The 72089-nt window shown below is 38.6% G+C and overlaps 1 long non-coding RNA gene across 2 annotated transcripts; it reads right to left on the bottom strand.

Moving 5' to 3' along the window:
- Positions 1-23496: 23496 nt before the first annotated feature.
- LOC124097792 (uncharacterized) lies at positions 23497-46421 on the bottom strand. 2 transcript variants are annotated; one of them, XR_009227501.1, is made up of 5 exons: positions 45066-46421; positions 39503-43872; positions 26655-26790; positions 26203-26342; positions 23497-24627 (listed from the first exon to the last, which is right to left on the bottom strand). It is a non-coding gene; the product is annotated as an uncharacterized LOC124097792 (long non-coding RNA). The 2 variants fall into 2 exon arrangements; XR_006853366.2 differs by having other exon boundaries at positions 39503-46421.
- Between the last annotated feature and the right edge of the window lie 25668 nt (positions 46422-72089).

The raw sequence follows: 72089 nt of genomic DNA, 5'->3' as shown, positions 1-72089 counted from the left end.
TGAATTCAGGGATGCTGAACCCTCCAATGTGGAAAGCTTACTATTTTAGAAGACATGAGAATAAAGATGTACTGCTCTAAAAGACAGACCTTTTATGGTTTTCATGAGGATTTCCTTTAAGAAGCAACTGTATTCATATATGGGTATAGGAAAGTTATGTCCCATTCACTCTTCTGTCTTTCTTATTCCCACCCTCTTCCTTTCATATATGTATAATATGTCAAAATGCACCCTATTGTCATGTATATATATTTTTTAAAAACTTTAAATAAATGATTTTATGATAGATTAAAAAGAAGCAACTATGTGAGTTAAGTAAAAATCCTTGGTAAACACCAAAGTAAAAGGCAAGCCTCCCAGACTTGCCCTGGACCCAGATATTAGAGAAGAAGAGAAACTGCTCTAGATAATGTGCAAAAGTCATCTGGGGCTCCAGGACCACCTGCAAGAACCAAGAGAATTCTTATTGGTGGAAAGTTGAGAACTAAATGATGTGGTCATTCCCATCACTGCTCCACCCCACAGTTTTCTTTTTCTTGAAAGTCAATCAAACTCATAAGACCTCAATGTAATTAATGAGGACACTTCTCATTTTGGAACCAAAGAAGCTGTTTACTCTTAGGAACAAAATTATGCCATTAAACCTAGCATGTGAACAAAGCCAAAAGACCAGAGAAAATTAGGAAAATATACCCACACTCACACATTCTCCTCCCACACACATGCAACATGTCCACATACCCTACATTTGGCAGAAACCTGGAGAGAGCCCTCAGCTTCTGCCACCCAAAGACTAGACGTGAAATCATTCAAAGCAATTAGGGAAGAAAGCAGAATCTGGGAAACCCAGAAATGAGCAACCTAGTGGGAGAGATGAATTAATAGGAAAATAAGAGTAAGTAAATGCTGTACAGTGTTTCTAAGTACACTGGAAAGTTTGACAGAATAGTTCACTCTGACAGAGCAAGGGACAAATATTGTAGAAGAAAATTATATTCTATGTTCAACTTTAGAGGAAGAGTAGAATTTCTACAAGTAGAAATGAGCCCAGGGTAATGTACAGAGAACAGCATGAGAAAAAAATTAAAAAAACACAAATGGGCATGGGTGTGGGATACTAACTACTTCTTGGAGGTTATGCTACAAGATGCCCTGAAAGATGGACACAAATGCAGGTTGAGTGCCTCACATATGAAACTTTGAGAACCTTGTAAGGATTGGGACTTCATTCAGTTAGAGGAGAGCTATAGCATGTTTTAACAAGGAGAAAGAGATAGTCTCATCTGTACTTTAGATTATTTGGGATGGTGTTGTGGTTTGGATCTGGAATGTCTTACAAAGGCTCGTGTGTTGAAGGCTTGGTCTCCAGTGCAGTAATATTCAGAGGTGGGGCTTTGGGGATGTGATTGGATTACCAGGGCTCTAATATCATCAATGGATTAGTCCATTGATAACTTCATAATTGAATAGACTATTGGGAAATGGTAGAACTTGAAGGAGACGGGCCTAATTGGAGGAAGTAAATCACTGGGGGCATGCTCTGGAAGGGTACATCTTGTCTTCAGCCCCTTCTTTGTTTTCATTGCTTCTTGGCCACTATAAGGTAAGCAGCTCTGTTTCACCACATGCTCACCACAATGATGTTCTACCTCACCAAAGACCCAAAGCAATGGAGTCAAGTGATCCTGAGTTGAAACCTCTGAAACTATAAACCAATATAGACCTTTCTTTCTTTAAGTTGATTTTCTTACGTATTTTGTCACAGCAAAGAAAAACTAACACAGCTGGTAAGGAGAAAGCACAAATTTGATAAGAGGTAGAAAAACCAGGTGACAGGTTATTGTAATAATATGAATAAGAACTGACAAAAGCTATGGGCCATGGCAAGAGGGCTGGGAGAGGCATAGTATGGATAAAATAAGTGTAACTGACTGATAGATACTGCAGGGAGGCCATTGCTGAAGGCACCAATGTTTTAAAGCACAAGTGGAATGAGAAGGAACACTGCTGGAGTTTGAAGATAACTCCCAGTTGGATATGTTAAAGCTGGGGTTCTGACCGGATAGTCCTGTAATAACACAAAAGGGAGTAGGATATTGAGGTCTGGAGATAAAGATGTGGGAATGGAGGAACATCTCTAGAATGGAGAAGAAAAACAAGGCAAAATGAGTGACTCGGATGCCTGTCTTTAAAGAATTAGCCAAAAAGAATATAACAAAAGAGAAAAGGGGATAGATCTGGTGTGACAGTAAAATCAGAAGAACTCATCCCAGTCCTCAGAAGGGTCTCCCACCAAACCAGTCTTTCACTTGATTCTCAGGAGATGTGGCTAACAACCATATGTTTTATAACAAGAAGAGGGATAACACTACTGTAATAATCATACGTGAAAGTGGACAGTCTGATTATTAATTTGAGGCTCCTACAATTGTTTCCCACTAGCCTCAGAAGTAGAAATACATGGAATTCCTTTCTTAAGAACCCCCAAATTTTTAAGAAAACTGGTAGGTGTCTTAGAGTTTGTTGTTTGACTTGTTGTTTGCAATGACCTCAAGAGAGAATATTAACTTTGGAGATATATAGCATGTTTTAATTTTAGCTCAAACAATAGATCCTCTGATACCTTAGATAAAATTGGACTCTCAAATATTATGTTTGTTTCCAATCTGGGTTAGATTGACCACCACAATGGCCACCAAAATAGAAAAGTAAATAAATGAAATAGTTATGACAATAAGGGAAAAATCAAAGCTGTAAACTAATACAATACAAGGGCAAGGCAGGCAGGGAAGACCAAACATTAAATGAGGGCTAGCCCTTTTTTTGATGCATTCAAAGCAGAAGTGCCTCTACCTGGAAAAGAGTTGAAGCCGTTGATTCTTAAATTTGAACTTGAGAGCACATGAGGATCACCTGGGGGACTTATTAATACACAGATCTCTGTATAGTATCTCCAAGGTCTCTGCCTGGGGAAATCTGAGATCTAACCTGAGAGTGTGCATTTTCAAGTTTCCAGATAATGCTGATGCTGCTGGTCTGGGGCCCACACTTTGTGAACCACTGATTTAAAAACATGGAAGTATGGGGCTCATTGAAATGGAGCCCCACAGAATCATCTCAAGAATGGGGAGAGGAATCTTGAGTCCTGACATAAATGTGAACAGTACCCAGAGTTTATGTGTCCTGCCAGCTCTCCTAGAGAGGTTGGCTGGAGGTGTGAAATACTGCTTTCGGATAATGCAAAGTGAAGTTAGCCAATCCCAAAAAACTGAATGCCAAATATATTTTCTCTGATATAAGGAGGCTGATTCATAGAAGGGTAGGGATGGGAAGCATAGGAGGAATAGACGAACTCTAGATAGGGCAGAAGGGTGGAAGGGGAAGGGAAGTGGTATGGGGTTAGAAATGATGGTGGAATGTGATGGACATTATTATCCAAAGTACTTGTATGAAGACACGAATTGGTGTGAATATACTTTGTACACAACCAAAGACATGAAAAACTATGCTCTATATGTGTAATAAGAATCGTAATACGTTCCATTGTCATATATAAATAAAAAAATTTTTAATTAAAAAAAGAAATAAAAAAATAAAAGAAATACTGCTTCAGGATGTAAGATCTCTAGACAGAGAGAACAGCAACTTCCCCAGTGCCACCAGCAATACAGAGCCCACATGTGGTAGGAGAACTTGGTGATTAATTATTTTCATCAAGTTCATGTCAACTTTCCCTCATTAGGAAAAGGAGTAAATTTTATTTATGGTTTTTCTCCCTGAAGTATCTAGCACACAGGGAATGCTTGTTCATATTTTATTGATTTTATTAGCTGTAGTATATGCTACTTCCAGTCAAATGTAAACTAATTCTCCTTTCTTCATCATCTCCCTACAAAAGATCATGCCCATTCACATCATCAGAGGAATTTTCCTTCCTGGCAAATCTTGAAAACCAAACCCCAGAAAACCAAGGCAGACAGTCTGTAAGAGGATTAGAGATCCCTTTTCCACTAAATCATCCTAAAATTAAACAACAGAATCCTTGAGATTCTCTCTCTCTCTCTCTCTCTCTCTCTCTCTCTCTCACACACACATCTCTCTCTCTCTCTCTCACACACACACACGCACACACACACGCAGAGCTGTGAAGGCAAAACTCACTGAATAACTAGCAAAAAAAATATCCCATGTAGAGCGTGGGTAGCATGATATTTTGGTGTCAGATGATTCACACGATGCACATTAAGAAACTGAAATGGAAAAAATATTAAGCCAGCTGGTCAGCCCTTCCATGCTTGTTGCCAATGTTTACTTCAGTTCCGGTAACACAGTAGGCTTGTGTATTTTTCTTTTCAATAGGTTGAAGACTATGAGTAACATCTGTGGTGTGTGTTGATACTTGTTGAACCAGAGCTCAGAAATGTCAACCTAAAAAGAGGAAGGTCTGGAGAGGACCAGTTGCTTGACTGCCTTAGATTCCAAGACTCAACCTAGAGATGAAGCAAAGACCAGAAACTCCACCACTCCCTAATTTTCAGGGTGGGCATGTAATATAATACTACACCTCCAGTATCAAGATTCAAAAAAAAAAGTTTTATTTTTGCTGGAGAGGAGAGTGAAAATTATAAACACATTGAATGGAATGCCATTAGGAAAACCGTAGTCAATTGTGATTGCTCAAGTACTTTTATTTTTGCATCCTGGAACCATGTTTAGGGAGAAGGGTTCTGGCTTAAAGGAGAGGAATAAAATGGCTTCTGGAAGCAGTCATGAGAGCTCACACTGTTTTTGAGAAAAGGCTGGGACAAGAGGAAAGGGTAGCCTGGAAAGACTCTCCTGTCTGAGAGGCAGAGATAATAAGGAGACAGCCAGCTAGGGATGGCAAGGGGGACACAAGGAAAGCTATGTTCTGAGTACAGTTGCTATCAGTGGCAGCATTTTAACAATTTTGTTCATATACCATTTTGTGTGGCTGTGGTTAGATCTATGTTGAAAAGGTATTGTCATAAATTGATAAAAGTTCCTAAGACTTACAGAGAAGGTAATGAAAAGGAAGCACCCATCTCCTAGCTTGGCTCCCACCAGCACCCACTTTTCCCAGCTTTCCCTCTCCTCACAACACAGGAGATCTTAGGTCTTTATAATACAAACAGGTGACCCCAAGTGGTCTGGAAGGGAACATCTAAAGTAGAGATGGGTTACAGGTGAGGGATTAAAAGAAGACATTATAATTGGGGATAATGTACATAGAACTTAAATGACAAGTACAAGTTGGGACACAACTAGATTCCATTCATCAAGAAGATCCCTACAAGCACACTGAGTTAGGCTGTGGGCCAAAGGAACTTGTACCTAACAGGCAGCTCTTTGGTTACTTCCCAACTTTGAGAAGGCAAAATGCAATCACATCTGTAGAAACAGAACCAATTATCTTTCTGGGGCACCAGAAAAATTAACTCAGCATTTACTACCAACATATTTCTGTTGGTGTTATGGTTTAGATGTGAGGTGTTCCCAAAAAGTTCATGTGTCAGACAACACAAGAAGGTTTAGAGGTAAAAAGATTGGGTATGAGCCCTAACTTAATCAGTTGGTTAATCCCCTGATAGGGATTAACTGAGTGGTGACTATAGGCTTATAGAATACAGCTGGAGGAGGTAGGTCACTGGGGGTATGCCTTTGGGTATATATTTTGTCCTTGTTGAGCAGAACTTTCTCTCTGCTTCTTGATGGCCACATCCTGACCTGCTTTTCTCTGCCACACTCTTCTGCCATGATGTTCTGCCTCACCTCAAGCCCCAAGGAATGGAACCAGCTATCTATGGACTGAGACCTCAGAATGAGCTCCAAAATAAACTTTTCCTTCTCTAATTATTCTTTATTATTCAGGTCTTTGAGTCACAGCAGTGAAAAAGCTGACTAAAATAGTTGGTTTAAAGTATGACTTTGTCAGGAACTGACTGAGTTTTCTCCCCTCCAGGGAAATAGTGCTAATAAGGACCATCTTGAAGAAGGACAAAAAACAAAGTGTTTTTTAACATGATACAGAGAAAGTGAATTCACTCAGGCAACCAAGATTGAACAGGTTAGAGAACTATATGAAAGATGATAGCAAGGTGTTGGTATGATCTTCACAGGATTCTTGGGCAACACTGTTAATAGAGCAAAATGTTGACACCAAGGCTGGATCAGGTTTGTTCAAGAAATCCTCAAAATGGTATCTCAAAATACATTTTGGTTTCACCAAAGTATTTTCAGAGATTGTTAATAAATACAGAAACTCTGCTGCCAATTTTTCTGGAACATTCCTGATTTCAATTTTTTATTAGATTTTGCCTTCAGCCAATCATTTCCTGTCTCTTGGCACCAATTTCCTCTTCAATAAAATGAAAGTGTTAACTATTTCAAACATACCATTTCTCTTTTAAAACTCAATGAGACATATTGCCTTTATTGTTTGGAAGTAAAAAATTAACTAAACAGGTAACAAATTGTGCAGGGAATGAATATATTCTCCTTATAAGAGAAAGAAAACATTTTAAGTTAAATTCATTCCTTAACCCAATCCTAGTTTTCCCCTCTGTCATCTAGTCATTATTCTTAATGTGCCAGTTTTAAAGAATTCTTTTACTGACATATTTGCTCTAGAAAATATATAGCCCTGTTTTATTTGTGTGTTTTCAGATGGTTATACTCTACTAAACATCATTTTTTGATTTGCTTCTTGTCCAGAATGTCCTTGAAGTACTTTCCACACTAGGATATATAGATCTGCCCTCCTTCTGGAGTTGAACAAACCCCTATGCTTTCAGTTATGCTAATACATGTTCTTTTTTTTTTTTTCTCTATGGAACAGCTTTGAAAATATTTCCTTGTACTCTCATGGGAGAGTGTGCTGGAGGAAAAGGTGCAAAATGAATTTGCTGGGTTGTGGAGAGGAATCCTTTAAACTTTAGTAAATATCAATTTGTCCTTCCCAGTGGCTACAACACTTGACAGCAGCCATTCATAAGAGTTCCCTCTTCTCATGCAAAGCCTCTTGTTCATATCAACCCTCTAAAATTTTGAAAGCCAAAGAATAAATAAGTAACAAAGAATAATCTTTTAAAAGCCTTAAGAAGTTGTTAGTGCATCATTCAGGGGTTGCTTTGGCATGGAGAAAAATAGCTATTTCATAGTTTTTAAAAATGAGAAATAAATAGAGTAATAAAGTTCATTTTAACCTCGAAAAAAAAAAAAGACAAACCAACAAGCAAACTATGCCAGTCACATGGATGGAAAATAATATTTCATTACTGTGTGACCCTGATTACCAGTGACACTGACCACCTCCAACATGTCACCTTTTTAAATTTCAACTTATGTCCACTCAGGGCATATTTGGTATGATCTCAGAAGGTCTGAATTCAAATCCTGTCTCTAGTATTTGCTAGCTGGGTCAAGTCACTGAATCCCTCAGATGTGAAAAGAAAAGAAAGATGCCTGTTCTAGCTCAGCAACAAAAGTAGGTTAAACAAGTCTTGGGCACTGTGCTAGGCCTTAAGACTGTGTAGCTGCATCAGGCACAGTTGAAATGAGAAGAGCAGATTACTGGAGTGGTACAGAGGGGGTTATTAGGAGAATTTGATCTTATGCAGGGATAAGTGATGATTGTAAAGTCCATATGAGGCTATTGTCATGTGTCTGCACTGCCCCTACAGTCAGCAGAGCAGGACATAGGAAAAGAAAGTTGGAAGTGAAGTGGGTGGAGAACAGGGACAAACTGGAACCCATTACAATGCACTGGAACCCAAGAGAGCCAACCAAAGTGCAGAGTGGTCTCTTCAAACATCTAAACCAAATGATAAGACTGGCAATTTTTGTCACAGAACGAATGGACACTTGCCCCAGGAATTTAAAAAATGCTAACAAAGTGATTCTATCGATACGAAAACACTGGTGAGAGCTGGACCTCAAATGTCCAGCGCATTTAAAAGTAACAAGCAAAACCCACCATTACCTCCAACCACAATCTCCCATAGCTCGTGGCTTCAGCCAACTGGAATTATGCAGCAAGTTTGTCTCAGCTGAACCACTACACTCTAGATCCACCACAGCAATTTCAGAAAATAATGGAAGCACAAAGCATACTAGTTGCAGACCCCCTATAGACACATATGATCTATGCATATACTGGTCATTCCATTTGACAGGCTACATCTGGCCACACTTATTCACAAAAGGAGAAGTCAAGCAGAAGTGATTCACTTTCTATGAAGTAACAGATTTGATTTGGTCAAAGGAAAAACAAGGTTTTATGAGGGAAAAGTTTGATAACACAGGCTAAAGTGAAATCTGAGTGTTACTTTAGGGGGAGACAGAAAAATGCTAAACCTCAGACCCTCGCAATGCACAAGTATGTGGAGAATCCAACCTCTTGGATTTCTCCAATTGCCAAGTAAAGTGCATCTTTGTCTTTTGAAACAGTCTTGTTTTACAGGAAAAGAATAAGAGAGCAAGGACCATATTAGTCTTACACTAATTACGAACTGGAATGTGTCAGAGGAATGAGTTACAAGCTGGCCAGGGCCTGCAAACTATAGTTAGATATTTAATAAAGTTCAGGCATGCAGCTGCGAGCACTCCTGGATGCTTGCCACCTTTTATTATGGTGGCGCCTGGCAACACGCTTGTAGTTAAGGGTCTGTCAGCCTTTCCATTAGAAACTTCATCTTTTCAGGATTCTCCAACGCTCCTCTTTTAAATTAAATAAAGTAGAAACTTGCAAATAACAGGCCAAAAATAAGGACATGTTGTAATGATTAGAATGGCTATTATTTTGTTTTGTTATTTAAATTTGAAGACTCAATCTGGTTCTTTATTTACTGTACCAAAAAAATAAAAAATAAAAGCAGAAAAGATCGTTAGTTAGTAAACAGGTTGTCAGTTTGGCTCCATTTTTTTCTATATAAACTTTTAATCCCCCTGCCTTTTCTGCAACCATCCTGAAAAAGGAAAAATGGAAATATAAAGACAGTGTTTTGCCTAAAAGGTAAAATTTGTCTTAGATATGCAAAGATTGCAAAAGATGTGAAAATTTTGCTTTCCCTTTCTTATCTTGGTATGAGATTGTTAGCCTGATGATGCCAAAGAATTAGGGTGTAGCTTTATTCTTCAATGTACATTCTTAAGAAGCCATCTTCTCTTGGGAAACTCTCATACACAAGTCAAGAATACAAGAGAATTTGAAGTAGTTCCTCAGTCAGATTATGAGATATGTTATATATTCAATAACAGCTATTCAGAAAGGCAAAGAGAGAAAAAGAGGGGAGAGAGCGAGAGAGAGAACTAACCTTCATAAATGCACTCACTTGTGCTAGGATAGAGATATATATTTATACATAGTTACATAGATATATAGATATAGTTACAGATATAGATATGTACACCATATATATGTGGGGGGATGTCTTAGAATAAATAGGTAAAATGGCATATAACTTATTATCATTTGCAATGCATTTTCAACCAATTTTAACAAATTATTCTTCCCTGACTAAGATGAAAGACCAGAAAGATTCCATGGCTTTTCTAGTTATTTCTTCAGATATCAAAAGGCACTTAAATATAAAATCCGAGAGCTAAGTGTTTTCCTATTTAAAACTCCTCCCTTGCCTCATTTTGGGCCAGCACCAGCTTAGAAGCCTGCAGGAATGGAGGGGCATGATGAGCTTCTCCATGATTTTCTATCTTGCTCTTTCTCTTATCCTCCCCTCCCTATGCTGACACTGATTTCTCCAAATCTAAAATGAGAAATAGAAGAGTCTTATAGACTCTTATAGACAGTCATATAATAGTTAATTACCCCAAACTGGCTTACCTTAGGAGGGGCCTAACATATTCATTGTCTAGCATGTTTTTAGTGAAGTAATTTAGCCAACAGTTGCAAGGAATTTACTAGCGGGGGTTTGACAGACCTCCACTCTGTATTTCCTGGCTCCTGCAGTTGTTTTGTCTGGTAGCATAGGAGAATAACAGAATGAAAACATAGTTTCCTATTAATACATGGTTAGATGAGAGAGAGATGGCCAGAGTGAAGGTTTCTCTTCCTATGCTGACCTCTTTCAGATAGGTGACTAAAATTTCTTTTTCAAGACAGCATGCAGGGAATTCACTGATAAAGCTGTAGCTAGAGATGTTGGAGTCTTCCAGCCTTCCATTAGAAATGCCTTTGCTGGAATTAGTATTAACAAAATGACCATACTACCAAAAGCTCTATACAGATTTAATGCAATTTAGATCAAAATCCCAATGCCATTCATCATAGAATTAGAAAACGCAATCATGAAATTCATCTGTAAAAATAAGAGACCTAGAATAGCTAAAACAAACCTTAGTAGGAAGAGTGAAGCAGGTGGCATTGCTATACCGACCTTAAACTATACTACAGAACAATAGTAACAAAACAACATGGTATTGGCACCAAATCAGACTGGTAGACCAATGGTACAGAATAGAGGACACAGAGACTAACTCACAAAATTACAATTATCTTATATTAGACAAAGGTGCTAAAAACATGCACTGGAAAAAAGTTCAACAAATGGTGCTAGGAAAACTGGAAATCCACATGCAACAAAATGAAATTAAACCCCTATCTCTCACCATGCACAAAACTTAACTCAAAATGGATCAAGGACCTAGGAATTAAACAAGAGACTCTGCATCTAATAGAAGAAAAAGTAGGCCCTAATCTTCATCATGTGGGATTAGGCCCCAACTCTCTTAATAAGACTCATATAGCACAATAATTAAAGCCATGAATCAATAAATGGGATGGAATCAAACTAAATTTCTTCTCAGCAAAAGAAACAAATTGTGAGGTGAAGAGAGAGCCTACATCCTGGGAGAAAATTTTTACCCTTCCCTCATCAGTTAGAGCACTAATCTCTAGGGTGTATAAAGAACTCAAAAAGCTAAGCTCTGAAAAAACAAACAACCCAATCAATAAATGGGCCAAGGACCTGAACAGACCCTTTTCAGAAGAGGATATACAATCAATTAACAAATATATTTAAAAAAATGCTAATCATCTCTAGCAAACAGAGAAATGAAAATCAAAACTACTGTAAGATATCATCTCATTCCAGTCAGAATGGCAGCTATTATGAAGATAAACAACAAGTGTTGGAGAGGATGTGGGGAAAAAGGTACACTCATACATTGCTGATGGGACTGCAAATTGGTACAGCCAATATGGAAAGCAGTATGAAGATTCCTTGGAAATCTGGGAATGGAACCACCATTTGACCCAGCTGTCCCTCTCCTCGGTCTATACTCAAAAGACTTAAAAACAGCATACTATAGGGACAGTCACATCAATGTTTATAGCAGCACAATTCACAATAGCTAAACTGTGGAGCCAATCTAGATGCCCTTCAGTGGATGAATGGATAAGTGGAAGATCAGTGAAGAGATGAAAAAGTATTGGCTGGTTGTGTGTAAAATATGTATGGGAAGCAGAGCTGAGAAATCCCACGATGTAGAAAATAATCTGAAAATTTTTGCTACAAAGGTTTCCCATGTTTATATAAGTGGGAACCTATAACTTATAATATATAACTTATTATATGTAAGTATACAACCATTTATTTATTCTTTGTTAAGTAAATATGCTACAGAAAATAAGACCACAATTTCTCACCTTTTTAATTAATTTATTTATTTTAATTAGATATATATGACACCAGAATGCATTTTGATTCATTGGACACAATTGCAGCACAACTTTTTATTTCTCTGGTTGTATACAATGTAGTGTCACACCATATTTGCAGTCATACATGTATATACCTAGGGTAATGATGTCCATCTCATTCCACCATCATTCCTTCCCCCATGTCCCTCCCACCCTTCTTTCCCCTTTGCCCAATCAAATTTCCTTAATTTTTCCCATCCCTCCCAGCCCCCCCCCCAACACCCCACCCCTCACCATTATGGATCAGCATCCACTTATCAGAGAGAATATTTAGCCTTTAGTTTTGTGAGATTGGCTTACTTCACTTAGCATGATATTCTCCAACTCCATCCGTTTACCTGAAATTGTCATAATTTTACTCTCTTTTAATGCTGTGTAATATTCCATTGTGTATATATACCACAGTTTCATTATCCATTCATCTATTGAAGGGCATCTAGGTTGCTTCCACAGTTTAGCTATTGTGAATTGAGCTGCTATAAACATTGATGTGGCTGTGTTACTATAGTATGCTGATTTTAAAGCCTTTGGTTTTAGATCAAGGAGTGGGATAGCTGGGTCAAATGGTAGTTCCATTCTAAGTGTTCTAAGGAATCTCCATACTGCTTTCCAGATTGGTTGCACCAATTTGCAGTCCCACCAGCAATGTATGAGTGTGCCTTTTCCCCACATCCTCACCAACGTTTATTGTTATCTGTATTCTTTTTTAAATATTTATTTAGTTGTAGATGAACACACAATATCCTTATTTATTTTTATGTGGTGCTGACAATCAATCCCAGTGCTGCACACATATGAGGGAAGTGCTTTAACACTGAGCTACAGCTCCATTCTTGTCCGTTTTCTTGATATCTGCCATTCTGATTGACATGAGATGAAATCTTAGAGTAGCTTTTACTTGCATTTCTCTAATTACTAGAGATGTGGAACATTTTCCAATTAAAATCCCATCATCATTCCTTATAGAAATAGAAAAAGCAATCATGAAATTCATTTGGAAAAATAAGAAACCAAGAATTGCCAAAACAATCCTTAGCAAGAAGAGTGAAGCAGAAGGATCACAATATCAGAACTTAAACTATACTACAAAGCTATAATAACAAAAATGGCATGGTATTGGCACCAAAATAGATATGTAGACCAATGATACAGAATAGAAGGCATAGAGACAAAACCACATAAATACAGATATCTCATACTAAACCAAGGCACTAAAAATATATAATGGAGCAAAGATAGCCTCTTCAGCAAATGGTACTAAGAGAACTGGAAATCCATATGCAGCAAAATGAATATAAACCCCTATCTCCCACCATGCACAAAACTCAACTCAAAGTCAATCAAGGACCTAGGAATTAGTCCAGAGACCCTGAGCCTAAAAGAGGAAAAGGTAGCCCAAATCTTCATCACATTGGAGTAAGCCCTGACTTCCTTAACAAGACTCCTAAAGTACAAGAAATAAAATCAACAATCAATAAATGGAATGAATTCAAACTAAAAAGCTTCTTCTCAGCAAAAGAAACCATCAATGAGGTAAAGAGAAAGTCTACATTTGGAGAGCAAATTTTTTTTTCCAAACACATCAGATAGAGAAAGAACTCAAAAAACTTAATACCAAAAAAGTAAAAAACCCAATCAATAAATTGGCTAAGGAGCTGAACAGACACTTCTATGATTTCTCAACTTTTAGAAAGAAGTTACAGACGAGGAAAAGAGGAGACTACAGTGAACCTGTGTGTTGGACTGGGATCAGAGATATCAAAATATACTCATGAGCTTAGATATATGTAGGTAAATTATAATATAAATGCATTCATGTCTATGTGTTTCCTAACTCTGAAATAGTCTAGAAGCAATGACAATCCATAGTAATTTGAGAATCACTAGGACATGGATTTTGTTTCCTATATACCATTCCCCAATAAGAGAAATCAGGTCCCTTTGGAAAGGAGGTTAACTCTAGGGCTGGGCCAGGAAAGTTACAAGATGAACCTTGAAGATCTTGTGGTACCAGAAATTCAGGAAGTCTTCAAGAAAGAATGAAAGCATGCAAAAAAGACAATGACATAATCTGGAGGTCACAGCTGCAATGATTTGATCCAAGAATAAATAATAATAGTACTGAACTATAACCCATAGGATGAAATAATTACCTAGGAGTGCACATAGATACATATGAATAACTGAATAAATAAACGGGGGGAATGAGACAACTCTTTCTTCCTCATTGTTCCCTCCTTCCTAAGAAATAAATATGAAAGGAATGAGGGAATAAAATAAATCATCATTAGGTTAAATACCACAGTGATAATTTCTGTAGGCAAGAGGTACCACTAGATGATAAAATCATTGGAAAATTTTTGAGAAGAAATAGTATAATTAGCATAATCTCAAAATATCTCCTCCAAAGTATTTTTCAATTACATTTGGGAATACTGGAACCCATCAGACACCATCTTCAACCAACAGTGAATAAAGAAAAGGAGAGGCTACAGTGAGTTTGTGTGTTGAATTGGGATCAGAGGTTTACCTCACTGTAAATGCTCAAAACATTCAATTAAAATTAATGAACTCAAAATCACAAGCAGACTAATGCTAAGGTAAAATTTAAAGAGAGAACTGGAAATCCATATGCAGCAAAATGGAAAATTACCAAGAGCAAGAACTAGAATACTGTGGTGACTTGAAGACAGTTATATAAATAGTAAACAAACTTAAGAACATTTTGAGCTCAAGAAAACAAGAGCTGTGACCATCAACTGGGTTGGCATTTTATAGTCCATTTCCATCTCATCTGTCAATCTAGGGGCTGGAGGTAGGAAATCATCTGAATGAGAGAACTCAAGCTCATACATAAAAAGTGTCTGTATCAAGCAAATAAAAACAGAATTGGAATCTAAAATCGAGGGTGACTGATTCCTGATGACTCTTCACTCCATGCCATAGCTCCTCTGAGGAGAAGTCATTTGTCAATGGCAATGGTAGGTTTCAAGAAGCAAGCTATTTGTGACTGTCAGCACAATGCAGAGCCTTAAAGCTCAGGCTCTAGAATCAAATTAACTCAACTCAGTCCCCAATTCTGCCACATCTTACCTCTGGGACTTTGGATTCTGACCCTTATTTTTCTTGTCCACAATTATGAGTTCATTGGAAGAATTAGATTATAAAATGTACTCATGTTACTAGCACATAGTAAGCCTCAAGAAATGGTAGATATTGTATGATCAATTAACATTTCTAAAAATATCTGAATAAAAGAACCTCTTTAAATATTACTGAAGATTTAGCATTTAAGTGCACCTAATAAAATTTTCATTTGCATCCTGTTATTCATAAGACAACAGGTTAGATGGAGCAGGCAGTGGGGAGGGCAAGCTATAATAGGAATTCAAGGTACCTAACAACATGGTTTAAACTTTTCTTCATCATCTTTCCTTATTGTGTACATGTGACCCTCAATTCTGACAAATGCAAGAAAACTTGACAGGGCTTGAAGTAGTCTTCTCTTCAGCTATAACAAATTGTCACACATGTTTGTTACAGCAAATATTTATCTTACAGGTTTTGGTTTCAAATCCCATGTGGCCACATTGGTTAAATAAAAATAAAAATGAAAATCAGAGCAGTGTTTCTTTCTGGAAACTTTAAAGGGGAATCTATTACCTCACCTTTTTCCAGCTTTTAGGACTGTCCACATTCCTTGGCTTATGAACCTGCTCATCTTAAAGCTAGCAACAATGAAAGACTTCTCAGTACACAGCACTCTGGCCTCTCCAGCATTACATCTTCTTTAACTCTCTTCTCCTGCCTCTCTCTTCCTCTTTTAAGGACACTTGTGATACTCCAGAATAGTCTATTTTAAGTTCAATTGATTTATATCTTAATTTTATCTTCCACATTACCTTTTGCTATATAACTGAATTTATTCATAGGTTATGGTATTAGGATATCCTGGAGAAGATGAGATGGGTAAGCATTAGTCTACCTACCACTATTATCCAGTGATTAAAAAGTACAGTAGCTGATAAGGGGTTGTAGGCACAGCTGGAGGACTCAAAGGAAGGGAACCATATCCCATCCTTGACAATAGCACAAAAAGAAAGCTTAGAGTGTTGGTTAGTCGGAGTATATATTTGATACCATTATCTTAAACTACTGAACTTTTCTAATGGGAGACTTGATCACCACAGTTCTGAGTTCTGGCTTAATCTACTGTGTTAGACAGTTTTTTCATCATTGTGACCAAAATACCTTACAGGAACAACTTGGAGAAGGGAAAGTTTATTGGGGTATCATAGTTTCAGAGGCCTCAGTCCATAGACTGCTGACTCTATTGCTCTGGGCCCAAGGTGAGGCAGCATATCATGGGGGAAGGGTCCAGTGGAGGAAAGCTGCTCTCATGGCCCGAAGGAGGCAGAAAGAAGAAGCAGGGAATGGTCACAGGGAAGAATAACCTTTCCAGGGCATATCTCCATTAACCCATCTCCTCTAGCCATGCACCACCTGCCTTCAGTTATCACCTGGTTAGCTCATTCAAACTAGGATGGACTGATTAGGTTACAGCTCTCAATAATCCAATTCAATCATGTCACTTCCAAAATTCCTGCATTAACACAGGAACATTGGGGGGACACCTCATATCCAAACCACATCAGCTATGGAATTTTCTAAACTAGCAAATCATCTAGCCTTTCTGGGGTTCAATTTCTTCACTTGACATATGAAGATGATATAATCATAGTGTAATTGTGTATGTTAACTAGAACAGGACATATATTTTTATAAGGAAGTGACCAAAAAAAAAATTAAGTAAATTGCCCAGCCATTGTATAAAAGGGCCAGAATTAGAACACAGCTTAATTTCACTCTAAAAATCTCTACTATTTACCTCTATTGTAGCAACTACAAATCTAAGCTATGAAAACTAGAATTAATTCAAAAAGACTAAAATCTCATTATGAATATGCCCTTATGTGACACAATTACTACAAACCTACTTTTCCAACTAACTACCCTGTAAGAAGAGATTTTTTAATGAGCTACCTTTAGAATCTGGAACAGAATAAAGTGAATCTTAAATGTTGGCTTGCTGCTGAAAGGACTGTGCACTGAGACTCTATAAGGGTCCTTCCCAAAGCAGAACCCTTGCTCAGTTATGGTTCCCTTCAATCGACTCTTCTCTTCCAACAAATAAGCCAAAAAACTGTTCTTCTATTTAAAAAAAAAATCAAAAAGTTCTCCCTGTGTGCACAATGTCTTTATGGTGTCTCTAGTAAATTATTTTCACATGTTGTCTCCCAGACCCACTGACTGCTGAAAGCCCACCCCACCTCATGCCTAGTATGACCTCTTACCCAAGAGGTCAGTACCCAAAAGGCAGTGTGAGCCAACTGCCTTGTGTGTTCCATTACCCATGAGATTATGAATAATTGTGGGTAATTGCTGAGGCAACTGAGTTACAGCTAATTACTAGCGTGGTCTTAATCCTAGCCACCAGTGAAAGCCAAAGCTAACTGCCATTTCACTCTCACTGCAATGAATACAACTTTAGTTTTAGTTGATGCCAAAACATTTTATGAACAGAGTTTGAAATCCCAAGGGAATTAGATAGCTGAGTGCTTAAATGTATAGAATTTTTCCCCACTTTTAATTTGCTGCCAGATATTTTTAAGGGCAACTCAACTTCCTCTATACCCTAAGCAACTACACCAGCCTCTGTTATGGTTATAAACATTATTCAGAGAACACCTGACTCTACAACCTGCTAAATATACAATATTATCAAAATTTAGGGCTTAATTTGTAAGGCTAAAATGAAATAATAGACTTTAAAGTTCTTTGGAAAGATGAAAGCACAAGACAATTATGAGATATCATTATTATCCCTCTTATAACTATGACCTACAACACTTTATATAAAACATAATTTGTTAATTACTACACATAGCTTGTCAGTGATAATCAGTACCTACCTGGATAATTGTACACCATCACCTTTCTTTGAACAAGAAGGCTATATTATTTCCTCTCATTCCCTAAATCCACATTTTAATTGCTCTGACTTGGTAATGCTTTCAATACTTTAGTAGGTTACATCTCCAGCATTTTGGGGATACAGGTATTTGATAAATTATATAAGATAGCCAATACTTTATTATGAAGCAGTTTTTGTGTTAAATGGTTTTGTACAACTGTAGGCTAAGGTAAGCATTCTGAACATGTTTAAGGTAGGCTACACTAAAGTCTGATGTTTGGGAAGTTAGGTATATTAAATGCATAATCAATTTACAATATTTTCAAATTACCAAGGGTTTGTAAAGCTGAAACCCCATTGCCATTCAAGAACATCTTTATACACTTGCTCAGCCAACTAATACTTATTAAGTGCTTACTGCATGCAGAGCATGCTCTAGGTTCTGCAGACTTGATAGTGAATGAGACTGAAGTATACGTTTGATACTACCAAAGTGTCAACAATAGGAAACAAATAATAAACAAGAAAATGTTAAATCAGAACATTCTTTCTGACATAATTACAATACAGCTATGTGGCAGAAGTAACTGGGGGGCACACACCTCCTGTCTGAGGTGGCACTATTAACTGAAATTTGAAAAGACAAGGAGGCTCAGGAAGCCTATCCCTCTTTCTGGGTCTTCTCTTCTTATACATAAGTCCTATTCTGCAACTCTGCTTCTGCTATGGTTCTGAAGTTCCTACATCAGAGAAGCCCTCCCAGCCCAGGTCTTCCACTAGGCTGGCTGTTCCCTGGGTTTCTTGATTCACTTCACTCAACAGACTGAAAAGGGCTCTAGCCTTTGTTCACCACCACTGCACTACAATGTTGGCATTATTCAATCTGTTTTACCTATGGGGCTTAGTAACTAACTACAAGATTTATTAGGTGTGTACTATGTGTCAAAACCATAAAAAAATGACAAATGTCTGTGCTGAGCACAGTGGCACACACCTGTAATCTCAGTGACTCCAGAGGCTGAGGCAGGAGAACTGCAAGTTCAAGGCCAGCCTCAGTATGAGCAAGGCCTTAAGCAACTTAGTGAGATGCTGTTTTAAAAATAAAAAATAAAAAGGGTTCTTAGTAATAAAGCAGCCCTGGATTCAATCCCAGTCTCCCCCCCCCCCAAAAAAAAAAGGATAAATATTTGAGAAAATAGATAGGTTTACCCTGATTTGGACATTACACAATGTGTACATGTATTAAAAGATGTATAGTACCTCATACCTATTTATAATTTTATGTATCAGTTAAATATTAATAATAATAAAAACAGATAAAAACAAAGAAGCAATTTCTCCAACCATCACAGAGCTATAAGACCAGAGACTTCTTTCATTTTCCTAGGCTTATGTTTGTTTGTTTATTTATTTAATCTATTTATGTACCAGGAATTGAACCAGGGGCACTTAACTATTGAGCCACATTCCCAGATTTTTTTTTTTTTGAGACAGGGTTTCACTAGGTTGCTTGCAGCTTCACTATGTTGCTGAGGCTAGCTTTGAACCTGCAATCCTCCTGAGCCCCTGGGATTACAGGCATGCACCACCATGCCTGGCTTCTTGTGCTTGTAAAAACTATTGAGATTCTGTGCAGCCTGAGAGGGTGATTTGGAAAGCTCCAAAATCAAGTGCTATGTATTTTATATACCTGGAAGTGAAATATTGAACTAGACTTAATTTTTTATGTGCTTGTTTTTAAAATTTGTTATTTGTTTTAATTAGTCATACATAACAGTAGAATGCATTTATGCACATTGATATATCATACATAGATGGAATTAATTCCTCATTTTTCTAAGTGCACATATTGTAGAAATATTGGTCATGCAGTCACATATATACATAAAGTAATAATGTCTGTTTTGTTCTACTGTCCTTCCTATCCCCACATCTCCTCTCCTCCCCTCCTTTCACTTCCCTCTACCTAATCTAAGGTAATGTTATTCTTCTCTAGTGCCCATTCTCCCTATTGTGAATTAGCATCCACATATTAGAGAAAATATTTGACCTTTGGGTTTTTTTTTATTTCAAAATGTTTGCATAATATTTTGTGTATTATATACAAATAAGATATGTATGCAACAATAATATATAGAATATTACTGGCCCCTTAGTATTTCTTTTTTATTGATTTTTTAAAAAATAAATGACAGCAGAATGCATTGCAATTCTTATTACACTTATACAGCACAATTTTTCATATCTCTGTATATAAAATATATTGACACCAATTTGTGTCTTCATACATGTACTTTGGATAATGATGTCTATCACATTCCACTATCCTTGCTAGTCCCCTGCCCCCTCCCTTTCCTCACACTCTTCTTCCCTATCTATAATTCATCTATTCCTCCCATGCTTCCCCCTCCCTACCCCACTATGAGTCAGCCTCCTTATATCAGAGAAAACATTTGGCATTTGTTTTTTTGGGGATTGGCTAACTTTACTTAGCATCATCTTCTTCAACGCCATTCATTTACCTGCAAATAATTCTATTCTCTTTTATTGCTGAATAAAATTCCATTGTGTATATATGCCACTTTTTTAAAATCCATTTATCCACTGATGGGCATCTAGGTTGGCTCCACAGTTTAGCTATTTTGAATTGTGCTACTATAAACATTGATGTGGCTGTGTCCCTGTAATATGCTGTTTTTAAGTCCTTTGTGTATAGACCTAGGAGAGGGATAGCTGGGTCAAATGCTGGTTCCATTCCAATATTTCCAAGCAATTTCCATACTGCTTTCCATATTGGCTGCACCAATTTGCAGTCCCACCAACAATGTATAAGTGTATCTTTTTCCCCACATCCTCTCCACCACTTACTGTTGTCTTCATAATAGCTGCCATTCTGACTGGAGTGAGATGATATCTTAGAGTGGTTTTGACTTGCATTTCTCTAATTGCTAGAGATGATGAGCATTTTTGTATATATATATTTGTTGATTGATTGTATATCCTCTTCTGAGAAGTGTCTGTTCAGGTCTTTGGCCCATTTGTTGATTGTGTTATTTGTTTTTTGGTGCTTAGCTTTTTGAGTTCTTTATATACCCTAGAGATTAGTGCTCTATCTAATGTGGGAGGGGTAAAAATTTGCTCCCAGGATGTGGGCTCCCTGTTCACCTCACAGATTGTTTCTTTTACTGAGAAGAAACTTGTTAGCTTGATTCCATCCCATTTATTGATTCTTGGTTTTAATTATTGTGCTATAAGAGTTTTATTAAGGAAGTTGGGGCCTAATCCCACATGATGAAAATTAGGGCCTACTTTTCCTTCTATTAGATTCAGAGTCTCAGGTTTAATTAGTATTTCAAATCAAATCAATTCTTTAGGACACTAAACTTTCAGCGGTTTCCCACTTCCCCCATAAACTGCAAATGGGTGAACTATGGGCCTGCCAATGCTTTAGGGGAAGGTGAAGAGTCACACACAGTTCCACAATCAGAAAACTTCCCCTTAAAATATCCATGATTTTCTGGTTCCTCTGGGGAAAGTCAGAAGTCCTGGCATCTTTGACATCACAGCTGGAACTAAACAACAACTGTCCACCAATTTCCATCAACAGCAGTTTCATAAAATGTCAATTTCACATTATTTTTAAACTTCCATATTGATTTCTTCTTTGATTCATAAGAAGTTAGGAGTATATTTTCCAATTTCTGAGCCCATGGTGTGTGTGTCTTAAAGTTACCTTTTCATTATAGATTTCTAACTTAATTGCGGTGTTTATGTAATGTGCTTCATATGACATTCATTCTTAATTTTTTGTTGAGACATGCTTTATGTCTAAATCAAGGTCAGTTTTCATAAATCCTCTGAATGTTCCCCAGCATTTGGGAGAAGTGTTCCATACAAATCCACAGAGCTGGTTAACTATATATTTACTGACTGTTTATCTGTTCTGTCTATAAATATCTAAAGAAGTTATCTGAAAAACTCCCTTTGTGATGGTTGATTTATTTCTTAATTTAGCCAAATTAACTAGGCACTGTGTAATGATCTCTGAAATGTCTTTTGCCTTAAAATAGATATTATCTAATATTATTCTGGCTATAGTGATTTTCTTGAATTTGTATTTCCCTGGGATAATTGTATATATCCACCCACTTTCAGCCCACTGTTTCTCTTTGTTTGAACTTATAAATTATCCATATCTGAATTTATGGCATCTAGGTATGTATATGTACACTCTGAATTGTCCACACAATGACAAAATTGCTTACTGATTGCATTCATTTCTCAGATGCATGACTATTTATTTACATGATCATCCTTTTTTACACACCCAGATTTAAGTACTCAAGCTACTCTCTACTGTTCAACAAGTAATTCCAAAGCATGTGATAAATAATTGTCTGAAATAAATCTGTTCTCTATTATTCGAATAAAATTCTGAAAGACTTTAAGCAACAATGTAATTTCTCCTTCTTGACTTACCCCTTTTATTCCTTTTCTCATATATAGAAATATTTTCTTGTGATTAATAGAAACTTTATTTATATATAGTATGTTAATTCAAAGTATCCCCCTGGTTTCATGAGTCAACTAACCTCCCTTTTACCTGATAACTCTGTTTAACAGAGCTCTGAATCAACATTAGCTGTTTGAAATGAGTACAGTGCAGGAAACATTGACCTGAAGAACATTTTATCTATATTTAAACTTGCTATAGAAAACATTACCCAATGGTGTCAAACTTATACCTAAGTGACCCTCATGTTAGAGTGATCACATACATAATTTAAAGTTGTTTAATCTTTGGGGAAAAAACATGCAAATATTGATTTATACTCCAATTAAATCCATGATTATTTTTAAATTATTGTTTTACATAAATTGCCAGTTAAACTGCACCACCATATCACACTAAAGCGTGCTTCAGCAAGATGTACATTGGCATTATGGATTTGCCTACTTTCAGAATATCAATGTGTACCCCAATTCTGGAAGCACCACATTATAATATTAAAATGGAGAGTCTTATAAAATCTTACAGAAAACAGACAGTTATGTAAAGAGAACCCAACACTTTCATCAACTCAGATCTTCCACTCCCTAACCTCAGAAAGATTCTAATTCAGTAGCAGCAAGCTTAATTGCTTAGGAGGGCTTGCTTGGAATGCCAATGACTACAAGGGCAAGGTAGAGACCCTAGCAAAGTGGAAAGGATTGGTCCTGTCCAGAGGGGACAAGCCAGTTGTTTCCATGTGAGAGAGCTGCAGATCTCCCAAACCAAAAATCTATATTTTTATGTAAAGTTTCCAATTTTACAAGTTTGTCATAATCAAGTGGATGGGGAAGTTTTGCATGATTAATAAAAATATAAAATAAAACATGGGAGATTGTTATCATCATCTCAGAATGGAGAAAAATATCTCTAAAAATGATGAAAAACTCAGAATACCCAGGAAAAAAACAGAATTTGTCTATATAAAACTTTTATAATTCCTCATAACAAAAACACGATAAACAAGGAAAACTCACATGCAAGAGCTAGAAAAGTATTTGCATATGCAAATAAAATGCTCATTTTCTTAATATAAAAGTCATCTTAGAAAAAAATTTTACATGTGTATTATATATTCCAACACAAAATTATGGACAAAATATGAAGAGATGGTTTCACAAATGTTTCATATACACATGAGAAGACAAACAACATTACTCATAATAAGAGAAATGCTAATTGTATTATAATGGCATCCCATATTTCACTGACTAATTTAGAAAAGATCAAAGAGCTTTAAATCACACTGTTGGCAAAGAGAGAAAACAGACCTCTCCTACATTGGCAAGAGATGATAAATTGGTAAACATATAAAGGAGAGCATTTGGCAGAAATTGTCAAATTCACAAATAATGCATACCTTTTGACCCAAAGTCATTTTGCATTCAAATATACAAAATGAGCCAATTATACAATTATAAGGATATTGATTGAAATTCTCTCTGTGCACAATCTAAAATACAAAGCTCCTGAATTGATTCAATTTAAGCTGATACTAAGAGAAAGTAGAAACAAGAAGTCTGGGGAAAAGATTAGCCACACCAGCCCAGAGCCAAACTGCAAAGAAGAGTGTAGCAAGGGTGAGTCACACCTCTCCCACCAGAGTGTAGAAGACAGGATGAGATTTATTTTTTAGGTGAACAGGACGGAAATCAACCCCTATGCAGCTCCTGAATTCACACACTTCAGTAACTAACACTTATTGCATTTCTTCTCTGTCCAGGCTGTAGTATCACCCATACATACTCTTTTTAAATATAAAACACTTCAAGATATGTAGCTTCAGGTTTATTTTTAGTAATATCCAGGAAGTTCAAGCAACTTGCCCAACTTTCCACACATGTAGATGGGAGCACTAGTGTTCACCTGCAGTTCTTTCCATCACACCCCAGGCTTCTTGAAGAAGAAAAGATCACTTATGTCCTATTTCTGTTTTTCTAATATGCTATATAAAAATTTCTCATATTCAAATAAGAGGCTTTAAAACAACCACCAAATTTTCTTTTTCAGACAAGAATACAAATATGCTCAGGTTTGAATATGATAGGGAGGAAGTCAGAGTCCACCCATCAAATTTTTCATTATTATTAAAGTAGCTGATCCATTTTATGAGTTATTTTTTTTTTTTTCTAATTTGCTATATATGGCAGCACAATGCATTACAATTCATATTACACAAATAGAGCACATTTTTTCATATCTCTGTTTGGATACAAAGTATATTCACACCATTCATGTCTTCATACATGTACTTCATTCCAGTGGGGGGAATGAGATTTCTCATTATTTAAAGAAGATATGCTACTTGTTGACTCTGTACTCTTTGGGGCAATCATTTGGCTCCATGGAACTCAGTTTTTTTTTTATCTGCAAAATAGTGGAGATAATAGTTACTACTTTTTGTGGAAAAAGCTTAAATTTATGGGAAGTGTTTAAAATTTGTCTTACTGTGGCACAATGCATTTTTCAAAGACTGTAAAAAAAGTCTCCTACCGTATGAGCTCTTCTTCACTGTCACCTTGGCACTCTTCCACCAAGAGGTGGAGTCTATTTCTTCATTCTCTCGAATCTGGGCTTGCTCTGGTCAGCTTTGACCAAGAGAATATGGAGGAAGTGATATTGTTCTGGACCTTATGTAGTGTGGCTGCATCTTTTGCTTCTACCCCCAGAAGCTAGCTACCACTTGAAAAAGTACAATTTCCCTGTGACAGTCATGCTATGAGAACCCCTGGGGCTTGTGGAGAGACACAGGAGGATGAAATGCCACATGGAGAGAGAGAAGCCAAAAAGTGCAGAGGAGTCAGATACGTGAGTGAAGAAGCCATCTTGGAAGTGGAATCCATCCCACTGCCCAGCCAACACCACAAGGAGCAGAGATAATCCAGCCAGCCAACCCCTTTCCCAAAGTCCTGTCTTATAAACCATGATCAAAACAAAATGGTTGTTTTAACCCACTCGGTTTTGGTGTCATTTGTTATAAAACAATTTAGTATAAAGGTTTGAAAAATCATGCTTATCATAATTTATACTAGGAACATGCAAGCCCCCTCAAAAAACATAATAATAAATAGCTATAATAATTTCACTGATAAAAAAATTTTAAAAATTTAAAATGGTATTTTAACCAGTGGCACAAAACAGAGGTCTTCAGTAATTCCCCAAAGATAAAAGAATGTGAACATAGATATAAAGTTTAGTGTAATTTACTACATAATATTACATTGTTGGGAGATACTAGACTTGGGCAGAGCCGGTTTAATTTCTAGAGCACAAAGATAAAACAAATGTTCTCATAGTTCACTGTTTTTTGGAGTCAATATTTTTGAGAGTGAACATAGGAAAAAGCCTGGAGATACATTTCTGTGAGCATACATAAATTTTTATGACTTACTTATTCTTATTTAAAATGATTCATAGGGTGAGAGCTGACTGTGAAACTCTTAGACATGTGAAATCTTTGTGTTGTAAAATGCATAGGAAGACAACCAGTTGGTATCCACTTTTTCCCCACTCACAATTTGACTGGTAAAATACACTCAGGCTACAGTAGTCAAACAAACTGCTTTATATCAACAAACAAAGCAGAATAGCATCTCTCAGTAATATCATACTCAGAGAGAGCCACAGGACAGGATTATAATCTTTGTGACCTTACACCTGTCCCTGTAGCTGTCAGAGCCAGCTGCCTTCAAAAAATTTTAAGTTAACACGCCCTCCTCCTACACTGCAATTGTCTTGTAATGAGGGACAATGTCTTCACTCCCATTAACAAAAAGTCCTCCATATACCTTTCCCTCCCCCATAGTTGTGCCTAAACTAGATTCAGTGTTATTTAAAATTAAAAGTTAACTGAATTAAACTTAAAAAGATGGAGAATATCCAGTCTTACCCTAAAGGAGATTTTAATCTAACACATAAATTGGTCAAAAAACAGTTACCGACCTGGTGTACAAACAGCCTTGTCCTGGACCTAAACAATTTGTTTAAAAAGTAGTGAACTATGTCTGATCTAAACTTTATTCTTCAGTGCAATTTCTTCTGTGACTTCTGCTAGAAACATGAAGGGGCTCTGGTTACCAGTCCTGGAAATTGAGAACACAGCTTTTGATGAGAATACATTGTTGTGCAAAGAAATTGATGCAAAGAACAATAATTCAGGAATAGTTCCCAGTCATTGATTGCTCACTATATGCCATTCATGGTATATAGGTGACTTTCCACATATTCTTTTATTTAATCTTTACAACAACAGGATGAAGTGGGTATTATTATATGGATTTGTAGTTTAGGAAGCTGAGGGTATATGGAAAATAAGCCCTCACTCTCCATCACCAAAGCCAAAAATAATTAAAGGATGGGGTGAAGTTTATATCTCTAATTTTATTCCAACTCACCTACATAATGTGATGGTGAAGGAATTTCAGTGCAGGACCTTCCCTCTTGCCCACATCAGTGGCCCCTAAGATTTGCTTTACAGATGCCAGAGTCTCACGCCAAGCTATAGGGACGATTGGGATGGAGCTGAGTTACCTGAAAGCAGCATCAAAGAGAGAGTTCATGAGTTCTGTGATCCCAAATCCCCACAAGTTCCCTGACTCCTTCTTCAGGCCCAAGGATCAGCTCTTTATTTCTTCCCCCAACTTTGGTAGCCACCCAGTATCACTCTAACAAATGGTTCATGTACAACCAAACTGCAGCTGATTACTTAGTACCAAAGAGCATGATGAAAGAAATCAGATGGTCACACTGAGATATAACAAGTGTAATATTCTCAGATCCGAGATCTGAGTTTGGAATAAGCCCATATGCACATTGACAAATCAGTGCCCCTGGTCATAGAGACAGTACTCTTGCTGCAAGTGGACCCTTAGGGACCAAGCTAGTTGGCTAATGAGTGTGCAAGATAAAGTAAAGCTACATAATTCATGCTCAAAATTCAGATTTCCCACCTCCAGGCAGGGAAAATCATACATGGCTTTTCTGTGATGCTGAAAGTGTTACTTAACATCTTATAATTGAGCTAATGGAAAACTAAACCTAAAAGATTGACACTGCTGTTTGCTCAATCTAAGTATTAGTTAAATTCACAATCTTACAAAGTCTTCTCTTTGAAATGTGAGCATTCTTTGATGCTATAATTTGATCTTAAGTGTCCTAAAGACCCATGTGTTTAGTGGTTCCCAGCTTGGTATTCTTAGGAGGTGGTGGACAATATAAGAGGTGGGGCCTAATGGGAGGTCTTTAGGTGATTGGGAGCATCCTCTTCAAGAGGACTGTGGGACCCCAGTCTCTCTCTCTCTTTTTTACCTTCTGGGCATGAGGTGAGTAGTTTTGCTTTTCCACACATTTCCATCATTATGTGTTGTCTCACCTCCAGCCAAAAAGCAATAGGCTCAATCAATGTGGACTGAAAACTCCAAAGCTGTGAGACAAAAATAAACCTTTTCTCCTTATAAGATGATTATGTCAGGTATTCATTATAGTGATGAAAACCTGACTAACACAATCTGGAAAGAGTGGAATACCCACAATTTCAATAATTTGAACCATGACATCAGAGGGATTGGAGTACAGGCAGAAGTTGCCATATAATTTTCACAAGAAAACAATAAAGTAGACAAAGTTTACATATATTTTACAAATAAGAATATACTTTATACACAAGAAAAACTTACAGGTTTCGTATTATAGGAGGCAGAACCAGAATTCAAACCAGAAAGTCTGACCCAAAGTCCATGTTTTTATAATTAGGACTGAGAAAACTAATGGACTTTTCAGGCCTTCTGGAAATCTCTGCCAGAAGGACTCAACTCTGCCATTAGAACACAAAAGCAACTCTAAGTAACATATTTGCAAAAGAGGACGGCTGTGATACAATAATACATATGGACACTGAAATTCGAATTCTACAATATGTCCTACATCACTAAATGATATTCTCTTGATTTTCAAAAAGAAATTTAAAATGTAAAAATCATTTTTAGCTCAGGAGCCATGTAAAGCAGACATGGATATAGTTTTCTAGCTCCTGCTGTCATGGTGCATCAGCAGAATTGAGACCTATCTTTGAAAATGGGTGTGTGATTCCTGGAAAACATACACGAGAGGCCTTTTATAGGTAAGGACAGCATGTGATTATTCTCTGGCTATGAGCAGTACAACATCATGCTGCCAAAGACAACAGAGCCCGTCTCTCAATTGTCCTCCTAGGCCCCATGTATAGCTATACAGAATTATCCATATTTTTAAAAAGGATCACAGAAGGAGGAACTTGAATGTTTGGGGAAAACACCCAGACTGATGTGAGACCAGCTGGAACGGAGCTTTCAGCCAAAGAACCAAAATACAAAGAGCCAGGCGTGTTTACTCTGTAACCTATAAATGATTTATGAGAACTTTAATATGGCTGCTGAGTATACCTGTAGGCTTGTTAGACGTTTTATTTTTTGACCAGGGAAAAATTGTATAAATTGAAGACCCCAATGTGTTAGCTTAGATTCCAGAGTCAATGGCATGTTTTAAGAGTTCTGGAAGAAGTCTCCCTCTGACCCAGTCTCCTCTTCTCCCATTTTGACCAATGTGTGTTTCTCCACAGTCATTAAAACTCAGACATTAATGATACAAAGAAGACACCATGTCTACTAAGAATTCCACATCTGATTTCAAGAAAGGCAGAAAAAATAGGAATGGAGTGGAGAAGACTGTCAAAAGCAACTTGGTCACTGAGAGAAGATACACTCAAACAAATGCAGGCAGAAAGAACCATTTTAATACAAGTCTTCAAAACTGTTGAACTTTTTAGAAAGCTACACAAAACTACCATGTTTAGATTTAATACAGGTAAAAGGATGAAAATATTTGCATTCTCCATCCCCAGTAAACTGTGCCTTGCAATTTAAGAAAAGGAGACATGAAATTGGGTCTAAAAAGGCAAATATGTCCTCTCTTTTGGTTTGCAAGATAGTCTGTGCTTATGAAATAATCTTGAAGATATGTCCTTTTTGTTTTTTTTGTTTGCTAATTTAAATGAGGAATAGCAGAAAAGAGTAAAATGTATGGTTTGAGGATAAAATCAGTGGCTAAGAATTGTATGGTTGACAGCAATTATCAGGAGCAATTCATTTCAAAAGATTTGACCACTAAATTTGTACCAGACATTCAGATTGATGGTGCAAAGATAGTAAAGTTTTCAAAAACGTCTTTATTTGCAGAAATATAACCTAATTATGTAAAATAAAATGTGTACTTAAAAATGTTTTAACTCTAGTTCCCGCAACTCTAGTCCACCATACCTTGGGAAAGTTAGACCAACACAGGCCTTGTTGGAAGGGAGGGGCACCAGTCCTTCACAGGGGGTGTTTCATGACAAGATGGAGATCAAGGACTTCCAATATGATGAGGACTTTGAAATGTATTTGTACTCCTATTGGTGTGGGGATAACTTTTCTATCACCAAGGATCAATTTATGTGTGTAGAAATTGATGTGTCCCAAGCCCCTTCAACTAAGAGTTAGTTAAATGCTGAAGAAACCTTCAGGAATTCACATCCTGAACAGTTGAGAATAAGCCCAGATGGAAATATCAAATGCAGAGTAACTGACTTTTTTCACAGGGTCAGCTATTTCCTAGTTTCCTAGTTAGCGTGTGGATCTTTCCCCCAACTGTAGTGGTCATCGTCAGAGAAGAGGGCCCCAGACATGTCATACCTAGATTTCACATTCAGAAGGTTAAATTGGAAGCATTCTTAATTATGCATCTGAATTTAAAGGAAGATAATTTTAAATCAGTGCTTTCTTTCATTTAGTTATTATTTTTATATCTTAAACCTAAAATTCGCTATCTGATAACAGCATCATCTAACTCAGCATTAGGATTTATTAATTAAAAAGTGATTATGTTTTTAAGTAGTTACCAAGATGGTTAAAATTAACCCTTTCTTTGAAGTTAGACATCAGTTTTATTATTCTAACTTAAAGAATAATCGGTACTGCACTTTCAGTTCCCTCACCAACCAGTCTCCCCAATCTAGAGTTCATGTTCTATTCAGCTTGTCATCCCTCACCTGTACAGGTATAGGAGATGGGGTCAGAGGTTTTCAGCTGTCAGTTCTCATTTCAGGTGTGGGAGCTTGCTGGAACAGAATGGGCAATTGAAACCTTTATAAACTCAAAACTGTCTGAATCATGAATTACAGGGGTGGAAACTCTGGTTTTCATCAATGACTTGATGTTACAACACTTCTGAGTTTGAAAATTAAGTCAGCTGTTTAAAGGGTTCTGCATATACTTTATACATTCAGAATTAGTTTTCTTGGATAGCACCAAACATTTTTATAACTGTACATTTAAGTTTATTATCAGGATAAATTGTATTAGCATGCTAAGTAAAATCTGAAAATTAAAAAAAAAAATGTTTTAACTCAAGACTAGCAAAGAAATACTCTTTCAGCACTGTAAGAAAAGAATATATGCAGTAAGTCATCTAGTCCGTGAGTCTTCTTTGGAAGGCCTGATGTTGTTGTTTGTTGCCTTTAAGAGATTTACAATTTGAGAGTTTCTTTAAACTTCCCTCCTCCAGCTCCAGAATCTGAAGATTCATATGCTTACCTGTGGTGAGCCGCTTCTGCCGTTTCTGCAGATTATGGTCGCCATTACAAGATGGCGCTGGCTCCGCTGTGGTCTGTGACAAACAACTTCTTATCTGGGAGAATTGGCACATGATTTTTCACCACCCTGTTCACCACCCTGTGAGAAAGTTCCACGCGGCAGCTTTGCATTGGGGCTTGGGATGCTTTATTAAGGCTGGGAGGGGCATCAGAGAGAGTGAAGAAGAAATATCAAGGGCCTGAATAAACTGTTGAAAGAAGATTCTCGAGTTGCCTCTTCCTTGCGGGCAAGGGGTCGCGACAAGTGGTGCCGAAACCCGGGAACCAGAACTTTCAGCAGTCAGGGGTGGTGCACCGGTTAGTCCCAGGTAAGTGGGATCCGCGACCAAAGCGGGGTTAGTCCCAATAAGTTGGATCTGCGATCAAAGCGGGGCAGCTCCTCTGTAATGAAAGAGAGAGCCTTACATTTTATTGCAGCTGCACTGTGTACTTTCGCTTCTACTTTCGCTTTCTTTTTTTTGTGCTTCCTTTGTTGTTGTGTCATGGGTGCCGCATCTTCAAGTCCGCTTCTCCTGGCCCTAGATGGCCTGTTACGTTCCAAGGGACTGGAAGTGAAACATAGTACTTTACAGAGATTTTTACAGAAGATAGATATCGCTGCACCGTGGTTTGCATTTTCGGGCAGCCTTACTGTGCCTAGTTGGGATAAATTAGGCAAAGATCTTGACTTTGCTTCTGAGCAGGGCATATTAGAGGGTGGGGTGATACCCCTTTGGAAAATGGTCCGTGGTTGCCTTACAGATGGTAAATGCCAGGAAGCTGTGAGTGAGGGTCAAGCTATTCTTGAGCAATTGCATGAGGAAAAATCTGAAGGATCATGTAGTGAAGTGGCAGAGAGTATTAAAAGTAACAGTAGTGAGAAGGCAAAAGAGCCTGAAGATAAAAATAGGAGAAGGCTCTACCCAGACTTGACCGAATTAAAAACGCCTGAGAACACAAGCGACTCAGAGAGTTCTGAGGACCTTGATATATTGTTACAACAACTACATAAGATAAAAATGAAAAAGAAGAAAAAGGAGACACAGGGCACGCAGGCCTACTGTAAGAAGGGGAAGGGAGTTAACATTGGTCAACAAAACTCTGAGGAGGAGGAGATAGAATATCTAGAAGAAGATATGGTGCCGATTGCCCCACCTCCGTATGTGGGGGGGAGCCAAGGTTCCGGGAGATCTTTTCATGCACAAGTTTGGAGGACAGTTAAGACAGATATGGGACTTGCATACCCTGTATTTCAGGACAATAACAGGGGAAGATATCATGAGCCTTTAGACTTTAAGATAATTAAAACCTTGGCAGAATCTGTCCGCACTTATGGCATAGATGCCGCTTTCACTCTCACTCAGGTGGAGGGACTTACTAGATTTTGCATGACTCCCTCAGATTGGGCTAGTCTAGTCCGCGCTTGTGTTTCCCCAGGGAAATAGTAGGAGTCCAAAGTTGGCTGTTTAATGTTTCTGGCAGTACCCAAGACTCGGAGCGAGGTAGGAGGCTTAAAATTTCTGCAAATAATTCACAATTATCTAATGCTACATTACCCTCCGCAGCAGTCTGTCTCCAATCTCCGTTCCTGTTTCTTTTGGCTAATGTTACATTACAGGGGATGCTTAATTGTTCTAATATTACCTGTTATTTGTCTGAGTGTTGGAATGGCTCCTGGACTACGGCAATGGTTATGAAATTTCCAACCTTTGTCCCGATCCCGGTTACTGCAGATCCAGAGTCATTTCCTATTGTTGAACTGATTAGAGCCCGTAGAGATTTTGGAATTACGGCAGCTATAGTGACAGCTGTGGCAGTGTCTGCTGCTGCAGCGGTTACGGCCGGAGTGGCCATGGCCAGTCAAGTACAAACTGCTGCCACCATTAATCAAGTTGTTCAACAAACTTCTACCATACTTGAGTCCCAAAATTCAATTAATCAACATATTTTGTCAGGGATTTTAGCTGCCAACCAAAGAATAGATTTACTCCAAGCTCAGGTAGAAGAATTGGCCGACTTGGTGCTTTTGGGTTGTGTTGACCAACGTGCACATTTATGCATAACCTCTGTCAGATTTAATGATTCCAGGAATGCCTCCCGCATCATTGGCGAATATTTGGCCGGAAATTGGTCCATGGCAGCAGAAAACTTGATCCAGTCTCAACTAACTCAGATTGCTGTTTTGAATAGTACCCGTGTCGAACCAGTGACTTTGGGTCAATTCACCGATTGGATATCTTCTGCTTTTTCCTTCTTCAAAGAATGGGTGGGAGTAGGCATTTTTGGTGCAATGTGTTGCTTCAGTGTTGTGCTCTGTTTGTGGCTTCTCTGTCGCCTTAAAACTCGCCATGCACAAGAAAAGGCTATGATCATACAAGCTCTTGCAGCTTTAGAAAATGGCAACTCGCCTCAAGTCTGGCTTGCGCATCTTAAGCAGTAAACCTTTGTCATGGTCGTTACACCCCAAGTTATTATAACATTGCACTGGGATCGACATGACTTTCCTTGTTATTCTCTTAGTGTTGGAAAGCCCTTGCACTCTGCCAGTATTACTGCCATTGCACGCAGATGGGTTTCCACACTAGTGCTTTTCTATCGCCTTAAAGTCCGTGCCTTTCTTTCAGGGTGCTGTCAACTTGTTTGTCATTATAAACAGCCACAGTTCAGCCTCAGCTATCCCCCTTCGTCCACCATCGTCACGATACAGGATGCGAGGCAAGGCACTGCACTTGAGTGATCCTTGAAGTGGACCTCAAGGAGAGCATGTCCTATTGCATGCGGGTTAGACGCGTCCACGCCCCGCCCCACGAAAAAAGGCGTCGGCTGATATGGCCTCAGATCTGGGGAAGGGCCCTCCTTAGGACTGAGCCATACTATGCAGCCACTTCTGCACAGTGGGATAGGACCTCTACTCTTGCCTGTATTGTTTTAAGAAAACAGAAAGGGGGAACTGTGGTGAGCCGCTTCTGCCGTTTCTGCAGATTATGGTCGCCATTACAAGATGGCGCTGGCTCCGCTGTGGTCTGTGACAAACAACTTCTTATCTGGGAGAATTGGCACATGATTTTTCACCACCCTGTTCACCACCCTGTGAGAAAGTTCCACGCGGCAGCTTTGCATTGGGGCTTGGGATGCTTTATTAAGGCTGGGAGGGGCATCCGAGAGAGTGAAGAAGAAATATCAAGGGCCTGAATAAACTGTTGAAAGAAGATTCTCGAGTTGCGTCTTCCTTGCGGGCAAGGGGTCGCGACACTTACCCCACCCCTTATAGGAGGAATATAATATCATTGTTAACTTCATCAAAAATCAATACAAGGGAAGTGAGCATTTAAGAGAAAGAGGTTGCAACAAGGGTTCCTTTGGTCAAATCAGCTGCCTACCTGTTTTTGTATGGCTCACAAGCTTAGAATGATCTTTATAATTTTAAATGGTTGGGGAAAAGTTTTTAAAGAACATTCCATGACATAATAATTCTATGAGATTTACATTTCAGTGTCCACAAGGTTTCGTTGAAACACAAAACATCATTCATTTATGCGTGCCCTATGGCTGCCTTGGCACTGTAGTGGCACAGCCAAATAGTTCCACAGACTGTACAGCCCAAAGTCATCATATTGACTCTCTGGTCCTTTGCAGAAATGGCTTGCTGATCCTTACGTGAGAGGGGAAAAAAGGGATAAGAAACAGAGGGACTGAGGAAGGGAGGAAGGAGGGAACAGGAAGATGAGGTGGTACTTTCACTTCTGATTGTGGGAAAATACATTTGGAGCCCCTGAAGAGAGCCTGGAGAATTAATTCCTTGTTCCCTTCCAAGAGATCGAAACAAAATGGACAGACAGAGATATCCTGTCCACTCATGGATTTCTTTTTATAATATTTTTAAAGATTTTTAGATGGACACAATATCTTTATTTTATTAATTTATTTTTTTATATGGTGCTGAGGATCAAACCAAGTGGCTCATGCATGCGAAGCAAGTGCTCAACCACTGAGCTACAACCCCAGCCCCAACTCATGGATTTCTTTATAGAATGTGTCATATTTTTAAAATCCAAATTAAAAGATAGATTGAACATTCTTTGGAATTCTACACATGCTGAGGGGGCTGACAGGAGGTCTACTTTATAGAGTAAACCTTCCCTAAAAAGGACAGTACATCTGTTTAACAGGACAGAGTAGGTATGTAAACAGATGAGATCACAAATACAGACGCTTCACTTCTGATACTGTATACTTCTATAGTCCCTAAATATTGCCATAAGCTTTTTAGTAATTTAATAGAGAAAAAAATGGGAGATGAAAAAGAAAAAAATAATGCACCATTAGAGAATTACAACCATGAATGCTGTGGACTCAAAGGTGATGGAAATCACATTAGACTATGCGACTATGCGGGAAAAGAGAAGTGGAAGAGGTGAATCAGAAAATGCTCTAGGAGGACATGACATCTGCAATCAACCTTTGAGCATCAATGACATTTGGAAGGGTGAAGAGGGCATCTTACCCTAAAGAGCCAAACAAAGGGTCTGTCTGGATGGTCTTCGGGTATATTGATTTGGGAAATGTGTTTGCAAGTGTGATGTATGGACACAGACAGACTTCACAAAATATTCAATTCTAAAGGAATTTTTATGTACCCTCGGACACTGTTGCTTATAAGAGAGATAACAAGAACAAAAGAGGAAAGAACATATTTGTTTTGCTAACATAAATGTAGGAGATACTGTACCATCTTTTTGTTTATTTGTTTTTGGAGGAAAAGGTTCATTTAGGGGCTCATGGTTTCAGACATCTCAATCCATAGAGAGCAGGCTCCATTCCTCAGGGCTTGAGGTGAGGCAGGACATCATGACATAAGAGTGTGGCAGAGGGAACCAGCTCACATTATGATCAGAAAGCAGAGAGATTCATATATATCAGATGCATATATACCCCACAGCTACACCCCCAATGAGCCACTTCCTCCAGCTACACCCCACCTGCCTCCAGTTACCACTCAGTTAATCCCATCAGGGATGAATTCACTAATTAGGTTAAGGCCATGACCCAATCATTTCTCCTCTAAACCCTCTTGCATTGTCTCACAATTTTTGGGTGACACTTAGGGTTAGGGTTTGGTTCTCTGAGAGAATCCCATCCAAACCATAACATTCCACCCCTGTCCCCCCAAAAGGTCACAACTATCTCACAATGGAAAAGACATTTAGTCCCTTTCTAAGAGTCCCCACAATCTTAGCAGTTCTGAGATTGCTCGAAGTTCACATCCGAAGTCTCCTCTGAGGCTCAAGGCAATCTCACATTGTGAGCTCCTGTAAAATTAAAAGCAATTTACAAGTAGCCAGTATATAATGGTATAGAGTAAATATTTCCATTCACAAAATTAAGGGCATAGAAAGAAGGGGTGGACCCAAAGCCAAACCAAAATCCAGCTGGGCAAATAAATCCTGTAGCTCCACGTCCGCCATCTGGGGATTCCTCAAATCCCTTCCCACCATCCCCATTCTCCCATTACACCTTTTACTCTGATCAAATGCCTTTCCCTCCTCATTAAGTTATTCAGTGAGTATTTACTGAGCATCTACTATGTGTCATGATATAAAGATTATGTAGTGAACACTAAGGAGTCACCAGTCACCAAAATGTCCACTGATGAAAAATCCCCAGTATCTCACCCAACACCTGAGGTCATGCTCTTACACACTCCTCTCTGCCCAGACATTTATTCCCCTCTCTTCTGACCAGATCCATGTCCTCTACCAGGTGGAAGCTTAGATACTGATTCCTCAGGTAGATTCTCCTTGACCACCCTGCTATGCCTCACCATATGAGTTGCTTCTTCCACATGCTCTCATAGAAATGTACTCCCTTCTCCTGGGCTTCATCACAGTCTGCCATCACTGTACTGTATCACAGAGAATCCACTGCTGAAGCAAAGGCGCAGCCAGTGGCCCAGACACTTTAAGGACCTGCAGGGAGGATACTTCTTTCGTTCACATGGCTTTGGGATCTGCCCTTTGACTAGAGTTTCCTTCAGTACCATGCAAGCCCTACTTCTGAATTGACTCACCATTTTCCCACTATTTCCCTGTATTGTCAGTCTGAGTGCCAGAGTTGGGTATCTCCTAGGACACCAGGTCCTTTGAGTTTCTTCTCCTACTGTATCTAACCAAGAATCTGCTAGCCCAGCCACTGACATGGCCCCTTGTGACCTGCCTTGTTGGTGAACATTAGACCCGGTTAAGGCACAAGATATCATTTGCTTATAGCAGCAGTCAATATGCATAATTGGTGGGGAAATAATTTAGAGATAACATGAAATGCAGGGTAGTAAATTTAAACCAGCTCCACCTGAAGTAAGAAAACATTTTTAAAAGAATTACCATCTCTGTCCCTGTCCCTGCAACACCAACATCACAAACATTATTAAGCTCATTTTAAGGATTGTCTAAAAATTTCCTCTCTGTTCATCTCAATATCAAGACAGATTGAAAATGCTCCTCTTGCTCCTCAGGCCACAAGAAAAGTATTAGAAGGAAATATATCAAAGCTCAGAGGCTGGAATTTTAAAAATGAGATTCAGATGTGTCTATAAATCTGACAGTGAGAGGCATGGAGACCCTTCAAGCTAGTGGGCAAAACATGTATGGAATTTGGTCTGTGACCTCACCTGGCCATTTGCTTCATTAAATCTGCTGCTCTGGGGCACACATGGGTCTGGGGTCAACCAGGATGTTTTCATCCCATTTACAATATGCATTGGTGTTTGTGCACCCTGGGGCTGCTGAGCCTTGTGCCTCCTGGTCAAGTGTCATGATTCAGCCAAATTCAAGAGACAGGAAACTGAGCTGGATGGATCACTGGTTTGATCTCAAGAGACAAATCCCTTGTTATGACTTCTTTCAGAGGCAGAAGATTGTTGGGGGAGATGAGGGGAGGAGACAGACAGAGAGGAGTGGAAGATGAGTGTTCAAGATTCACCCAGCCTTGCTTCCTGCTCTGACTTGCTACCTGCACGTCTGCACATCATCCTGCTCCCATTGCTACCTCTCTGTCTGCATATCTAACCAGAGAGAGTTTGAAAAAGTGCCCAGGAGTGAAGCACAGAAAGGTACCCTGAAGCAAGTAGCAGGGATTCTGGAGTAAGATAATTCTAGGTTCGGTGCCTGGGTATGCCCCTCATCAGCTAAGTGAGCATAAGCAAACAATTTAGTTTTGCTGTGCCTTGTAAAAGGGAATGACAATATCCATGTGTCCCAAGTGGAATGAATAATATAACATACATAAAGCATTTAGCACATGAATCCTTAATTAATATACATCAGATCCCTTTTTTTTTTCCTTCTCTATATTGCCTACTACAGAAGTTGTAAACTTTGAAACAAGTAAAGAAGAGGACTGGGAAATAAATTCTCTTAACAATGAGGAGCAGCAGAGAAGGATGAAAGGTGACAAAATCAAGGTTATTTAACCTGAGAACCACTAGAAGTGAAGACAGACTACAGTGAGAAAGTGGACTCACATGACACTGGCCCATTTACCTCAGAAACCAAGAATACCCTTCCACAGACTGATCAGGCAGCTGAATGACTGAGATGATTCATTTACCTAAATGCTTGACCAATTGCAGAAGTGTGTTATAGGAATTTCCTTAAGGATAATAATGTTTAACAGTTAAACCTGCCAATCTACCCACAGTTTTATCCTCTGTGAAACCAGGGAGTCCCCTTCCTGTCTTCTAGCTTGTCATATCACAAACACCATCTCTCCCACCTTCTTTCTGGAGAGCCGACTTTTTCCAAGATAGTCCCAAGGTGGGTAAGTAGAACTCACACAATTCCATAAGAACAGAAAATAGTTTGTGGCATACACACACAAATCTTCCCAAGAAACCCAGCCCAAACATATTGCCAAGAGCAGAAAAGTAAGTAAAAGTAAGACCTCATTTGGGTAACTCGTTAGTTTTACCCAACAGTGGTTGCTTAATGATATATTTTGCTGACTCGTTCATTTAACAAGTAGAAATTTATGACAGGCACTGTTCTAGGAACTGGGAACACTCCCTGTCTTCATGGAGTTTAAAATTGAGAACCCACTGTGATCCTTTCTCAGAATTAAATACATACATACATGCTTTGAAACATAAAGAAAAAAAAGCAAGTTTGTCTCAAAGGTTTGAATTCAACTCACTGTCCCGCTCTACAGTTAAATAAAAGAGTAGTGTGGGACATTATTCATGTGTTTGGGTGATGTGGGTATAAACAAACCAACTTCACCACCAATCATGTAAAAGTATAGCACATACAATTATGCCCAATACATAAAACTTGATAATGATAATAAACAACTATGTTTCTGGTTTATAGATTCACTCTACTGTAAATTTTTTAAAATTATTTTGGAGTGGACTTCTTCTCCTTATGAAACAAATAAGCTTACTGCAAACAGTATGTTGTGTTACACAGGAAGCAGACATATATTTTGCTTAAGACATCTTTTTATTTGGGCCTATTAAGTATATAAAATAAGGGGTTTCATAGTGGCATATTCATACAAGCATATAACAAACTTATAACATATAAAAAATTTATTTTGGCTCACGATTTCAGAGGTCTCAGTCCATGGGAAGCTGGCTCCATTGTTCTGGGTCTGAGGTGAGGCAGGACATCATGGTGGAAGGACATGGAGGAAGAAAGCTGCTCTCCTCATGGTATCCAGGAAAGAGAAAAGGCATGGGGATGAGAAACACCTTTCCAAGTCCCTCTCCCAGTGACCTACTTCCTCCAACTAGCCCCTGCTCCCACAGTCTCCGCCACCTCCCAATCATCCTTCAGCTGTCAGTGGATTAATACATTGATAAGGTCAAAGCCCTCACGATCCTATCACTTCCCAATTGCCCAGCCTCTGAACATTGCTGCATTGGGGACCAAGCCCTAAACACACGAATCTCTGGGGGACACTTCATATCTAAATTGTAACAATCCACCTTTCTACTTTCATGTTGTCTTTCCTCCTTCCTCTTATCCTTCTCTTTCTCCTTCCCTAGATTCTACATATGAGTGAAAACATGTGAACCTGTCTGAATCTGGGTTATTCACTTGACATGATGATCTCCAGCACCATCCATTTTCCTGCAAAGGACATGATTTCATTCTTCTTTAAGTCTGATTAATACTCCATTAGGCATATATACCACATTTCCTTTATCTATTCATCCACTGGTGGGCACCTGCACTGATTGCATAATTTGGCTATTGTGAATCATGCCATAATAATCATATTATCACGCCTCTTGATTGCTTCAAGTTATGCTGAATGCTTGACCCTTGCCATCTAGGTTTGTGTAAGTTGTCTATAATGATCACACAATAAAGATATGGCCTAACAACACATTTCTCAGAACACAATCTCCTTTGTTAAGTGATGCCTATTTGTAATTGGTTTTACATTTCTTTCCATGTTGGCTTAAATAAAACATGAGGGATTGCATACTGAATACATCTTACCTTAGCAAAAACTTACAGATTCTAGTAACACTGCTTCCTCTTCTAAATATCCACAGATCACCATTTAATGCATTCTTAGCCACATTGTATTTTTTTGGGGTGGGGGGAGGATTCTGGAGATTGAACTCAGGGGTACTCAATCACTGAGCCACATCCCCAGCCTTTTTTTTTTTTTTAATTTTATTTAGAGACAGGGTCTCACTGAGTTGTTTAGTGCCTTGCTTTTGCTGAGGCTGTCTTTGAATTCACCATCTTCATGCCTCAGCCTCCCGAGCCACTGAGATAATAGGTATGCTCCACCATGACTGGCAAAAGTTTACTTTTTTGGCTTTTTTTGTTGTTTTTTTTTTAAGTTTACTTTTTTGAATAAGTTTCTTTTTGAAAAATTAACCAAGGTGAGATGCCCTATCTTTGTCATCTGGACACTGTGTTTGGATGCATTTTCTGGAACTACAGCAGCCACATTGGGACTATGAGGAAAGTCAGCCTCAGTATAAGTCAAACAGCAAAGACTGATAGAGGGAAAAAGGCTAACCCCAGGCCCTGCAGTCAGATTTTATATGAAGTCATGACTAGTTTTTATTTCAATGTCATTTTGTTTTGTTTTGTTTGTGGTGGGAGGGACAGGTACTGGGGATTGAACTCAGGGGCACTCAGCCACTGAGTCACATCTACAGCCTTATTTTGTATTTTATTTAGGGATAGGTACTCACTGAGTTGCTTAGTGCCTCTCCATTGCTGAGGCTTAGCTTTGAACAGGTGATCCTCTTGGTTCAGCCTCCCAAACCACTGGGATTACAGGTGTGTGCTACTGTACCTGGCCACAATGTATTTTTGCAGGATCTACTTTCCAAGCTACAGGTTGAGCATCCTCAATCTAAAAATCTGAAATTCGAAATGCTCCAAAATCCAAAATGTTTTGAGCACTGGCATGATACAACAAGCAGAAAACCCACAATAAAACATGGTTTCATGCACAAAGTTGTTAAAAATATTGAACAGTTACCTTCAGACATTATCTATAAAATATACATGAAACAAATGAATTTCATGTTTAGACTTGGGTCCCATCCCCAAGATATCTCATTATGATTATTCCAAGATTCCAAAATTCAAAATCAAAAGTTTGTTTGGCTGGTCCCAAGCATTTTGGACAAGGAATACTCAATCAATATTTGGAAAGTTAAAACATCACCATTTCTAATAATCCAGAACATCTTCTTGTCTCCACAAAATATTCACATCTGTATATTTAAATATTATGGAACAATTATTTCCATTATAATGTTGTTATGATTTGGATATGCAGGGTTCCCCCAAAAGCTCCTGTGTTAATGCAGGAATATTCAGAGGTGAAAATGATTACATTAGGTGAGCTATAACCTAATCAGTCCATCTAGTCTGAATGAACTACCTGGGTGATAACAGTAGTAGGTAGGTGAGGACATGGGTCACTGGGGGTATGCCCTGGAAGGGTTCATCTTCCTTGCAGCCCTTCCACACCTCTCTTCTCTTTCTCTCTGCTGCCTGGCCACCATGAGTGAAGAGCTTCTCTCTGCCATGTCCTTCTGCCATGATGTTCTGCCTCATCTTGGGTGCACAGCAATGGAGTCAGCTGACCACGGACTAAATCTCTGAAACTGTGAACTCAGCATAAACTTTTCCTCAGCTAACATCTTCCTGTCGGGTATTTCAGTCTTAGCCATGAAAAGCAGACTCACATAAATTTTTTCTAACATCTGAGATTTATAACTTCCTCTTTACCAGTGAATATTCCTAAGAATGTAGGCACTGACATTTTACTAAGTTCTTATTTAGCGATGTTGCTGTGCTCAGATCGATACCTCATCCTCTTTACTTTCCATAACAGCTTTGTGAATAATTTCTTCACAAATGACACAGCTGAGTCTCACTGGGTAATACACCATTCAGCCAACCCATGGCAGAGCCAAAAGTTGGCCCCAGGATTGCAATGTCAGAGCTGGAACCCCGAAAGACAGCCTCCCATAACTGAGGGTCAGGAGCCACACATGATAGCTGTCTAGCTTTTGAGCTTCATGCCTCCCTTTGTACCACCATGCCCTCTTGGCAGGGGCGCAGCACTGATTTACTAGCAAAGCATTCTTCCCAACAGTGGCTTCTCATGATTGCAATGCAGTTGGCAGTTGGGTTATTTTCCTCCCTTTCCCTTTTATTTCAGTTGCACAGAAACAGGAGATTTTTCCCATGCATCACTCCATTGATTTACTGCACACAAGAAATGGAGGCAGGAAAGTGGGTCTTGAAAATCTTCTTCAACACGCTTCCCCTATACTATTTTATTTCCCATTTGAAGGAGAAAAGTAAAGAAGAGAAACTCTTCACTGATATAAAATTGTCCATCTTTAAATAGTTTATAAATGATACTGACTTCAAGAGTAAAAGCCCAAGAAGGAGGTATTTAAAAGTGATTCTCCACCTCTTGGGTACTTCACCCTGGATATACCATATTTCATCCAAAACCTACCACCTCCATAAGGAGCCAACCTGTCCAACTACTCCCCAGGATGGATTTTATCTCCTTTATGGAATATCTAATGCTATATGTCACGGAGCCAGACCCAAGTTCAGCAAAAAACACAAATAGATTTAGGGTTTCCAGGTCTGGACCATCTCCCCTCAACCCACACTTCACAGGCAGGCTTTGGACTGCAGTCATGTTTAGATTTTAATAGGTTTTTGCAAGATGTGTCAGGATTTTTCTTGGGTTTCCTTTTCAAATAAATCCTCCGGCTTTGACTCCTCTGTGTCTGAGTCGGCTCAGCTCAAAGCATATTAATTTCTGTGGGAATGTTAGAAGGAAGAGGAGGGGTGGGGGAATGTGGACTTTTCTTTCTGCCCACAGCTGTCTCTAATCTTAAGAAATCCAAATCTCCAAAGCTGATAGACCATTATTCAAATTGGTGGATCCAGAATATATTGGCTGATAACAGCATTTCAGATCTTCTAGCTGGCAGGAATAAGAACACTCTCATGATCACTAGGATTTGGTACCACTAAAATAATCTTTTAGATGAAACTATTAAATGAAAATAAACTGTAATCAAATATTTCAATGAGTTAAAACAAAAAAAGAAATTGCACTACCTCCTCTTCTTCCACGATGCTTCAGGGTTAGGAATTTGAAGTTCCCTGTCCTAAACATCTTCCTTGGTAAACTTTCAAGCAAAGTCATCTAATTCAAAGCAAACTTGGCAAAGACCTTGTAAAGTAAGTTGAGAATTAAAGTGTAAATAATTTGGAAATTTAACTGATTAAAGATGCATAATATCATCTTGCTTGACTTGCAGATGGCATTTGGTAATAGATTACACCCCCATTTCTAGAAATAAAATTTTTTCAGAAATACTAGAAACATTTTTTTCTTTCTCCAAACACCTGAGCATAAGTAACTTTCTTCAATCACCAGAGCTGACTTTGAGAACCCTGTGGGAGAAAAGAGGAAGTAGTGTTAACTAAAGGAGGTAATGGGCTCCACTATTATAAACTATAAGAAAAACAATGTAGATTTTAAAGTCCCATGAAACTGGGGAGAGACAACCCCCTCCCCCATTTTTTATATAAAAAATCTTTTTTTATACAAAAGCTGTCCTTGTATAAAAATACAAAAGTAAAAACATTCACTATCCCTAAAACAACCAAACCCCAAGATGCTGCAGAGGCATCTATAACTTAAAACAGATGCTCATTTACACAATCATGACGCATTTACTAGGAAGGGCTACAAAAAAAAAAAAAAGCATTGCTTCATTAAGGAAAGTATTATAGCAGATATATATATTATTATAATAAGACAGTAATTACTATGGTTATACATGTGCTACCAGACATGTGTAGTATATAATAAAAATATGTTTACTATTTATCTTTCAGTGACTGAGTTTACATTTATAAAGCTAGTTTAGCAGCTTTCAAATACAATTTTTTTTCTTATTTTCACTGGCACTTTATAATTTTATTCCCTTAGATGCATCCTCTATCATTTAACCAAATTTCTATGTAAAACTGTAAGACAAGGCAGGGTGAAATACTTTACTTATAGTATTTTCTTAGATTGTCCCCTAAGTACAATAAATATAAATGGCCTAGATTTTTTAAAGTAATCTAGACTCTGAACATAAAATTATTCACCCATTGCTTAATGTATTTCCTGAAAAGAAATTACAAATAGATTTATTCTGCCTTCTATCTCCCCTCACTTCCAGATAGAAAAAATAAAACAATTTTTGTTTAAAATAAAATCTTGATCTTTGCTGCATTTGTGTCTACTAAAGAGTAGAAGTCAGAAGAACACCCTGGAATGTGAACCATTGGATTTTAATCAAGTAATCTACTTTGCACTAGTTTTTCCAAATTAGAATTTTGACTTAGACCTTTTATTCATGAAACATCTTATTACCTGTCTTTATCATAATTCTGAAGCCATCACCAGAAAAGTAGTTGGAGGAGTCTGAGAGAATTTCCATTCTAAGCCAAGAGTACAACCTTGTGCTGTGTGAAGCTGCACAACCATAGAAGAAGCAGGGGACACATTCCTGTGCTTTTCATTGAGAAGAAAACTGATTCTATATGTATGCATATGTGCAGACATGCACACACACACACACACACACACACACCTCATTTTGTGTCTGGCCTTCATAAGCAACATCACACAGTGAAGTCAAGGAAATAGGGAAAGAGCAATCTGCTTTTGCTTCAACCTATTTATAAGAAAAAATACATTTAGATGACCTATTCAGAAGGTTTTAAAATTTTATTCCAAGTGGCCAATAGAAGAACTTGTGTAAGATGAAACAAATTTCCATTTTTTAAACAATTATAAGTTATTAATGTTTTCAATTATAAGATTTGTTTTGATCAAGTGTCCAAATAAATCTTCATGGAGTTTCCCCCTGTTTATCTTCGTTACAAAAAAAAGCATGTGTCCAAAAAAAGTAAAGTTTACATTACTATTGACAGTCAGAAATAAGAGGAAATGGATGGTATGCTGGGAAGCGGAGAATGAATGTCATTAGAATCAGGTTTTCTGATACAGGTGCTGGAAGTCACATAGAAATTTGGATGAGAGTTCTTAAGCCCATGCAAGTGCACATGCACACATACACACAAACACACCCTGTTTAGCAAACCTGTCTCAAGATTTCTTCTTTGCATTCTCACTCCCCAAACACTCAGGCTGGACCTAGTTATATGAATTCATCTGATTTTATCTGTTTAAAGCCTATTCATCTGCTTTGCATAAGTTCAAAAAGATTTTTCCAACACACCCACAAAATTCACAAGTCAGTTACTCCACAGTAGTTCAACAGCCCAGCACCAGGATCCACTGGCATCTTGAGAACTTTGCCCTCAGTCTTCCCCAAAGTACCCCAGCACTTCTATCAATAAACACATGAGCAAGTTCTCTCAGTGTCAGGCCAGCACCATCAGCAGTGGATTACTGGAGAGAGTCGGGGGTACACTATTGCTCACAGAGTGGTCCTGAATTTATCTCTCCCAGAGGTGACTTTTTCTATTTTCTTATGTCTCCATTACTGGGAGAAAGTACTGTGTTTAAAAGAGCCAGGCTGCACACACAAATAGACCACTCTCACAACCCAAATGACCTGTGGCAGAGTTAGCAATAAGCCAAAACATGCATGAGAGTAAAGATGTTTTCCTTCCCAGATCTCCCCTCCTGTCTGTGAAGTTGGACACACAGTTGCTGGCTCAGAAGGAAGAGGCAGCAGTTGTCCTGTGCACCTGTGTCCTAAACCTCCCACACTGGAGATGACCCTTGATGGCTCTATGGATGCAATTTCCCGTTGTTCACATTCCCTTTTCCAGGAGAACTTGAGTGTGCATGAAAACTGAAATCAAGAACCACACTCTGACTTCAGGAATGCAATGTTCTCTTTCAAAACGTTTCCACAACAAGACAATGATGACAGTTATTAATCTAAGAACATGATCCAACACTTCTCTCCAAAAGGACAAACACCATTTCCAATGCAGCAAGAATGTATTACTTAAGTAAAATGGATCTATGAAAATGCATTAATATTATACACACACATGCAAAAAATAAAGGGGTTGGGATTATATCTCAGTGGTAAAGCGTTTGCCTAGCATACGCAAGGCTGTGGGTTCAATCCTCAGCACCACAAAAATGAAGAAATAAATAAATTTAATGTTACTTTTTAATATGAAATAACTGAGTTCTTGCAAGAAGCTTACTTTCAACCACATGTATAGGAAAATTGCCAATTATAAAATATGAATTTAATTATAATAAAATTTATACTAAAATATAATTAAATTCACATTATATTAAATGAAGACTGGTATTAATTGATGCATTTCGATGTTTTTAATATTATCTAAAAGGCTCTCCAAAGGCACAATATTATTTATTAATGATTTATCTCACTATTAATCTCTACCTATAGCCTTACTAAATACAAATGCTGAAATTAAAATGACAAAATTAAGGTACTTTTATTATAATTCAAAAGATAGTTGTACCACATGGGCACAAACTCATTTTGATTATTTTTAATTAATTTTAATTGGTGCATATGATTATACATAATAAAGGGATCTATCATAACATATTCATTCATTCAAACACATGACATAATTTAATCAATTGGATTCTTTTTTGTATATAAATTTAATTTAAATTTGGACAGCTAGCCTGATTTATATATTTCCTGTTATAAAATATTGATTAATATGATATTTTAATTTGCTTATTTATTATTTATTTATTAATATGAAATTTTCCCCCTCTGCTCTACATTGATTTCATCAAATAAGGAGGAGCTGTAAAACAAATCCTTAGGTCTAACTTTGAGGAACCATGGAAGTCAGCAGGGACAACTGGGGTGGAACGTTACTAACTGCCTAAATTTAGACTAGTTGCCAAACTTCTATTACTCAGTTTCCTAATCTACAAAATAGGAGTAATGGTAGTTTCTCTTTCAGAAGATTTTTTGTGAGGAAAAAATAATTTCATAAATCAATTATGTGTAAAGTTCTTAGAACAGTTAACACAGACTTAATACTAGTTGCTTTTGTAATTTAATAAAATTTTTAACCACTTTTAGTCTTTTCCATTGGGTTACACTTCAAACTCAACAAATCTAAAAGGGCATCACTCCCCTGTGGCACACACCTGAAATCCCAGCTACTCAGTAGACTGGAGCAGGATTTCAAGTTCAAGGCCAGCTTCTACATTTAGGGAGATCCTGTATCAAAATAAATATTTTGTATTACTACAAAGTATAACACAAATATTTACATTTAACAAATTCATTAAATAAGCAAAAAAAGGGAGGGGGGCGACTGTAGATATAGCTCAGTATTATAGCACTTCTGGATTCAATACCTAGTACTGCAAAAAAATAAATAAATAAATAAATAAAAATGTAAATCTAAAAAGTCATTGTTCACCTCTCCTTCAAGGAAGTATCCCCTCCCAACTTCCTCAGAAATAAAACTGGGGGCAGTGCTGTCACTATTTCATAACCACAATAGTGTCACCAATACGTTTGATTCCTCTTGTTCTTCATTCACTAGTCCATGCTGTCACCAAAGCCCCTTGATTCTTCCTTCAAAGCAGTCACCTTTATGACTTACTCTTCCTCCCAATTTCCACTTTTCAATGGAGACCCCTGTTACCTCAAACCTCTGTACCACCACAGCCTTCTAGGTAACACACCACCCCCACCACTCTTGAAACCTCTACTGCAGAAATGCCACCTCAAAACAGAGATGTAAGCGGTGACTTGTTGAAACACGGTTCCCATGGGCTCAATCTACCTTGAGCCCGGCATTCAGAACTCACTACCATCTTTCTCCAAACTATCTTCCAACTCTAACCCTCAGGGCTTCTCAGTCAATTTCCATGAATCGGCCGCTCCTGCACTACATGTCACATTAGCTTCAGCTCCAAGAAACACAACATTGCAAAAGGTTGCCTCAGTCAACGGAGGCATGGCATGGACAGGCATGTGTAGGAGATGTCCCTGCTTATGTGTATTGGGAATGCAGAGAGCAGGGCATAATCTCAGTTGCCACTCTTCTTTGCCTCGCAAAGAGGGCTGTCAATTATTACAATATCCGAAACATACACTGAAAAATAACTTGTTTACCAGAAACACAAATTCAACTAGCCTATTTTGTCACTTGGTCGTACTTATTTTGTTTTTTGTGTTTGTTAAATCTAGCAACCGCACTTCACAGACACTAAGGATCTCCATTATACAATATCTTCAACATCCTAACAAGGGATCAGAATGCCTGTGCCTCCAGGGGTCAAGTGAGCAGGGCAGTGTGTGCATAGGACCTGTGTAGGATAGTATATGTTGACTAACACTGGTCTCCAGTGCTGGGAAACACCCCAGAAAGCAGAGGAGACTGCTGCAAAGAGATGTGTGCTTCATCTAGATCAAGTAGCTTCTATGCACCTCCACCTATTATAGAAATACAGTAGAATATGGTAGAACTATCTTCCCACACACACCAAAATCCCAAGTGTGAGACTTTTCTACTTAAAAACTTTTGAAATTCAATATTGGCAACTAATTTAATAATAAAACATTGTACTGGCAACCTTGTGTGAATGGATAAGGAAAACAATAGGTATACTGATTGTGTAAGTCAGAATTTTGTCATTGTGACTAGATAAAATAACTTAAAGACAGAGATTTATTTGGGTTCATGGTCTCCAAGGTTTCAGTCCGTGATTGGCTGGTTCCATTGATCTGGCCTGAGGTGAGGCAGAAGATCATGGCAGAAGGACACGGCATGGGAAAGCTGCTTAGCTACAGCAGTCATGAAACAGAGAAAAAGAGAGGGGGCCAGGAAAAAAAAAGGCCTTTCTAGGGCACCCACACAGTGACCTACTTCCTCCAGTTAGCTCCCCCTTACCACTTTCTATCACCTCCCAGTAATATCAGATTATTAACCCATCAATGAATTAATCCATTGATGAGGTCAGAGCCCTCAGAATCCATCCATATCCCAAAATCCTACCTTGAAATATTGCTGGATTGTTTTTAACACATGAGCCTTTGGGGGACATTCCAGATCCAAAGCATAATACAGATCACTCCAATCAATAGGCCTATAGGCCATCTGCTGCTGCCTCAGCTTTGCAGCACTTCTGGAGGTCAGTCCGCAACTGCAGAAGGGTGTCCTTTGCCCCATTCACAGTCTACCATTCCAGTGATTCAGCTGCAATTCTGCTCTTGACCTACTGACTCTACTAGGTCATTGGCATGTCTCTGTATGGGTGCCTTTCACTCTGTATGGGTGCCTTTTACTCCAATCAACTAGAGCATTTACTCCAATCAACTGGAGCATTAGAGGTCCAGACCCTTACATATCTCTCACTCTGATCACTGTTTTGGTTTCTCTTTCCACCATCTTTGGTTTTGTCACAGAGTTCTCTTACACATTGTCTCTGTAGTCATGCCTTCCTCTCTCTTGTCAGCAGATTTAGATCTCAGCTCAAGTGCAACTTAGGGACTCCTTTCCTGGCATTTATGAAGAGGTAAAATGCCACCACTATAAGATCCTACAATGGCCTACATCCAAAGTTGGTACTCAAAACCTTTTCTGGTACTATGCAGACATAAATGAATCAGATCAGAGCCACCATCAGAATGGATGCTGGAATAGGATCCTGGAGGCTTCATGATGGGTGAGGAATTAACCATGCTACTATACAGGTGGGAGAAATAGACCTGGGGGCCCTGAACACAAGGTTTGAGGGACCCCAGACACAGGGGAGATGATACTCTGGAGTTCAAGGAAACAGCTTTACTATTATATGTTGAGAGCCACAGCCAAAGGGGCCCCAGCAAACTTCCAGCTGCCAGCAAACTTCCAGCTGCTGGCTGATGATTGGCTCACAGCGGCCCCAGCAACATCTAGCTGATTGGCTCCTCGGCCCCAGCAACATCTAGCTGATTGGCTCCTCTGCGGTGATGCTCATTGGACTGTTTCCCTGCCCTTTCAGACCACGGAGCTGCTCATTGGGGGACTTTTTTGGCTCCGCCCATGTGACCCAGCCAATCGGCCTCAAGAGCAGGAGGATTGTGGGAGGTGGAGAGAAGCTTGTGTGGGAGAGAGAGGCTTGGGGAAAGCCGGTGGTGGCAGTTGAGGCTCTGAGGGTTTTTCCTGAGAGACTATTTTGTTTGTCGTGTGTGGTTCTAAAAATAAAGTTAGTTTCTTTTGACAAGTGGCTCCTGATTGTGCCCAGCCAGACTGCGGCATTTGGTGGCCCATACGGGGAGCGACTGAGGGTAAGTGAAACTGCTCGCCCCTGAGGGCAGGGCGAGAGGATGGGTAGCCATTTTAAGATTCCTCTTTTATTTTGCTTCACTTTTGTTTTAAGTTGCCTGTCCCTGGAGATGAGTGAGAGGGAAGAAAAACCGCTCACATCTGAGGAAAAACTATTTACGTCTGAGGAACAGATAGGGAGAAAGGATGGATGCACATGTCAGGAGGATAGAAAGGCTATAATGACTTTCTGTTGTTCCCTTTTTATTTCATTCTGTCTCGGTTTTGTTTGGCGTCATCTTGTTGGGTTGTATTACAGTAGAAATACGGGATCAGAAATTAGTAAAAAACAAACTGAAAGAGTGTTAAGTAAATTGTTAGAGGAAGGAGGCATCCCAGTAAAATCAAGAGCAGTCAGGGCATACGTTGATACAATACAAAAATGTAGCCCATGGCTTTTTAAGGAGGAGTTGTTAAATATATCACAATGGAACCATCATGGTGAAGATTTAAAAAGAATAGAAAAGAAAAGCCCAGGGACTCTGCCAGTTGGCACATTGCCATTGTGGACATTCGTATCTTGTTTGCTTAGTCCAAAGCCTTCAGTTCAGACAATGGTAGAGGAAGGAGAAGACATAATGATTCAAGTAAAAGAGAAGGTCTCTCAAGTTAGTCAGACAGAGAAAGAAAGTGTAAAACAGAAAAAGCCATCAGGGGGAAAGGTACAACAGGAGACTGCTACTAACACCTTTCTATCACCAGAGGGTGTAAGTGTCCAACCAACAGCACCACCTCTACAGGAGACTGCTACTAACACCTTTCTATCACCAGAGGGCGTAAGTGTCCAACCAACAGCGCCACCTCCATATGCTGGGAGGCCCCCAACCCCCGCAGTTGATAGTTGGGATCCTGAGACAAGATCTCAAATACTAACATGCCCTGTATTTGAGGCAGGAGGGCAGCGATTTTACCAAGTTTTAAATTTCAAAACAGTGAAGCAGCTAAAAGAGGCTGTAACAACCTATGGTCCTCAAGCACCCTTCACTGTAAGCTTGGTCGAATCCATTAACAACTTGAACATGACGCCAGCAGATTGGGCTAATATGTGTAAAGCTGTGCTAAATGGAGGACAATACCTGTTATGGAAGGTTGCCAATGAGGAATTTTGCAAGGAGACGGCTAGGCGAAATGCAGCAGCTGGTTATCCTCAGAGAAATCTAGATATGTTGTTAGGAAAGGGACCTTATGAGGATCAGCAGGAACAAATTGCATATGATCCTGGCGTATACGCACAAATTGCTGCAGATGCAATTAAGGCATGGAAGACTTTACAAGGACATGGAGGTTTACAAGGTCAATTATCTAAGGTAATACAAGGAGCTAATGAACCTTATGCTGAATTTGTAGATAGGCTTATTCAAACAGCTACCAGAGTTTTTGGGAATACAGAACAAGCAATGCCATTACTAAAACACCTGGCTTATGAGCAAGCGAATCGTTGGTGCAGAGATATCATTAGACCATGGAAACATGAAGATTTAAACACATATATTAAATTATGTAGGGACATTAATGAACAAGAGCAAGTCGTGGCAGCTGCAGTAAAACAGGCTTTAGATGCCAGAGACATTAATGAACAAGGGCAAATTGTGGCAGCTGCAGTAAAACAGGCTTTAGATGCCAGGCCAAGAACATGCTACAATTGTGAACAAACAGGACATTTTAAAAGGAATTGCCCCATTGGAGGAGGGTTTAACAAAACTAGGTATCAAAGGAGTAGAATACCAGGTATTTGCCCACGATGCCGTAGAGGGAGACATTGGGCTAATGAATGCCGTTCTCAAACCACCATAGAGGGTACTCCATTATCAAAAAACGAACAAGGACCAGGTGTTTATCCACGATATCGTGGAGAAAGGCATTGGGCTCCATTGCAAAAAAATGGACAGGGGGGCCCAATGCTCCGGGGCCCAAAACCACAAATATACGGAGCACTGGAGGAACCCAGCAACCCCATCAGGGTAGTGCCCAGGACACATTGTCCATCAGATCCCTCATCAGACAAACCAGAGGGAGCGCAGGGTTGGACATCTGCGCCTCCGCCAGAGCAGTACTAACTCCAGAGATGGGAGTTCAAATCATTCCCACAGGGGTGAAAGGACCTCTTCCCAAAGGAACAGTAGGCTTATTATTGGGACGCAGCTCTTCTACTCTAAAAGGACTTATGATAAGTCCTGGGGTAATTGATCCCGATTATGAAGGTGAAATAAAAATTATAGCCAGTTCTCCAAAGGGTATATCAGTAATTTCACCAGGAGATAGAATAGCACAGTTACTAATAATACCCAGCCTACATGATAAATTTTCCAGTCGTACTGTAGAAAGAGGTTCCAAGGGATTAGGCTCCACAGGTGTAGATTGGGCTATGCTTTCTTTAAATTTAGATTCTCGCCCCATGCTAAAACTAAATATTCAAGGACATGAATTTAATGGGCTACTGGATACAGGTGCAGACCTTAGCATCATCTCTCGTCAAGAATGGCCAAAACATTGGCCATTACAACAAGCCACTCAAACGCTTCGAGGCCTAGGAGTGGCGACTAATCCCCATAGAAGTGCAATGGTATTAGATTGGAAGGATCTTGAAGGATGTGAAGGAACTATACAGCCATATGTATTGGATCATCTTCCCGTAAATTTATGGGGACGAGATGTCCTAGATCAATTAGGTTTGACATTAACAAATAACATCAACCAAAATGCACCCACTATTATGACTAGACAAGGTTTTAGGAAAGGAAAAAGATTAGAAAAACAAGAACAAGGTATAGCAGCACCAATACAAATAGATCAAGGAACAGACAGACATGGGTTGGATTTTCAGAAAGGGCCACTGAGACAATAAAAATTACTTGGAAATCAGAAAGACCAGTATGGGTTCCTCAGTGGCCCCTGACTAAAGAAAAGATACAAGCAGCCCATGACCTGGTCAAACAACAATTAGCAGAAGGACATATACAACCTTCTGTATCTCCCCATAATACTCCCATTTTTGTCATCAAAAAGAAATCTGGTAAATGGAGATTATTGCAAGATTTAAGAGCCATTAATAATGAGATGGTTATTATGGGACCTGCTCAATCAGGGATTCCTCAGTTGTCTGCTTTGCCAAAAACCTGGTATGTTTTAGTTATAGATATTAAAGATTGTTTTTTTTCAATTCCAATTCATCCTGAGGATAGTCCACGTTTTGCATTTACTATCCCTGCACTGAATCATGAAGGTCCTGATCAGAGATATGAATGGAAAGTACTCCCTCAAGGGATGGCTAACAGCCCAACTATGTGTCAAATTTATGTTAACAAAGTAATCCAGCCACTTAGAAATCAAAATCCTGAACTACAAATATTTCACTATATGGATGATGTATTATTAGCACACAAAGATAAAAACACATTGCTAGAATGTTATGCCACACTTACAAACTTATTAAAAAATTATAATCTAGAGATAGCAATAGATAAAGTACAATTAAATTTTCCAATTAATTATTTAGGAGTTCTATTATCCTCAACCATGGTCCGTCCACCAAAAATTCAAATACGAGTAGATCAACTCAAATCACTTAATGACTTTCAAAAGTTATTAGGAGACATAAATTGGATAAGGCCTTATTTAGGTATACCAACAGGAGAGTTGGGACCTTTATTTGATATCCTAAAAGGTCCATCAGATCCAAATTCACCCCGAATGTTAACGCCTGAAGCAAGAAAGGCATTAAAAATCATTGAAACATATATGGAAAATATGCATTTGGATAGAATTGATATAAGTTTGCCTTTAGTATTTATTGTACTACCAACAAAAAATATTCCTACAGGAGTATTTTGGCAAGAAGGTCCATTATTATGGATACATTTATCTTATTCTCCTAACACTATTCTTACTAGGTATCCTGAGGCTGTAGGACAATTAATACTCAAAGGAATAAAAGCAGCAAAGGGAGTGTTTGGAATTTCTCCCAATAAAATTATTACTCCATATACTATGAATCAAATTGATGAGTTAGCTAATGAGTTAAATACTTGGGCAATAATCATGTGTAAATCTAATGTTTCATTTGATAACCACTTACCATCTAATCCTTTATTGTCTTTTTGGTCATTGCATCCTGTAATTTTTCCAAAAATGACAAGAAAAACACCTATCATGAATGCTCCAAATATATTCACTGATGGGTCAAATAATGGTACAGCAGCAGTAGTTACCCCTGATCAAACTTTTACATTTTTAGTACCCAAACAATCAGCTCAAAAGGTAGAGCTTAATGCAGTTTTACAAGCTTTTGTGATGTTTAAAGATTCTGTATTTAATTTATTTTCTGATAGTCAGTATGTAGTTAATGCTATAGTATCTCTTGAAGATGCTGGTAGGATTTCCCCTTCTTCTACTGTTTTCTCTTTGCTTTCCACTATACAAAGTCTAATCTGGGACAGAAAAGATCCATTCTTTATAGGACATATCAGGGCACATACAGGATTGCCTGGAGCCCTTAGTTTGGGCAATGATTTAGCAGATAAAACTACACATGACATACATATTTTCTCTACACTAGAAGAAGCTATAAATTTTCATAAAAAGTTCCATGTCAATGCTAATACTTTACAAAAGCATTTTAAAATAACTAAGGAACAAGCTAGACAAATAATAAAACAATGTCAAAATTGTGTGACCTTTTTACCACAAGTTAATCTTGGAGTCAATCCTAGAGGATTGATACCTAACCATATTTGGCAGATGGACGTCACACACTTGCCAGAATTTGGAAAATTAAAATATTTGCATGTTACAGTTGATACTTCTTCTGGATTTTTGATGGGCTCCCTTCATGCCGGAGAAAAAACTAAAGATGTTATAGCTCATTGCTTACAAAATTTTGCCACTGTGGGTGTTCCAAAACAGTTAAAAACAGATAATGCCCCTGGTTATACTTCTACCTCTTTTAAACAATTTTGCTCAACATTTGGCATTACTCATATAACAGGAATCCCATACAATCCACAGGGACAAGGCATAGTTGAAAGGGCTCATCAAACTATTAAAATGTACTTATTAAAGCAAAAAGAAGGAATTGGGAAGGGGTATATATTCCCCAAAGATAAACTTAAAATAACCCTTTTTACTCTAAACTTTTTAAATTTGGATTCATCAGGACTTAGTGCTGCGGAAAGGCATATGTGTCCAAAAAATGTACATAAGCCCAAGGTACTTTAGAAGGATATTCTAACAGGACAATGGAAAGGTCCTGACCCAGTAATTGTCTGGAGTCGGGGGTCTGTTTGTGTGTTTCCACAGGGAGAACAGCAGCCGATTTGGATTCCAGAGAGATTAACCAAGGTCCTGACCCAGTGATTGTCTGGAGTCGGGGGTCTGTTTATGTGTTTCCACAGGGAGAACAGCAGCCGATTTGGATTCCAGAAAGATTAACTAAAGCGATTTCTACAGACCAAAAAGAAGATGATTTGGCTCAAATCCATAACAACTGATATCCAAAACTCCAGTTTGGCTATTCTTACATCTGCAACAGAACCAGGATGCTTTTTTCAATATCTATTTTATTATTGCCCTTTGCCATATCATGAAGTTCTATTTTGTTTTTTGAGCTCATACAGACCTAGGTTAATGTTTTGCTGATCAGTTCTATTTTTTGACTATAGAGTTTTTAAGCATTGCAATGGAGATTTCACCTGTAAAAAGTTATAAGGCCTTTAGTATAATGTTATGTGTTGTATGTATTATATTATGTGTGCACACTTGTGTTTTGTGTTATATGTTTGAATGTACGTATGTCCATATATCATATATGATGTGCGCTCATGATAAAATGGATCCAAATATTTTTTTTTCACGTGATTTATATGGTTTAATTTAAATTGGGTAAACAACTGTTGAGGATTGTTTTAATATGTAAACAAAAAGGAAGGTTAACAGATCTGTTTGTTTACTTTTACCTTTCCTTTTCATTATATTTAATAATTCTCTTAAAGATAATGTAAATTGTTAAGAAAATTGTTTTCTTTTAGTGCCTTCTGTAGTGTTACATAATTTTTTCTTTAGCCATTATTGCCAGAATTCCTATCTTCATCCCAGTGCTGGTGAAGTGAAAGATAAAACCAATCTACAGCTTCTACAATAGCCATCACTGAACTGCTTGCAGAACTTGCCTGGACACATTGTGAGCTCACCTGTATGCATTGTGAACTATCTGTTGGTACAGCGAATTGTGGTAGTGCTGGAGTATTTTTGCTGATGGTGTCACCGGTGGTACAATTTTTCAAAGGAGCCCTCAATTGGCTTAATGTCATGGCACTTTGCATCCTCCTCTACTAGTGATGGTCTAAAATTTGGGGGCCAACAGAGGTGAGGCAAAGAACCTCACCCCCCCACAGGTGCAAAGGCCTATCCACAAGTATGGCTGTATGCTGGACCGGTAGTCAGTGACGGGTATGATCCAATTGCAGTGGTACCAACCTAAGACAGGAGGCTGACGCCTAGAGGTCAGTTCATCTGATGACGGGTAAGGACCATATGTTGAATTGGACTGCCTAACAGGCACGGTCCCTAAGCCACATGCTTGTTGTTTAAACAGAGAGGGGGAGATGTTGAGAGCCACAGCCAAAGGGGCCCCAGCAAACTTCCAGCTGCCAGCAAACTTCCAGCTGCTGGCTGATGATTGGCTCACAGCGGCCCCAGCAACATCTAGCTGATTGGCTCCTCGGCCCCAGCAACATCTAGCTGATTGGCTCCTCTGCGGTGATGCTCATTGGACTGTTTCCCTGCCCTTTCAGACCACGGAGCTGCTCATTGGGGGACTTTTTTGGCTCCGCCCATGTGACCCAGCCAATCGGCCTCAAGAGCAGGAGGATTGTGGGAGGTGGAGAGAAGCTTGTGTGGGAGAGAGAGGCTTGGGGAAAGCCGGTGGTGGCAGTTGAGGCTCTGAGGGTTTTTCCTGAGAGACTATTTTGTTTGTCGTGTGTGGTTCTAAAAATAAAGTTAGTTTCTTTTGACAAGTGGCTCCTGATTGTGCCCAGCCAGACTGCGGCATTTGGTGGCCTGTACGGAGATCGAACCCGCGACCTTGGCGTTATCAGCCAAGGCAATTATATAATACCCTTCTCCAAAACATGGAACAGCAATTTATTTTTTTTCCTCATGATTTTACAATCTGGACTAGTTTCAACTGGGTCATTTTTCTGATACACATAGTGTCTACAGAGGTAGGAATATCCAAGATTGCTCCTCCTGTGGAATACCTGCTGTCTCAACTGGAACAGAGGAACAGCAGGGACCTAGCTAGACATCACTCTCTCCACCTGGCCTCTGCCTATGGTTAGCTTAGCTTTCTCACAGCATGCATGGTGGTCACTGGACTTTTCACATGATGGTCATAAAAGGATGGAATCAGAAGCTACCCATCCTCTTAAGTCCTTAGCTAAGAAGTCCCGTAGCATCTTTTCAGTGCACTCTCATAGTCAAAGCAAGTCTCAAGGTCAGCCCAGATTAGGGGAAGGGAAAAACTGCAACAGCATTTGTCCATACAGAGGGAAGGAAAGGATGGTAGCCATCTGAGAAAACTACCTTAAGGTGGACTTAAGATGAAGCTACAGTCAACATGGACACATTTTAATATTTTAACCCCTGATACAGCAGAATTGCATCTGAATATCAGCTGAATATAGTCCAAGTATGCACCTCTCCATTAGGAGACTTAAAATTTCACATTTGATTGTGATTCATTATCCAAGATAAGCAGCATCATGATTACATTTGTACACTGATGTATGTGCTAAGGACTACCATAGAGCTTATCACACTTGATAAGCATTTGTTGAACAAATGAAAAATACCCTTTAAGAAGCAACATCCAAAATGTCACTAAACTGCTTCAGAGACTGAAATTCTTCTATTTTTGTGTGCTGAAAGTTTGGTGAAGGGTTTTTGAAGAGAAACCAACAGAAAGTTTAGAGTTGAAATTCTTACTGGTAGAAGAACTAGTTTTGCTTGAAGGCACTAGAATGCATATTTTGGCATGGGATGCCAAGTATCTGTGGGAGGCAGAGGGAGGGGGGAATCTAAAATGAGAAAGACTTAATACAATAAGTTTCCCCAACACCACCACCTCCCCTGTTTTAAAGATGTTCTTAGCACTCAGCACAGATTCACTACAACTGATAAAATCATCAATAAGAACAGCCACCCACTAAGAGTTGGTGGGGCAACCTCCCAGGAAGGCTTTCCTTAGGCAAAAACTAATACCTTCTTCCAGCTTGGAATGCTTAGCATGAGGTAAAAGTTGTATTTGGGAGGTAGTCCTAGGGTAAAGAAAAAAAAACAGGGAATCAGAAAAACTGGGTTTCCTTCTAGATTTGCCATGGTCTAATGAATAAGCTGAGTTAGACATTTCTTGCGCCAAACTGCCCCCAACATCTGTTGAAGGCTCAGCTAGCTTCAGATCTTGACCCCTCCTGATGCACTTAGTTAAGTCATGGCCTGCCTTGTAAGGGATATGACAATTCCCCCCTCCAGCTACTTTTTCCCCAGCAGTGGGGTGTCATCATTCTGCTGATCCAGACTTTCTGATCTGACCCTCTCTCAAGTGCTTTTACATCCACTCGCTGCCCAGACATTGTAGTGTTTGCCTCCAGGATGGTCTACCTCCCTACTCCATTCCAGGCCCATGGCCTCTCCTGAGTCCTATCACCAGATATACCCTGGTTTCTGCAATCCCTTATTTCAGACTCTCCTCACTTCACTGCTCCTGAAGATTTCTGATTTTCCTTATAACATGATAGCAGGCCTTGGTAGATACCCAGGAACCAGAGGTGGACTTAAGATGAAGCTAGTTGGTTAACATGCAGAGAAAAAGGAACACTTATACACTGCTGGTGGGATTGTGAATTAGTACAACCACTATGGATCAGTATGAAATTTCTTCAAAAGACTAGAAATGGAACTACCATGTGAGTCAGCTATACCACTCCTTGGTATTGATCAAAGAATTTAAGTCGGCATACTATAGCATTACATGCATACCCATCTTTATAGTAGTGCAATTCACAATATCTAAGTTACAGAATCAACCTAAGGGTCTGCCAACCAATCTCTCTCTCTCTCTCTCTCTCTCTCTCTCTCTCTCTCTCTCTCTCACACACACACACACACACACACACACACACACAATGGGAGTTTATTCAGCCATAAAGAAGAATAAAATTATGCCATTTGCAGGAAAATGGATGGAACTGGAGAATATTATGCTTAGTGAAATAAGGTAGATTCAGAAAGTCAAGGTCATATATTTTCTCTCATACATGGAAGCTACAGAGAAAAAGAATGGGGAGGGAACTCATGAAACCTGAAGAGACACCAGGAAAGTAGAAGATGGGGATCAGGGGAGGAAGAAAGAGAAGCAAAGGGGAGATAGGGGGAGTGAATTAGACCATGTCGTGCTACGTGTAGGTACAAATACACCACAATGAAACCGACTATTATGTATAATTATAATTCACCAACAGAAATGTTTCTAAAATAGAAAATCTACTAAAAAAGAGAGAGAGAAGAAATAGTATCTAAATACATAGTGCTCTGGGCAGGATCCTGGAATAGAAAATGGACATCAGTGCAGAAAATGGTGCTGTGTGAGTCTGGTCTGTAGTTTAGTTCACGGCACCGCGATTGTGTTGATTTCCTGGGCTGGGGAAATGTAAGATGTTAACTGGAGGGGAAACCGGGTAAGGGGTAGATGGGAACTCTACTACTTTCACAGCTTTTCTGTAAGTTTCAAATTAACTTAAAATAGAAAAGTTTGTTTTAATCACACACACACACACACAAAGATGAAGCTACTGACGTTTGAGCTCTGAGACCACTCACTTGCCTGGGCTTCTGTCCAAGGCCCAGATATAAGCAAACATTTCTTACCAGGTTACATATTTGTGTAAGACTTTTTAACCACAATTGGTTGTGACCTCTGACATTTTTTGCTCATTTCTGTTCCTCACACTTGACCTTGTGTTGAATGGTGGTTGGGTCTGTGGGTGTTTTATGATATACTGATAAGGGGAAATTTAGCTGGGGGTACATTTAGTTGGGGTTTAGTGGAATATGTCTATGTGGTTCATTTCAAGGTAAACACACATTGGTTGAAAGCAAATAGTGAGATTTAGGAATTATTTGCACTACACTCAGAATATTTTTTGGTGTGGGGGGAGCTGTAAGACATAAGAAGAAAAGATATATTATAAATGAAATTAATGAATAGGCTCTTGGGTCATTTCATCATTTGATGAGTAATTTGGCTCCTGTGGGCACATTGGAAACAATTTCAATTTCTTGTTGATTTGACACAAAATACTGACATCAACAAATTTAGCACAAAACCCATAACACACATTATAATGAGGGCACTGACAATAAATGGTTTCATGAGTGTCATTGAACAAATAGAATATTTGAGATTTATCAGCATACAAGAAAACTTGAAATCCCCTGAAATCTTACAACTCATTTATACAAGAAGCTGGATGGGGATTTCTTCAATGTTAGCAACAACCCTAAATCTTTACAGGATATTGTCAATAGCAAATTATCAAGTTGAAAGAAGCTTTAAAAAAAACTATCAATTAAAAAATATTTTTGATTCACTGTATTGAGGGAAAACAGTTATGTATCATCACTGTAGCAGATAGTACTCAGAATCCTGATCATGTGTAGATATTTTTAAAGAGCGTCTAGCCCACCCCCCAGAAGGGAGGGAAAGTTCCCCTGGAACGTGCTAGGTAATTACTTAAAATGTATTTTTTTTAATTCATTTTATGATATCTAACATTTTTTAAATGTTATCATTTGCTGAATTACATTCTCACTTCATGAAATATTCTCTTAATTTCTCATTTTATATTCATAAGTTTATATGAATTTTCTTAAAGAGGGACCCTGAAACGTGTAAGCATCAAGCCATATAAAACCTGATCCACCTTACAATAGGCAATAGCACTTCCTTTCTCCTAAAAAAAAATACAAATTTGTTCAGGGATTCACTTTCTTCTGTCTACCCTTAGGTTTCAAGAAAGATATCTCCAGCTCTGGTCTCATAGGATGCCTTTTCTTCTGTCAATGATTGCTTTAAGCAAACATGATATAATTCTGGTCAATGAATAGGAAGAAAAACCCAAAGGACTTGGGGAAAAGTTTACTTTTGTGGGGGGTGGGGTACCAGGGATTGAACTCAGGGTCACTTAACCACTGAGCCACATCGCAACCCTATTTTGTATTATATTTAGAGACAGGGTCTCACTGAGTTGTTTAGCTGAGGCTAGTTGTTTTGCTCACCATCCTCCTGCCTCAGCCTCCCACCGGGAGCCACTGGGAGCCACTGGGATTACAGGTGTGTACCACCATGACCAGCAAAAATTTACTTCTTTAAATAAGCTTTTTTTTTTTTTTAAAGTCAACCAAGGTGAGATGCCCTATCTTTGTCATCAGGACATTGTGTTTGGATGCATTTTCTGGAATTGTAGCAGCCACGTTGTGACTATGAGGAAAGTGAGCCTCAGTATAAGTCAACTAGCAAAGAAAGATAGAGGGAAAAAGGCTAACCCAGGCCCTGCACTCAGACTTTATATGAAGTCAGGATAGATTTTTTTCTCTTTATTAAGGCAAATTAAGTCAAATTTTCTATTACTTACAGCTCAAAACCTCTCAACTGATAAACTTACAACTTTTCACTGCCTCCAATAAGTCTCTTATGAATGATTGTTTTATGGGGTTAAAATAAAGAGACAATCAAAGTATAATTTTGCAAATCACCCAAAGAGGATTTTTTTCTTTCCTACTTCTTAGGGGGGGAAAATAATGAGAATAAATCTCTCATATGGAATGTATTCACTTTGTGTATTTTATGCAAAATATTTCTGGTGTATCTTATGGTGCATGTATTATGGTGTACACTGATGATGTGAACATTGCTACGTACATTAAAGTAGTGCATTAGCCAGATAGTGATTACTAATCTTGTTAGGCTCCAATTATTGAAATCTAGTTGCCCAGTTAAGATGGAAGCAGGCCTCTGTGTGATGTCAGTCTAATGGGGGGAGATGGTGGTGAGCCTGTACTCCAGAGGCTCTTGGAAGAGAAGTCTTAAACACTTTTTTAACTTAATCATGAAGATCCATGACAGCACATAAGATCCTCTGACACTAGGGGGCAGTGCTAGAGAGGTAGCTAGTAAGGCTCCAGGGCTAGCTCAAAGGCTGATAGGAACAAAGAAAACATGGTTCATGTATGTATACAGTGGAATATTACTCAGTCATAAAGAAATGAAATTCTGTTGTTTGTAGCAACATAAATAGAACTGGAGGAAGTCATGTTAAGTGAAATAAATCAGACTCAGACAAATACCACATGTTGTCACATATATACAGAAGCTAAAAGTTAATCTCATAGAAGTAGAAAGTATAATGTGGTTACCAGAGGCTGAGAGGGTAGAGAGGAGGAGTGATGGAGAGAGAGATGATTAATAGGTAAGGGGGTACATTTTAAAGGGAGGAATAACTTCTAATGTTCTATGCACAGTAGAACTATGTGACTTATGACTATGGTTGACAACAACTAATTTAATTTGTATATTTCAATATAAGTGGTAAAGAGAATTTTTAACGTTCCCAATGAAAAGAAATAATAAATCTCTGAGGTCATAAATATGTCAATTACCTTGACATGATTATTATACACTGTGTGCATGTATTGAAATGCCACACTGTATTCCATGGGTCTGTACAGTCACCATACGTCAGTTAAAATATCTTAAAATATTGTTTTAAAGACACTACCAAGGTATGGCCTTGAGCTCTCAGTGTTTGGAGATGCAGCTGGCAAAGTGAAGCCCTGCCACAGCCTAAGTGTTAGAAATGTTGGTCACACTTTTAGTTTTATATGCATTTTGGAGTCAAACACTTGAGGTCAAAAATTCACATATGGAATCTGATAGCTGTGCCAGAACATTCTCAAAGGGAAGGGGAGTTTACTCCAAGTTCTTATTACCCCCACACATATGTCACTCACATAATAAGCTATCTAAGTGTTTGGAATCACTTCAAAACTACAAAACAGTGATTTTCTAGGTCCTCTGCAAACTTACACCATTCTACACCCCCTACCATATTCCCCAGGGTTCCTAACACACACCCTCAAATCTTAACAGGATGCACACTCTGTGAACTCATTCCCATATTATTACGCCCACAGTCCCCTGTCTAGTTTCTCCTTCCCTTTATCCTCAGATTACCAAATCCATCTTAAACTCTCGAATCCACATGAAACCTTCTTGGATAGATTAAGTTTACTCATCTCTCCCTTCTACATTTTCCCATAGTTCTTTATCAAATATATGGTGCATAATATTGAATTATACAAACTGATAGAAAATCAATGCATCTCTGTGACCCTTGTCACCTTAATTGTATTTTTATGAAGGCAGAGACCAATTCCTATCTCTTTCTCTCTCAAGTTATAGTAAGAATTATATAATCACTTGTCCAAATTCAATCAGGTAAGAAATACTCTAAAATTACTTACTGTATCAATATTTATCAATTACTTACTTATCAATTAGGCACATAGAATGGCTTTTGAAAAGCCTCAGGTGATGTTCAAAGGTCAGCTCACAGACTATGCTCCAAAGAATACCAGTGCCAAACCAATCACAACACTAAAGGTTTTCAAAATGAATAAAAAACAAGCACAATATTAGATCTTAAAGACAATTCTTTCCATTTATTTATAACTGTATATGAGTACTTCATGATAAGTAATTATAAATACTTGCTTTAGAAGCCACTTTAAATATTTTTTAAATGATCACCTCTCACTGATGTGTATTAGAGATCTGGCTAAATTAGTATCAATATCTTTGAAAATGGAAACAAATGTGTATGGATTCTATACAGTCCCAAGCTAAAGCAAGACAGGCCTCTGCGTTGTTTGTAGTTGACAATTAGCCTGGAGTCAGGGCCAACATATCATAACTATGCATTATTATTTATATTGCTGAAACATGCTTTAGCACTTGAATTTATAGTATATACTTGCAAAGAATTATACTCAATAAATCTCAGTCATTCAGGTTTCTCTGTACTGTACTCTAATTCAAGAAATCTTGCCAGCTGTGGCTTTTGGACCACACCAAAAGTCTTCTTTCTTTTCCACACCCTGTGTCTTGTGACATAGAAAGCCACTCCACACCCATTGAGACACTCAGGAATGCTCACTGATATACATGTACACATATTTCTTCATTCATTGATATGGGTTCAGTATCCCTTGAAACTAGAAGTGTTTTTTTTTAAGATTTCAAAATATTTACATATACCTAAAGAGATTTCTTGGGGATGGAACCCAAGTCTAAGCATGAAATTTACTTATGTTTCATATACATAGCCTGAAGGTAGTTTCATACAGTGTTTTTAATGTGTCTGCATTTTTTAGTGCAACCTGTCACATGAGATCATGTGGGAATTTTACACTTTATGGCATCATATCGGTGCTCAAGAAGTTCCAGATTTTGAAGCATTCTGAATTTTGAATTTTCAAATTCAAAACTGATGCTCAACCTGTTGTTAGTTAGGAATACATCAATTAACAAATTGATTTAGTCCTTGCAATCATGGATTTTAGACTAGCTCAGGGAGCAAGCATTATTAAATAAACACAAAACTAAACATATGTTGATATAACTAAAGTCAAAGTGAACATGTGCCTTCACACTTAATGTGGCTTCTCAGCTCTAATGCAGTATTGACATTGCCTTGAATCCTCATTTTGTTCAATGAACGTCCAGGGTGAAGATTCTGGAGGAACAGTAGTGTTCTATGAAAAGAAGAGCAGGTCCAATTACAGACTTACATCTACAGGAAACCCAGTTATCAGCTTTTGTAAGTACCTCCTTTTCCCCTATATAGACTGTAATCCATGTATATTATTCCTTTACATTCTGTTGTGTTACAGCTACACTAATCAGACCAGGTTATGTTACACTATGAAAACAAACACCCCTAAAATATCAGAGGCTGAAAACAACAAAGGTTTATTTCTCACTTAGGTTATACATACTTCTTGTGGAACATATTTTTCTATCTATCATCCTCACATAAGAACTCAACCTGCAAGAGACTTCATCTCAAAGATGAAAGAAGGGCAGAGGTGAGTGCTATCAATGAGCTATTCAGACTTGGGTCCCTTGTCACCTTCCTCACAAGTCTCATATCTTCACCTAAATACAGAGAGGGACAGGAAATTTAACCTTTTGTGTTCCTGGAAAAAAGGAGGAATTGGGTATCAGTGTGTAGCACCAATGACTACCTCACTAGATTTCACAAACTCAAAGTCACTTGGAAAAAAAAAAAGGCTGATGGCAGCGCAAGATGGCCAAAGTCCCTTGGTTTTTCCTTAGATGGCATCTGCAGTCAAATAATATCCTGCCTTTCTTTATGTTACACAGCAAATAACATTTAGGATAATTGGTATATATTTGGAAAATTAAAAACACATATACTCAAAAGGTCCTTCTACAGAAGAGAGCCATGAGACTTATATGTGATCAATATATATATTTGAAGATATCAGGGGCTGGTGCCATTAAAGCATACCCATAGATGAAGAGGAAGAAGGAGCCACTAAGTATTCCAACCTATAAGAGATGCACACATTACAATCTGTATGAGAGGAAGTGATGGAAAGGTGCTTGTTAAAGGTCAATTCAAGTGCACCAAAAACCTAGGATTAGACCAGAAACTTTGCATCTGCTAGAAGAAAACATAGGGTCAACATTTCAATATTCAGGCATAGATAGGTACCAACTTCCTTAATAAGATTCCTAAAAGTTCAAAAACTAAAACCAAGAACCAAAAAGGGATACTGGATCAAATTTAAAATTTTTGTTATGCATATTCTATCATGATAAAAATTAAAATGTATATTTCCATATATTATTGAATATATGTTAACCTAGCATACTTTTATTGTGTTTACCTCATATTGGAACTAGGCTATAAGTCAGACTCACTCATTATCCCTTCACATATTGAATGAGGGAGGGCTCGTTCCAACTTGGATAGGAAAGGTAACGAAACCAAGAAATAAGCTATAAATAAAACCATGACATTTGTTTTTTAACCTGAATTAGGGGCTAGATTTCAAATTGCTTCTTATTTTATCTGAACAGGATCACATTCAGTAAGCAAGCATCTGTCTAAGTTAGTTTATGATCCCCCGAGGGCCAAGATATGCCTTTGCTTGTCTTTTTAGTCTTTTGTCTTCCAGTGCCTTGCCTATTAAAATACTGTTACATTACAGGGAAAGTTAGCTAGAGAAGTCTAACAGCAGTGTAAAAAACAGAGAGAGAGACAGAGATGGACAGAAAGAATTAGAGAACAAGCTAGAGTGTCTACTATCCAAAACTTTTCTGGAACCGCTAGAAATTAAAATGCTAAGGAGCATATTAAAATGGAGTTAGGATTAAATTATATGGATTCTTCCAGACATTCAGACCAATTAGCTTTGTTCTGCTTCAGAGAGCTCTTACTCTTTGACATAATCTCCATTAAAAGAAGAAAACTTCCCATCTCCCACAAATACGTGGCTGTCTTTGGTCATCAGCCACTGCTAGAAGCCTAGGCCAGACTGTAGGAGCCCAGGATGGAAGTCAACTTTTTGAGAAGAGGATCCAAGGCCAGATTTTGCCCTGATCTGATGCTACTTTAGCCTAAGCTCACAGCTGTCATTCAAATCCTAGAAATCAGCTACTGCTGGTCAATCATGGCCATGTTGTTTTAGCAATGTCAGAAAAGATTAGATTTTTTCTTTATTTTAATGAGAAAATTTTAGAAACTAGTACAAACTGTTATTCTTCAAATACCTAGCAACTAAAACAAACAAACTTTTATCCATGGTCATGGGCCAATGAGGAAGTCTCAAGGAAACTAACCAATACACTGAACATAAAAAATGCCATTGAGCTGGGCGCTGTGGTGCATGCCTGCAATCCCAGTGGCTTGGGAGGCTGAGGCAGGAGGATCATGAGTTCAAAGCCAGCCTTAGCAATGGAGAGTCACTAAGCAACTCAGTGAGAACCTGTTTCTAAATAAAATACAAAACAGGTCTGAGATGTGGCTCAGTGGCCAAGTGCCCCTGAGTTCAATCCCCAGTACCCCCACCCCACAAAATGCCATTGAAATAAAAATTGATTGCTATAATAAAATCAAAATTGATTTTTATTATTTTTTATTAAATTTTCCAAAAATTATTGGAAAAACTCATAAAGAAAGAGGACACAAATTACCAACATCAGGAATAAAACAGACCTATAGACCTTGCAGACATCAAAAGGATTATAAAAGAATACTTTGAATGTTTATACACACACATTTGACGACATGAACCAAGAAGCACAAACTACCATAGCTCCCCCAACATGAAATAGATAATTGTAACATCTGAATAACCTTACAAATATTAAAGAAAATGAATTTCTAACTATAAAATTCACATGAAAGAGGGGAGCTGGGAACATAGTTCAGTGGTGGAGTGCTTGCCTAGCATGCAGAAGGTCCTGGGTTCAATCCTCAGTACCACAAAACAAAAAGAAAAACTAAACTATAATTCATAAAAAAAAAGAAATCTACAAGCCCAAAAGACTTAATTGGAGAATTCTTCCAAAAGTTTAACATTAATTCTGCACATTTTCTTCCCTAAAATATAAGCAGAGAGTACTCTTCCCAATTTATTTTATGAAGCTAGTATTGACTAACCTGGTTAAAATAATAAATAAATAAACACATAAACTAGATAAAGACAATGGATGGTCCAGGCCAAAAAGCTTTATGAATATAGATGCAAAACTTCCTAAGATATTAGTGAATACAATTCAATAATATATTTTTTAAAATTATTATAGTACTGGCTAAAACTTTCCAATAAATTAAGAAATAAAGTAAATAAAGGCATATGAAATTGTAAAACAAGACCTATAGACTGAATGAAGGAAGAATTTTCTTTTCTCTCTCTCTCTCTTTTTTTTTTTTTTTTTGGTACCAGGGATTGAACCCAGGGGCTCTTAACCACTGAGCCACATCCCCAGCCCTTACTGATTTTGAGACAAGGTCTCTCTAAGTTACTTTGTGCCTGGCTAAGTTGCTGAGGCTGGCTTTGAACTTGGAATCCTCCTGCCTCAGCCTCCTGAGTCCCTAAGATTACAGGTGTGTACAATCATGCCCAGCTAGGAAGGATTTTCTTAGAGGGTAAACTCAAACTGTGAAATAGAAAAGCATGTTCAGTCAGTTGCCCAGCATTTGAGAGCAGCATGTTGGTAAAATTCTTTCTAGATACCCCAGATGTTTAGAAACGAAGGGCAGGCTGAATTGTGATGCTCTCAGAAGACTGTCTTCCCCACTCCAGGCCAACATACACCTTGCATTTTTAGTTTCACCCTCTCTCAGGGCAGAATGAACCTTTCAGAGTCCCAATGTGATGCTGGTTTTCAGTATTTCTTCCCAGTGGAACCTGCCCAAATTAGCCCTGGCCCAGAGTATGCTGGAAATGAGAATTCACACTCACTGAGGGCACAGGCTTTTGAGCCACACATACCTGGGTGCTTGTTCTTCCCCTTCCACCTGTTAGTTGTTTGATTGTGACCAAGATGCTGATCCTTACTGAATTTTAACTTTTCATCTGCAAAGTGAAATATCTACTTACTATTTAGTACATTTCATGTGTATTAAACATTTTGTTTCATTTAATACATTTTAACTGAGCACCTAAAATGGGACAAGAGATGTTATAAGAATAGAGAAGTCCAATAAGCAGCACAAAGAAGAAAAAGGGAAGGAGGGAAAAATGAATCTTCTTAGAATTTATATAGTATTGAGGTATTCAGATGACAAATGAAACAAATATATTCAGTAGCACTTTTTAAAAAATATTTATTTTTTAGTTTTAGATGGACACAATACCTTTATTTTATTTTTATGTGGTGCTGAGGATCGAACCCAGCACCTCATGCATGATAGGCGAGACTTCTACCTCTGAGCCACAACCCCAGGCCCCAGTAACACTTTTGAAGAAGAAAAAAAAATCAGGAAAAAGAAAAGACATGCTGAGGAATTGGGTAGGTGTTTGGTTTTTTGAAGCATTAAGTCCTCATTGAAAAGGTGACATTTAGAGCTGAGGTCATTATGAACTGAGAAAGCCATACAGTTGTTTGAAGTTTACATGAGAAAAAAAAGAAGAGGATCCAATGAGATAATGTTAGTAATGGGTAAAACGTTCAATAAATATTAGTAAGAGAGATACTGAAAGAAAAGGAGATCACAGGCCCAGCAGAATACATTCTACCCATTATACTAAAAATGTAAGTGGCTTTCAGTGGGATACAAATACTTAAAACTTAGCAGTTCCAGAACCTGCCTGACTGACATGTAAGGCTGTGTCCACAATTTACCTCCACTACTTAGCATCACGTGGGAGCTGGGTAAGAATGCAGATTCTCAGACCTGCAGAATCAGAAGGGTGGAGCCCAGGAGCACACATGCTCACTGGCTGTTTAGGGGATTCTGATCATCCCTAGATTTTGAGAACCACCTGCCTCAAGGGAACACAAGACATTTACTGTGTGGTTTTGAAGATGATGCTCAAGACAATGTCTACCTACCTCACCCTCCCATCATATTTGTCAGGAGGGGACCCTAAGCTCAGAGAAGCAAATCCAAGTCCATTAACCCTCAGACTTTGTGTTCTTAGCTGTGCTTTCATGTCTCATGCTTTTGCTGGCAGTGAATATAAAAATGCAGTGGCGGGGGGCGGGGGTGTTCTATTTATCCTGGGGCTCCCTGAACCCCAAACCATGTCAGCAAGTGCCAGCATTCCTATGGAGACCACTAATGCTTCTCCTTCGTAGATTATGGGATACACATTTTTTAAAAGAAAAAGCAAGCTCTGTAAAGGTCAACTTTTTGCTTATGATTTTTTCTTTTTAAACCAAAGATAATGCAAACAAATTAGTCTTTCACCGGAGACTTCCAATTCCCTGCTAGAGCCTGGTGTCTGGGCTCCCATAACATCAGATGCTGGACCATGTGCTTCCAGAAACTCCTACACCCGAGCGGGTGCCCAGCCCCCCTCCTTGAAGGGCTATTCATTTTGTGCAGTGGAGAGGAGGGGACACAGTTCCCGGGGTTAAGAGCTGGCAATAGGGGCACACAGAAGCCCAGCTACCACCACCAGGGACAGTCATTCAGAGCTCCATGTGGGTCTCTTTTGTGCTGGTGGGTGAGGCTTCCCACCCTCGGTTCCGGTGACTTGGAATGCCAAGGGCCTAAACTTAATTAACTTCTCCAGGCCAGGACTTTTCCATCTGAGCCTGCATCCTGCTTCGTGGGGCGGCAGGACGCAGGGGCTCCCTGCACAAACAGAAGGCCAGGGACCTTAGTGGGAGCATCGGCAAATACAACAGGGCCAGTGGCATCCTCATTAAACTCTGATTAGCAAGTGGACTTGATCCAGGCCAAATCAGAGCTGAATGAGATTTCTTTCTTTCTTCTTCTTTTTTTGCTGCCAGTTGATCAGATGTAGGCAATTAAGAACCCCCACACCTCCAGCCCTTGTATTTTTTTTAAGCAGGGAGCTCATACCAGTCCAGCCATAAAGACACTATTGTCCTAAGAACAATATTCCCCACTAATCTCACTTCTGGCAATTTACTTTTTCTTCCCAAGCAGATTTAGAAACTTAAAAAAATTTTTTTTTTCTTTGAAAGAGTGCGGGGAGGAATACTCCATGGTATCTAATCCTATCGCAAAGTGGGAGTTTTCTTGTTCCATTCAGCTTCTCTTTGAATGGGCACTGGATAAATAAACTTCTAGTGCATGGCCACATTGAGGCGGAGACCGTGAGGATCCAATTATGCATATGGGGGCGTGTGCTTTCTGGTTTGCAAATGAAACACAAAGAGGGCAGCACAAGTACTCCCTTATAATCAGTCCTCACTACAAATTTACAAAACTTCGAGGTGAGATCTGCTTTTGTTAAGTGTTTAAAAGCAATTATTACCTTTTTAAAATTTTCTGGCACTAATTAGGCTCCGGAATCCAGTCCAACCTGGTCCAGGCTGGAAGGAGTCCTCACCTCTTTGGCGTGTGGGGTGTGGGTGAGGTGAAGGGGTATCCTCAAGTGCACCAGGCTTATGGGGATTCCTGAGAACTCAGAGAAGTTTTTCAGCCTGAGGGCCATGAAGTCTAACATGCACACACTGAGAAGCTGCT

The sequence above is a fragment of the Marmota monax genome, unplaced genomic scaffold (genome assembly GCF_021218885.2).
Source record: "Marmota monax isolate L192 unplaced genomic scaffold, Marmota_monax_Labrador192_F-V1.1 WCK01_AAM20220418_F8-fsc00859, whole genome shotgun sequence".
NCBI classification, from domain to species: domain Eukaryota; kingdom Metazoa; phylum Chordata; class Mammalia; order Rodentia; family Sciuridae; genus Marmota; species Marmota monax.
Note: the sequence above shows the minus strand (reverse complement) of the source record. Positions and strands in the feature narration are given on the sequence as shown.